At 49.4% G+C, this 72,089-nt stretch overlaps 2 protein-coding genes across 2 annotated transcripts; both read left to right on the plus strand.

Annotated features, from left to right (window-relative positions):
* The first annotated feature begins 25,293 nt into the window (after nt 1-25,293).
* LOC123131050 (auxin-responsive protein SAUR32-like) lies at nt 25,294-26,138 on the plus strand. The gene has a single exon (XM_044550818.1). It carries the CDS (start codon nt 25,413-25,415, stop codon nt 25,776-25,778), a length of 366 nt encoding a protein of 121 aa, XP_044406753.1. The 5' UTR covers nt 25,294-25,412; the 3' UTR covers nt 25,779-26,138.
* A 20,224-nt stretch (nt 26,139-46,362) lies between these two features.
* Nucleotides 46,363-47,264, plus strand: LOC123131051 (auxin-responsive protein SAUR32). The gene has a single exon (XM_044550819.1). The coding sequence runs from the start codon at nt 46,519-46,521 to the stop codon at nt 46,894-46,896; it is 378 nt and encodes a 125-aa protein (XP_044406754.1). The 5' UTR covers nt 46,363-46,518; the 3' UTR covers nt 46,897-47,264.
* Nucleotides 47,265-72,089: the final 24,825 nt, after the last annotated feature.

A 72,089-nucleotide genomic window follows, 5' to 3' on the forward strand; every position in this document is an offset into this window, starting at 1 on the left:
TCACAATAACACAACTATAGTCTTCTCATAACCAGTAAATTGTGCCTGGCACCTTGTTGCTAGCAAATCCATTCAATAACTATAGAGTCCCAACAATCATCAGCCTAGAATACCTACCAAATTTTTGTACACCAAAAACTAACAACGTCATACAACACAGCTATACACCCCTTCAGATAGAAAGCAGTGTATTTCTAACTAAAACTTTTCATTCAAAATATCAGACCCAAGATAGAATTCCACTTCAGATGAAAGTCCTGATCTACCTTTAGCATAGTTTGTTCACTCGAAAGACACATATAAAGATGACACACTAAAAAACTGTAGCCTAGTACTTTTTTTAACACTAAAGAAAACAAGGCTACCATGATCACCTAATTTTGCAAACAGAAGCAAGAAAAGAAATAGCAGTCCACTGATAAAAATATGCTTCCTAGTTATCACATGTAATGGTTGAATGACTTCACATAGTTATGTGCACATGATTTTAGTAATTAGCTAACTGGCAAGTTGATACAATTCAGATACAATAGATGTTAATGTGCATGTACTCAATGTGCATGTACTAAGAAGCCAAGAACACTAAAGAATTTACTGATTGAACAAGCAATGGTCATTTCATCCCAAACCTCTCAGCTTCACACAACTAAATCAATGTCTCGGGAAGGAATCACCAGAAATTTTACCACATACAGTACAAGCACAATGAAGTACCATACCGAACAGCAGAGCAGGTAGCGGGGGAGAAGAGGGGGGCTGAGGAGCGGCCGCTTGCCTTGGCGATGTAGTCCATCAAGGCAAATTTGAAGGCGATGCCGAGGCAGCCAAAGAGGACGGAGACGTTGGAGCAGGCACGCGAGAAGTCCCCCGCCGCCATCATGGGCTGCTGCTGTGGCTTGGCGACAGCAGCGAGCTGCTCGAACGACGCACCGATCCGCCGCAGCGGCTTGTCCGCCTCGTTGGACCCCATCGGTATCGGTGGTGCTTAGCGCCGCCATGGTGGTGCCCGCGGCGCCGAGGATCTCGCAGTTTCTCAAGGACTGGCTCGCCGCCTCCAACGCCGCCAGGGCCGACGCTACCATCGCGTCGCCAGGGCCGCAGCCACGTGGTCGACGGGCGCCACGCGGATGTGGTTGCGGATCTGGGCTCCGACGGCACGGACCCCCTCCGCCAAGGGCACCCTGCCGCCGGCCGCCATGGACGGGTTGGCCATCGAGGAGGAAGGGATCTTAGGCTAGGGTTTCGGCTGGAAGTGGGGAGTGTCTCTTGGCTCGGCATGGAGGAGGCTGGGATTGGGGGAGAAGCGGTTGGGTCAATCCAGAGATCCAGAGAGGAGGAGAGGAGGAGGAGTCGTGGGTTGGAGGGTTGGAGGGGATCGATCCATATGAATCTCGCCGGACAGAGGGCGCCGGAGGTGGTGCGGATTGGAGGGATCGATCCATATGGATCTCGCCGGACAGAGGGCGCCAGAGGTGGCGGCGGCCAGGGAGGAGTGGAGCGCTAGGGTTCGAGAGAGAGAGAGAGAGAGAGAGAGGCGAGTGGGCACGAGGGGTTGGGTGCGGTTGGGTGCATGGGAGGGAGTGCGGGCTGTGGCTTGGGCGACGTGGGTGAGACAGGCGGGCCGTTGGATCCAGGAGCATCCGATGGTGATTAGGCACGATCCGCGTGAGATGCTCCTGGACCAATCAGAACGCAGTATACCAGTACTACATTTTTTGACCATCTAAATTGGTCGTAATCGACTAAAAGTAAGGTGCTAAATCATATTGGCTATTTTATGATGTGAAAAATAAAAATAAAAATAAAATATCTTCTCATGTTTCATCAAATTTGACCTTAGTTTTCAGGAATAATGACAAATCAAAATAAGACAAATATCTTTTAAAAGAGTTAGGAGAAATTAGTTTTTTTAAATCATTTTCCATTTTTAAAGTGTCCAAAATGAGTTTTTTTGTGAAGGACATACTATATATTTGTTGCAAAATTATACCAAATCAATTTTCTAAAATACTAGGCCATATTTAATGCACAATTGACCAAATGGTTGGGTGTCAAAAGTTTTGATCCACCTCTACTGAAAAAGACAAATTCCCGCCGATTCAGTTGGAAGCGGGTCAAATTTGAACTGCAGCTGCCTCATAGTTTGCTATTTATTTTTTCCAAAAATCATTTCTAGGTACATAAGTATCTATTTAATCAGAGAAACACCAAAAAAATTCCAATATTCAACCACTAGCTAGGAACGGTCAAGCCCGCCATTTTGACCGCATTTTGAAACGGGCATAAAAATTCAAAAAAAATCAAAAAATTGGAAAACCTTCGCATTGTGTCATTATTTGTGACAAAGTTTCCAGGAAAAATAATAAACTTGTAATACGGTAATTATTTTAAAAAGTGTTCTCAGAAATGAGCTATCATGTGTGAAGATTCATGTATTTCAACCCAAACGATCAATCTTATGGCCACATTCATGGTATAGTTTGTTCAAATGATCTCATATTGTGCACAAGGGTGCATCTTGGAATTCCAAACAATGTTGCCAAAGGGAGTTTTCATTTTCTTTGCACGGAAAATTCATTTTCTATTTTTCGAGTGCCCGAAATGAGGTTTTTTTGTGAAGGACCTACCATATATTTGTTGCAAAAATGGACCAAATCAATTTTATAAAATACTAGGACATATATAATGCACAATTGACCAAATGGTTGGGTGAAAAAAGTTTTGATCCACCTCTGGTGAAAAAGACAAATTGTTGTCGATTCAGTTGGAAACGGGTCAAATTTGAACTGTAGCTGCCTCATAGTTTGCTCTTTATTTTTTCCAAAAATCATCTCTAGGTACATAAGTATCTATTTAATCAGAGAAACACCAAAAAAATTCCAATATTCAACCACTAGCTAGGAACGGTCAAGCCCGCCGTTTTGACCGCATTTTGAAACGGGCATAAAAAATTCAAAAAAATTCAAAAAATTGGAAAACCTTCGCATTTGTGTCATTATATGTGAACAAGTTTCCAGGAAAAATAATAAAATTGTAATACAGTAATTATTTTAAAAAAGTATACTCAGAAATGAGCTATCATGTGAGAAGATTCATGTATTTCAACCCAAACGATCAATCTTATGGCCACATTCATGGCATAGTTTGTTCAAATGATCTCATATTGTGCACAAGGGTGCATCTTGGAATTCCAAACAATGTTGCCAAAGGGAGTTTTCATTTTCTTTGCACGGAAAATTCATTTTCCATTTTTTGAGTGCCCGAAATGAGGTTTTTTTGTGAAGGACCTACCATATATTTGTTGCAAAATTGTACCAAATCATTTTTATAACATACTAGGACATATTTAATGCACAATTGACAAAATGGTTGGGTGTCAAAAGTTTTGATCCACCTCTGGTGAAAAAGACAAATTCCCGCCGATTCAGTTGGAAGCGGGTCAAATTTGAACTGCAGCTGCCTCATAGTTTGCTATTTATTTTTTCCAAAAATCATTTCTAGGTACATAAGTATATATTTAATCAGAGAAACACCAAAAAACAATATTCAACCACTAGCTAGGAACGGTCAAGCCCGCCGTTTTGACTGCATTTTGAAACGGGCATAAAAAATCAAAAAAAATCAAAAAATTGGAAGACCTTCGCATTTGTGTCATTATATGTGAAGAAGTTTCCAGGAAAAATAATAAAATTGTAATACAGTAATTATTTTAAAAAGGTGTTCTCAGAAATGAGCTATCAAGTGTGAAGATTCATGGCTTTCAAGCCAAATGATCAATCTTACGGCCACATTCATGGCATAGTTTGTTCAAATGATCTCATATTGTGCACAAGGGTGCATATTTAAATGGCAAACAATGTTGCCTAAGGAAGTTTTCATTTTCTTTGGACGAAAAAACCATTTCCCATTTTCCAAGTGCCTGAAATGAGTTTTTTTTGTGAAGGACCTACCATATATTTGTTGCAAAATTGGACCTAATCAATTTTATAAAATACTAGGCCATATTTAATGCACAATTGACAAAATGGTTGGGTGTCGAAATTTTTGATCCACCTCTAGTGAAAAGGACAAATTCCCGCTGATTCAGTTGGAAGCGGGTCAAATTTGAACTGCAGCTGCCTCATAGTTTGCTATTTATTTTTTCCAAAAATCATTTCTAGTTACATAAGTACCTATTTAATCATAAATACATGGTTTGGTGGCGATACGTCGAGGTTTGGGCGGTGGCCGAGGCCCCCAACTCTAGAGCGCATAAACTCGCATGCCCGCCGCGTGGCCGTGGCGTTGCCATGTGTTCTGGGTGGCCTAGGCATGTCTAGTGGGTTGGGCACTCCCCAGGTAGGTACTAGGAAGAAAATCACAACATAAGATTCTCACGAGGAGACCGATCGATGCTCAAACATGAATAAGCAGCCAAGTGTTTGATTAGTGGTACGGGAAATGCACATGGCCAATGGGCGTGAGTTTTGGCCGAGGATGATCATCTACTAAGGAGAATGTATTCACAAATTTTCAGTTCAAAAGGAGGATCCTAGGTGGTACTTACTTTGCAAAGTACCACACTGGACAAAAATATAAATGTTGAAGCTGGGCTCAAAATAATGAATGGATTGAGCTGAAATTTGGTGGAGGATGATTATTTGGGCATAGAAAAGTATTGTAGAAAATTGATATCATTTTGACATGCCAAAGTAGTACTTACTTCACAATGCTCTTCTATGGACAAAACTTGGGAAAACTAGTGAGAGAGATTGGATGAATGAAATGAGCTAAAAATTGGTGTAGGTAAGTTACATAGGTATGGTCATGCGCTGGTAAATTTTCAGATCATTTGGGTAAGCCTAGCTAGTACTTACTTCACAAAGCCTCTCTCGAGGTAGAAACTTTGGAAATTTCCTGAGAAAGATTTACTAGGAAAATTGAACTGAATATTATCATGTGGCAATGATTTGGGTATGGAAGAGTGCCCGAAAAGTTTGAGGGTAATAGGAGGGGTCTATATAACACTTGCTTTGCAACGTGCCAATTTGGCCATAAAATACAAATTGAACCTGGGCTCACATAGATGATTTGACTGAGCTGAAATTTGGAGGAGGGTGATAATTTGGGCATATGAAGGAACTGTATAAATTTCATGACATTTAGAGATATAAAAAAGGTACTTCCTTCACAATGCTTCTAGGTGGACAAAAACTTTGGAAATTTGCCGAGGAAGATTTGCTAGGCATATTGAGCTGAATTTTGTCATACGGTAATGATTTGGATAGGAAAGAGTGCCCAAAAATTCCGAAGGCAATCAAGAATATATAAATAGCACTTCCTTCATAAAGTGTTGTTGTGAACATAATAGGAAAATGAATATTGTTGAATTAGTTTTGAACTAGGCAAGGAAGGATTTTTACATATTTGATGAAGATATGCCCCAAAGAATTTATGAGATTTTTTTGGGAATTTTGGGAATGATAGAAATATAGGTTGCTTCACAACCTAGGGCAAAAACTGCCACATGGACATGACACATAGGCAAAACTGATGAGATGACGCCTAGTCATCACAACCCACCACAATCTACAAGGCTATGACCATCTATATTGGTCATTAACAACTAGAAATAAGGCAGCGGACTAGCACTGTTTGCTTTGTGACCATTTCGTGTAAGGAAATTACGACCTTTCTGACCAAAATGGTCGCGATGGTTTAGGGTTTGGAGCCCCCTGAACAGCTTTTGACCAATTGGTCTAAAATGGTCATAAATTTATGACCAATTCTTCGAGGGTCACTGACAGAAGGTCATAAGTTGACACATTTCTTGTAGTGAAGGTCTGACTACGGAACCAAAATAAAGAAGACAATCCCAAATTCTAGATCCCTAATCGTCCCAACTGGGCTCCACTACTGATCAACAGGAAACGAAACAAAACAATGATCAAGATCTTCATTGAGCTCCCACTTGAGCTCGGTTGCGTCACCTGCACTGGTATCATCGGCAACTGCAACTATTTTGAAGTATCTATGAGTCACGAGGACTCAGCAATCTCACACCCGCGAGATCAAGATTATTTAAGCTTATGGGTAGGATAGGGTAATGAGGTGGAGCTGCAGCAAGCACTAAGCATATATGGTGGCTAACATACGCAAATAAGAGCGAGAAGAGAAGCCACGCAATGGTCGTGAAGCTAGAAATGATCAAGAAGTGATCCGGAAACTACTTACGTTCAAGCATAACACAAGACCGTGTTCACTTCCCGGACTCCCCCGAGAAGAGACCATCACGGCTACACACACGGTTGATGCATTTTAATTAAGTCAAGTGTCAAGTTCTCTACAACCGGATATTAACAAATTCCCATCTGCCACATAACCGCGGGCATGGGTTTCGAAAGTTTATACCCCGCAGGGGTGTCCCAACTTAGCCCATCACAAGCTCTCACGGTCAACGAAGGATATTCCTTCTCCTAGGAAGACCCGATCAGACTCGGAATCCCGATTACAGGACATTTCGACAATGGTAAAACAAGATCAGCAAAGTCGCCCGGATGTGCCGACAAATCCCGATAGGAGCTGCACATATCTCGTTCTCAAGGCACACCGGATTGTCCAAGCTTCCGGTAGGCCAGCCCAGAGTTGCCCCTGGTGGCCACCGGCGACTGACAGGTTGGACCAACACTCAAAGGAGCACTGGCCCGGGGGGTTAAAATAAAGATGACCCTCGGGGTCCGGAAACCCAAGGGGAAAAGGCTTAGGTTGTTAGGCAAATGTAAAACCAAGGTTGGGCCTTGCTAGAGGAGTTTTATTCAAAGCAAACTGTCAAGGGGTTCCCTTAACACCCAACCGCGCAAGGAACGCAAAATCAAGGAACATAACACCGGTATGACGGAAACTAGGGCGGCAAGAGTGGAACAAAACACCAGGCATAAGACCGAGCCTTCCACCCTTTACAAAGTATGTAGACGCATTAAATTAAATAAGAGATATTGTGATATTCCAACATATCCATGTTCCAACATGGAACAAACTTCAACTTCACCTGCAACTAGCAATGCTATAAGAGGGGCTGAGCAAAAGCGGTAACATAGCCAAACAACGGTTTGCTAGGAAGGTGGTTAGAGGCTTGACATGGCAATATGGCAGGCTTGATATAACAAGTGGTAGGTAGCGCGACATAGAGATAGAGCGAACAACTAGCAAGCAAAGATAGAAGTGATTTCGAGGGTATGGTCATCTTGCATGGGATCCCGCAAGAAAGAAGAACGAGTCCATGAAGAAGACAACGGACGAAGCCGAACGAATCCTCACAACTCCAGACCGAAACCGTAGCTAACGAGAGAAGCAACCCGGAAAGAAGCAAGAAATATAGTAAACAACCATCACATAAACATGGCATGATGCACAACCAAGTATGATGAATATCTAGTTTAAAGAGGCATGGCATGGCAATATGCACAAACAATACTACAAATTAAGTGGAGCTCAATATACAACGAGTTGCATATTGACGAAACACCACATCCAATCATTTAGTTCACTCTCGTTTATGTACCCAACAATATTAAATATTGATTAGCATGGAAAGGGTGAAGCATAATAAAACTACCTAACTAGGCAAGTTTAAATGAGGTCGGAAACAACAAATAACCATTCTGGTAAATCCTCATGTGCATATTTTAAAGTTGGTACTGTTCTGCCCTAAATATAATTTTAGAGTTGGTAAACATGCAAAGTAGTGTCACCAAGTTAAACTAGGCTTTTTTTCTACCCCATTTACATATATAAATTATTTAAAACCGAGCTACGGTTAATTAGTTATGAATTAAATCATTTTAACATGGCATAATGCAAAATAAACACAAACAACACTTTAAACATTTTAAACATGGATAAAAGTGGCATATTATGAAACTACACAAAATTCTAAGCATTTTACATGTTTACATCATTTTAATCCGATGCACTATTTATGAGTTATTAAATGCATGAAGCTAGGGGCTTTTCTGTAAAATAGGTAATTCACTGGTTATTAGCAAAATCGTAGCGGACGAAAAAAATATGAACTGGGCCGAAACTGCTGACCCAACAGTGCACAGGGGGGTTTGGCGTGGCTGTTCACATTGGGCCATGGGCCTGGTCGGCGGAGAAGTGGTCGGCTCGAGCGCTGGGCCTCGCGCAGGGCGCGGCTGGGCTGGATCTGACGAAGGGAAAGGTTGATGGTCAACGCGGGCGCTGGAAGCGGACGCTCGGGGTCCTGGACGAGGCAGAGGAACGCAACAGCGGGGCAAACTCCAGCGGTCGAGGAGAAGGTGACCGGCGGTGCTCGGGACCAGCGGGAGACGGCGAAGGCAAGGGGGGGTGTCCAGCCGGATCCAAGGCGGAGCGACCGGATCAGTGCAACGATGGACTTGGAGGTCCAGGCGTCGGCGTTCATGGTGGCTTGCTCGTTCAATCTGGAGCATGCAAGCAGAGGCGGGGCGACGGACTTGGAGGGGCGACGGCTTGGAGACGTCCGGCGGCGGCTTGGTGCAGTTCGAGCGCAGAGGAGCTGAGGCTTCGGGAGGGTTCGAGCGACGGGAGGAGCGCGCATCGGTGCGGTTCGGCGCAGATGCGCTGCATCGGCGGCGGTCGGGCCCGGGGCGGGCCCGATCTTGGTTCTGCGGGCCGCGGGAGGTGGAGGGAGATAAGGGCTGAGGTGGCGCGCGACGGTTGGCTGCACCCAGTGCAGATGGCGGCAGGGGCGAATGGCGGCCTGAAGTGGCGGCGGCGACTTAGGCCGGTGCGGAATGCGAGGTGGAGGTGGGAGGAGTCTGGCGGCGCACTGATTTTGAGGAGGGAGTTGTGTGCTGCCAAAAATGGAAGGGGAGGCTTCCTTTTATAGGCAGGGTTAGGGTTTGAGGGGTTAGGAGGGGGTTTTGGACCGTGCGATCGCCATCGAAGGGCCCCGGACGCGAGAAGGGGTAGGATGAGCCTAGTGGGCTGTGTAGAGGGCCATGGACTGAGAGGAGAGAAGAGAAGTGCAGCCCGACAACAGTTTCCGGAGATCGAAAACGACCGACGTTAGACCGGCTATAATGTCGCTGTAGTTAACCGTTGGGGCGTCAAATGGACTCCGAATGCGAGGAAACTTGGCAGACCTACTAAAAACATAACAAGACCGCACGCTAACTCTCATCCCATTCCGAGAACATTTTCCGACCACTTATAAAATAATATTTCGGACGTGCCGCGGGCGCGTGCAAGTGTGGATGGGCTCATAACGGACAACGGAAAGAACTAGGAGAACTCGGACGGATGCAAGTTTTGAAAACCTGCAGATGCAATGCGGATGATGACATGACACGATGCAACACGCAAGCAAATGACGTGGCAATGACGGTGCATAACTGGAAGACACCTGGCGCAACGGTCTCGGGGCGTTACACTTGATCATCATCGTCATCACGTCGTTATGCTGACAAAGCTCTTCCTCGTCACTCAGCTGGATCGAGAGTTCGTGGGATGTCATCGAGCCGAACGTGTGCAGATCGCGGAGGTGCCGTACTTTCGGTACTAGGATCGGTCGGATCGTGAAGACGTACGACTACATCAACCGCGCTTTCATAACGCTTCCGCTTACGGTCTATGAGTGTACGTGGACAACACTCTTCCCCTCTCGTTGCTATGCATCACCATGATAGATCTTGCGTGTGCGTAGGATTTTTTTTGAAATTACTATGTTCCCCAACACCGTTTACGTAGTGTTGCGTGGTTCTGCTACTAGTTCTATAACCCTGGTCTCATCACTGAGGGAAATACCTACGGTAGTTGTGCTGCATCATCCATTCCTCTTTGGGAAAATACCGACGTAGTTCAAGCTGCATAGATGGGACGCTGGCTGCCGCTCCCTCCGGATTTGCTACCTGGAGGTGTCCAACCTGTAACACCCATTAATGCATGGTTTTTTCAACTAATCGTTACTCTCGGCACAAGCCTGGGTGCAGGGGCGGGGCGCTCCCCCTTGCCCAGGATGGGTTGGCCTCACATGTGGCCCAGTTTTTGTTGGTTGGCCAGCCACAATGGCGGTGCTGCTTGGCTATGAGTCCCCTACGGCCATGCCTTGTGGTCGGACATTATGGGTATGTGGAGATGTGTTGGCTTCCCCTTCGGCCAATGGCAGTCGCGTATCAGGGCGCCAGGGAGAGGTTCGAAGATGGATGTTGAGGCGGTGACCACGGGTGGTGGGCTTTTCGGTTGGCTCTCTGACAGGCCTCAAGTGGCGGTGGTGGCTTTGCTTCTTGGTCGTTGGGGCACGAGGGGTGTAGCAGTGGGTGGCCATGGCGTCTATTCTGCTGGGGAAGTATTGGTGCCCAGAGCTAGTTTTGGAGGCGTCAGCTTCATCGCAGCGCCTGACGTTTTCCTCGTTGTGACCCGGGAAGTCATACGTCCCAAACATGTCTACAATTTTTTATGTTTCATGCTATTATATTATTGGACAAACCTATTAATTCAGTTCCCATAGTCAATTCCTATTTTCTGCTGTTTTCGAAATTTCAGGAAATCACCATATAAAATGTAAAAAAAGAAAGAAAAACAAGAGGTGTTTTCTCACCGAAAGAAAACCAATGGACTAAGGCACAACATCTAGTGGGCTCCTCGGTGCCTAGATCCCCTACCCCCTCTAGACCTCCGTCTTACAAGGGTGCCTGGGGGGAGGGTGTTGGGGAACGTTGCATGGAAAATAAAAAATTTCTACACACACACAAGATCTATCCAAGGAGATGTGTAGCTACGAGAGGGGGAGAGCATCTTCATACCCTTGAAGATCGCTAAGCGGAAGCGTTTATCAACGCGGTTGATGTAGTCATACACCTTCACGATCCGTCCCGATCAAGTACCGAACGTACGACACCTCCGCATTCAGCACACGTTTAGCTCGATGACGTCCTTGCCTTCTTGATCCAGCAAGACGGGCGAAGTAGTAGATGAGTTCCGGCAGCACGACAGCATGGTGACGGTGTTGGTGAAGAACAATCTCCGCAGGGCTTCACCAACCACAACGGAAAATATGACGGAGGATAAACTAGAGGGGACGGGGTTGCTGGCACACAACTTGGTGATTCTTGATGTGTTCCAGGTGCTAGCCCTGCCCCTCTATTTATATGTTGAGCCCTGGGGTCGTAACTTGGATAAAGAGCCTCCTCAAAGTCGGTTTTTCCCGCAAGGAAGAGTCCTTCTCGGACTTCCAAGGCCAGGCGCTAGGGTCTCCGGCGTTTGGCCCCCTGGCCTCCGCAAAACTCCTTTTGCACCGACTTAAAGCCCTGTGGGCCTTACCCCTTGGCCTAACCATATCATCCTATATATCAATCTTTACCTACGGACCATTCCAGAGCTCCTCGTCATGTCCGTGATCTCATTAGGGACTCTGAACAACATTCGATCACCAACATACATAACTCATATAATACTATATCGTCAACGAACGTTAAGCGTGTGGATCCTACGGGTTCGAGAACTATGTAGACATGACCAATACACCTCTCCGGTCAATAACCAATAGCGGAACCTGGATGCCCATATTGGCTCCAACATATTCTACAAAGATGTTTATCGGGCGAACCTTATGACAACATACATAATTCCCTGTGTTCATCGGTATATTACTTGCCCGAGATTCGATCATCGGTATCGTCATACCTAGTTCAATCTCATTACCAACAAGTCTCTTTACTTGTTCCCACTAGTGCAGAACCGGGCAATAGCACCGGTTCGTAAGGGCTTTTAGTGCCGGTTCGGTAACCGGCACTAAATTGTGGGCACTAAAGCCCCCCCTTTAGTACCGGTTCAGCACGAACCGGTGCTAAAGGGCAACCACATGGCACGAGCCAGCTCCGTGGGCGCGTAGGACATTAGTTTCGGTTGGTAACACCAACCGGTACTAAATGTTTGGGTGTGTTTTGGTTTTACTTTTACTTTAATTTTGTGTTTTCAATTTAATTTAGTGATTGTTTTACATTATAATGAGTTGTTAAATTATTAGGTGAATGTACCGCAGATTAGTTTGACTGGATGCGTGGATCCTAGCTAAGTCATCAAGTATATGTCATATCCATATTATATATACTTGATCACCTACTTAAGTGATCGAGGTAATATGGATATGGCATATACTTGATCACTTAGCTAGAATCCATCCAGTTGAAACTAATATGCAGTTTCTTTCATAAATGATATAATAACTCATCATCATCATCATCATATTAATATAAAAACTCTTGCATCATATATATCATCACCAACGGTTTTCATACAAAGATATCATCGAGTTCAACATGGTAATGATATTATAAGCGTTTATAACACCACAAAAGCAAATCACTCTTTGAGATTAAGTTCAGGACGAAGAACACGGACATGAGATGACAAGTACTAAGAGCATGAACTAGCTAATTAATCACTCCTGCTGCTCTCTCTCAGGTAAAATAGCATAGAATATGTATAGCTTTGCTGATTCATCATATTGGAGCATGCAGATGAACCTGTCTCCTAATCGTGGGTTGCGCTTCTGATTGCTGCCCCCTAGTACTTCTCTGTGATCGTTCACAATTTTGCTCCAGTCTTTTACTATTAAGCATTCCTCGCTATTAGAAATCCTGAATGCACTAAAGTGCATTGTAGGATATCTTGGCCGTAAGCTAACAATATTCATGGTACCTTTAGTCTCGATCCAATCAGGCACACCATTCATCGGGAGTCCCTGTTGAAGAACATCGTATAGTAACATACTTAGCAATGAAGTTTAGCTTAAAAAATAATGTATGCAAAAGATGCACTGAGGAGAAATAGTAGAAATCTTACCATCTTTCCTAAATATATGTGACCGTAGTTCAGTACGAACACTATTGGTCGCACGTTTTGAGTACTAACATTTCTAAGTGCAGGAAAGAAATTTGTCTTGACAGCATCAAGATCCTCAAGCCATGAAACATAATGACTTGTCTCCTCGCAATTTAGTTCAGCCCCGGGACAGTGGGCGGTCCTGTCTACCAAGTGTCGGACATGTTTGCTTGATTGGAAGTAAGCTGTCAATATAAATTGAGATCTATTAATTATTCAACTGGTTCAAATAATCTCATATTGAAGACATAAATATGGTTGAGAAACTCACATAATGGTAGAACTGGAGGCGTCTGCACATCGACCCAGATGTCTCTATTACCTTCAATATCATCTTCCGGACGAATATCAAAGGTGATAACCATATCAGGCTCAAATGCATAAGCCTTGCATAGTGCTTGCCAAGTTTTGCATTCAAAATAGGTGTATGTGTCTGCATTGTATAATTTGACGTTGAAGGTATAACCATGCTCGGTCTTCAAGTAAACTCTTTTTACCTCCATAGTTTCGTTAGGACTGAAATCTATCTTATCCAAGACAAAAATTCTTGCATGGCAGGGGATACGCTAGTAGAATAGTGAAAAATTAAAATTAAAAGTTGAAGCAAATGAAGCATAAGTCATGCTTAATTACGAAAAAAAGATTTGTCGTTGTGACTTACTGTATCCACTTCGAAATTCTCATCCAGCTTGATGCTGAAGCGTCTATCATCAACTAGAAAATTTCTGCCATACAGGCCGCGCTGGTCTTCGCAATATTCGCACATAATGAAATCGTGTTCGTCGTCAGACGACATTCCTATGTTCATAGGTGAAACATTAAACACTTATTAGTTCTATTAATTCAACTAATTCTGTTAATTCAACTAGTTCAACTAATTAATTAAACTAATTCAACTAAGCACTTACGAAAAATATACCTAATTAATTGAACTAATTCAACTAACTAGTTCAACTAATTAATTCAACTAATTCAACTAAACTAGTTCTATTAATTTTCTTACTAAAAATAAGGTAGCTAGTTCTATATAATAAAATGTTAATTAGATAATGAAATCTCATATAATTAAATTAAATATATATCTAACATATAATTTATATCTAATTCATCTAACATTTGACATTAATATCTAACATATGTTCATATATAGGTGAAACATTAAACACTTACTAGTTCTATTAATTCAACTAAATAAACTAGTTCTATTAATTCAACTAAACATTTACTAAAAATAAACTAGTTCTATTAATTTCTTACTAAAATAAAGTAGGTAGTTCTATATAGTAATATTTTGATTAGATCATCAAATCTCATATACCTAAATTTTCTTACTAAAAATAAACTTATTCTATTAATTTTCATACTAAAAATAAACTAGTTATATTAATTCAACTAGTTCAAATCTCATATATATACCTAATTAATATCTAGCTAATTCATCTAAAATTGACATTAATATTTAACATCTTTTCCATATAATTCATCTAGCTAACATAACATTCTAACATTATTATCTACGTAATTTATCTAACATTAATCTAAACAACAGAAAATAGAAAATAAGTAAAAACAATGTGTGTGTATGTGTGTGTGGTATGTGTGTGTGTGTACGAGCAGGGGGCGGCGGCGTACGGGCGGCGGCGGGCGATGCGACGGGGACGGGCGGCGGGTGAGGCGGCGGCGACGGGCGGCGGGGGCGACGGCGGTGACGGCGACGACGGGTGGCGGGGGCGACAGCGGTGACGGTGACGACGGGTGGCGGGGGCGACGGCGGTGACGGCGACGACGGGTGGCGGGGGCGGCGAGGGCGGCGCGCGATGGGCAACGGGCGCGGCGAAGAAGTTGGATCGAGAAGAAGTGGTCGATGAAACTGAATTTTTCGTAAGTGTCATATATATAAGAGGGGCATTTAGTACCGGTTGGAGCCACCAACCGTTACTAAAGGCCAATTTTCGCCAGGCCAAGGGGCGGGAAACGGCCCCTTTAGTACCGGTTCGTGCCACGAACCAGTACTAAAGGCCCTATCATTAGTACCGGTTGGAGCCACCAACCGGTACTAATGGTTGTGCGCTGCCACCGACGATGCACAATGTTTAGTCCCACCTCGCCGAGCAAAGGGCAGCCGCACTGGTTTATAAACCCAGCCGCGGCTGCTCCTTCGAGCTTCTCTATATATCTGTCTTCTGGGCCTAACTAGGGCGCGCTGCCCTGTGAGTCTGCTGGCCCTTCTGGGCCTGCATTTGCACACCCTAGGTCTGGTAGGCCCACTGGACAGCGGCCCAACAAATTTTTTATATAGTTTTTTCTTTTCTGCATTATTTATTTTCTTCTATTTATTTTTGAGTAATTTTTTATATAGTTTTTTTCTTTTCTACATTATTTATTTTCTTCTATTTATTTTTGAGTAATTTTTTATATAGTTTTATTCTTTTCTGCTTTATTTATTTTCTTCTATTTACTTCTGAGTAGTTTTTTTGTGACCCTCTCCACTTTGATACTCTAAAATGATAATACCATTGCAAGTTTCAACATTTTCAGAATTCATTTTATAGTGATTTTCAATTTCACGGTCATTTAGCTCTCTAAACAATTAGGTAAATGACCGAAAAACAAGAAATGATGTCAGAACATGTTGGAAATTGATGACATCGCTTTGAATGCTGCATACTGAACACAAAAGAAGTCCGGAGTTCAAATAAGTTTAAAAAACATAGAAGTGCCCGTGTAACAGATGAGTTCTCGTCTGAAACCCTGATACTCCGAAAGAGTTTGTCCAGTTTGTATACGAAGTGCGTCCAGTTTTCGCCGTGACCCTCTCTACTCTTTCGCACATGCTGTGCGGGTGAAATGATAATACCATGCCAAGTTTCAACATTTTCAGAGTTCATTTTGTAGTGATTTTCAATTTCACTGTCATTTAGCTCTCTAAACAATTAGGTAAATGACTGAAAAACAACAAATGATGTCAAAACATGTTGGAAATTGATGATGTCGCTTTGAATGCTGCATACTGAACACAAAAGAAGTCCGGAGTTCAAATAAGTTTAAAAAACATTGAAGTGCCCGTGTAACAGATGAGTTCTCGTCCGAAACCCTAATACTCTGAAAGAGTTTGTCCAGTTTGTACATGAAGTGCCTCTAGTTTTTGCCGTGACCCTCTCTACTCTTTCGCACATGCTATGCGGGTGAAATGATGATACCATGCCAAATTTCAACATTTTCAGAGTTCATTTTGTAGTGATTTTCGATTTCACGGTCATTTAGCTCTCTAAACAATTAGGTAAATGACCGAAAACAACAAATAATGTCAGAACATGTTGGAAATTGATGACATCGCTTTGAATGCTGCATACTGAACACAAAAGAAGTCCGGGGTTCAAATAAGTTTAAAAAACATTGAAGTGCCCGTGTAACAGATGAGTTCTCGTCCGAAACCCTGATACTCTGAAAGAGTTTGTCCAGCTTGTACACGAAGTGCGTCCAGTTTTTGCCGTGACCCTCTCTACTCTTTCGCACATGCTATGCGGGTGAAATGATAATACCATATCAAGTTTCAACATGCTCAGAATTCATTTTGTAGTGATTTTCAATTTCACGGTCATTTAGCCTCTAAACAATTAAGTAAATGATCGAAAAACAACAAATGATGTCAGAACATGTTGGAAATTGATGACGTTGCTTTGAATGCTGCATACTGAACACAAAAGAAGTCCGGAGTTCAAATAAGTTTAAAAAATATTGAAGTGCCCGTGTAACAGATGAGTTCTCGTCCGAAACCCTGATACTCCGAAAGAGTTTGTCTAGTTTGTACACGAAGTGCGTCCAGTTTTTGCCGTGACCCTCTCTACTCTTTCGCACATGCTATGCGGGTGAAATGATGATACCATGCCAAGTTTCAACATTTTCAGAGTTCATTTTGTAGTGATTTTCAATTTCACGGTCATTTAGCTCTCTAAACAATTAGGTAAATGACCGAAAAACAACAAATGATGTAAGAACATGTTGGAAATTGATGACGTCGCTTTGAATGCTGCATACTGAACACAAAAGAAGTCCGAGTTCAAATAAGTTTAAAAAACATTGAAGTGCCTGTGTAACAGATGAGTTCTCGTCCGAAACCCTGATACTCCGAAAGAGTTTGTCCAGTTTGTACACGAAGTGCATCTAGTTTTTGCCGTGACCCTCTCTACTCTTTCGCACATGCTATGTGGGTGAAATGATGATACCATGCCAATTTTCAACATTTTCAGAATTCATTTTTTAGTGATTTTCATTTTCTCGGTCATTTAGCTCTCTAAACAATTAGGTAAATGACCGAAAAACAACAAATGATGTCAGAACATGTTGGAAATTGATGACGTCGCTTTGAATGCTGCATACTGAACACAAAAGAAGTCCGGAGTTCAAATAAGTTACTATTAAAAATAAAAAAGAGGTGTAATGCTGGTTAATTTGCTTCAAGCCATTCGGAATAGTGTAGACTGACTGCACATAGCTCAGTGCAATCTATGCTATTCCGAAAGGCTTGAAGCTAATCAACATGCATGTGAGCATTGCACATCTTCGTCATTGTCTCTGCACTCACGGCTTATAAACCGCATACTTCCTCTCTCTTGGCGAGGTGGGACTAAAAATCAGCTTACTAAGAAACTCTAGTACCGGTTCATGCCATGAACCGGTACCAAAGGTCTTCGTGGGGGCCCCAGCCTGACCACTGCCGCACTGGACTCATTAGTACCGGTTCGTGCCATGAACCGGTACTAAAGGTTGCCCACGAACCGGTACTAATGATGACCGCCCGCCTAGCCGTTGGAACCGGCACTAATGGTCACATTAGTGCCGGCTCAAATTCAAACCGGCACTAATGTGCTTCACATTTGACCCTTTTCCTACTAGTGTCCGTAATACATCATCCTGCAACTAACTCATTAGTCACTTTGTTTGCAAGGCTTCTTATGATGTGTATTACCGAGAGGGCCCAGAGATACCTCTCCGATACTCGGATTGACAAATCCTAATCTTGTGCTATGCCAACTTAATAAACACCTTCAGAGATACCCGTAGAGCATCTTTATGATCACACAGTTACGTTATGACGTTTGATAGCACACAAGGTATTCCTCTGGCATCCGGGAGTTGCATAATCTCATAGTCGAAGGAATATGTATTTGACATTAAGAAAGCAATAGCAATAAACTGAATGATCAATATGCTAAGCTAACGGATGGGTCTTGTCCATCACATCATTCTCCTAATGATGTAATCCCATTAACAACACATGTCCATGGTTAGGAAACCTTAACCATCTTTGATCAACGAGCTAGTCTAGTAGAGGCTTACTAGGGACTCCTATTTGTTTATGTATTCACACATATATTTAAGTTTCTGATCAATACAATTCTAGCATGAATAATAACCTTTATCATGAATAAGGAAATATAAAATAACAAGTTTATTATTGCCTCTAGGGCATATTTCCTTCAGAGGGGTGGCACGACTTGTGGGGATCCTAGGCCTCCTCTGGTGTCCAGTTAGTTATATATACCCCCAAAATCCTACCTTCAATTATTACAGATTTTCCACGTTGTCTCCACTCCCTGTTTTGATGATTTTTGTATTTACCCCAGATCTAGCCCTGTGCCGAAGGGGAGAACCTTTATCTTCAACCTCTTCATCAACCTTTGCTGCTGCCATGATGATCCGAGGGAAGCCCGCCTTCGAGGCTGAGGGTTTGTGATAGTAGCTATGTGTCATGTACCCATTTTCTTTGATCTTATGAATAATAAACATGATTTTTTTTAGGTGAATAAACATGATTATGATCTTGGGTATTGATGATTAATTGAATTGTATAATGTATCTCTTATGATTGATCAAATCTTTGACGCCCTCTAGCATATCACAGTAGATAACTATGGCACTTCCGACATACATGAATGTAGCAAGCCCTACAAGCCATGATGACAACATGCTCATGATGACATGATGGCCATGAGGGCATCTCCAGCCGTTCGGCCCCCCAGGGCGCCTAAATAGAGTGGCCTGGGGGCGTGCCGGCGCTAGTTCGGCCCCTGGGGGCGACCTAGCTCCCAGTCACGCCCCCAAGCGCCGGCCCCAGGATGCGGGAAATTTAAACTTGGTCGTTCCCGCTCTCAAAAGACGCCATAAATCCGGCGATCGGACGAAGTCTGGCGTTACAAAAAACAGAGCGCCGCACGCCGCAAGTTTGCGCGCGCAATGATTCACTCGGCGGGGTCGGCTCCAGGCGTTGGCGGAGTCGGCGTGCGCGGGCTTGGCGGTGTCGGAGCTGCTTTGGTGCTGGGCTGTGTCGGCGCGGCTTCGGCACTGCTGGGCGGCGATGTAGAGGCGTCGTTCGGGCTTGGCATCCGTGTGGTCGTGGGCGCGGGAGCTTGCGTCGTCGGTGTCGTCGGCGTTGCCGTCTGCATCTGGTTCAGGATGAGGCCGCGCTCCACCATGTACCACGCCCTGAGCTGCTCGTCGTTGCTCTGGAGCATGTCCGCCCCGCCCATCAGAAAAGCCATGTCGGTGTTCCTCTTCTTCGCGGCGACGTTCGTCCGGAGCAGGTCGAGCTTGATGGCGCTGTTCTTCATCAGCGACGACCATCGCGCCTCGGTCTTCTCTTCACGTAGGACGGCCTGGGCCTGGGCGTCGGCAAGGCAATGCTCGATGGACTCCTGCACTCGCGCGGTTGCCGCGTCGGCATTTTTCCCCTTCTTTGCCAATTTGTGGCTGTCCAGCTGCCCCTCTGACGCGCTCGGAGTCGTCGCGTCCGGCTTGTATGTCTCCTTGGCCTTGTTGAGGGTACGTCGGACTTCCGCCCACTTCTCGCACTTGTCAATGCGCTTGTAGACGTGAAGGTGCTTGAAGTCGGCGTCTTGGTTGTCGCGCTGATACATGGTGAACATACGCAGCAGCCGCGCGCAGGAACAAACAGTTGGCGGGCGGCGGGTATTGACGATGCAGAGATGCGGGCGAACGGCGTGCGTACCTGATCCTCAACGCTGGCGCCGCTCTCCGGACGAGCCGCGACCTCCTCGACGATTCCATGCCATTTGTTGCACGCCAACTGGATACGCCCCCAATGGTTTGCCATCGCCTTGGAGCCGCGCTGCATGTAGACGCCTTTGAAGTACGGGTGGACGAGTTTCCGCTCGTCGAACTCGGCCTTGATGCGGTCCCAGTACGTCTCCAAGCTCTGGTTCGCGCCGGTGGTCGGGTCGAGGCAGACGACTTTCCATGCTTCGGCGAGGCATTCCTCCTCCTTGGACGTCCACTTGATGCGCGGTTCGCGTGACCTAGCCGCCCGCTTCTTCTTCTTTTGGCACCCCTTCATCGGAACAGGAGCCGGCTCCTCCTCCTCCTCCTCCTCCTCCTCGTCCTCCTCCTCCTCGGGTTCCTGCGCTTCGTGCGCGTCCTCGCCGTAGACGTAGCCGAGCTCAGGCTCCATGTCGCCGTTGAGATCCACTACCTCGTCCTGGGTGGCGAACCCGGGAGACGCGGCGGCCGCGGTCGATCCTGTCGCGATGATGTCGTCCATGTCGGCTCCTGTGTCGTCGGTGTCGCCGAGGTGCGAGAAGGGCAGCGGTCCACGGCGGAGATGGGGCGTCGGTGTGGACGCGTAGGCGGCGGGCGGCGATTAGTTGTATGGAGGGTACTGCATGCCGACGAAGGCGGGCGAGGGTGCGCGTGTCGTGGGGTGGCCATGGGGGAAGGTCACGTTTGGGTTGAACCCCCCGTGCGCGCCGCCTTCGGCGTAGCCGGGCGACGACGATCCCCATGGAGATCCGACGCCTTGCTGTCCCCAGGGCGCGTACTGGGCGTGGCTGACGACGGGTGGATTCATCATCCCCGCGTGGTCGATCGATGAGGAAGACGCCGCCGCACGCGTCGCGTTGTCGCGGGCCTTCTTGGCAATGGCCCTGTTCCGCCGGTCGGTGGTGACTGCGTCGCGTCGCTGAACTTCCACCCTCCACTCGGCGCTCGACATGCCCGATGGCTTCGATGGCGGCGCCCTCGGCTTCCTCTGCTTCGGCTGGGCCACAGTGCCAGTCGTGGTTGCCGCCGCGCGCGGCATGGCGTACTTCTTCGGCGGCATGGCGGCGACTGGAAGGCGAGCTGGAGGGGGTTTGGCGGGAGAAAGGGAGGGAATGGCGGGAGGAAGGCGAGCGAGCGGAAGAGATGCGAGGGAAAAGCGTTAAGAAGCGGCGGGAAAAGGCCCTCGGGTCGCTGCCAGGGCGGGCCCACGCGCCTTTTTCGCTTGTGCCGGCTCCCCAAGCACCCTCCAGGGTGCCGGGTTCGGCCTGGGTCCGCCGGCACCAGTTTTGACCCGAGCCGGCGAAAAACGGGATTCTGGGGGCGCGACTGGGCCGTTTTTTTGGCGCCGGCGCGGCAAAATCGTCTGGGAAGGGCCTGTTGGGGGCGCGGCTGGAGATGCCATGAGAAAAACAACAACTAATCCCCACCCTCTTTTTTTAGTAGTATAAGTAGAAACAAGCTACGTTTTACACACGTAGCATGTCTGCAACCCAAGATGAAATCTATACCTACTATTAAAGAGAATAGATATTCTTGATTTGGTTCCATTTTGTTTCGTCCCGTTTTGAGTTTTTTTTTTAAAGATTACACACAACATTATTAGATACACATGACATGTATAGGCATGATCACGAAAAGATTACACACAACATTATTAGATACACATGACATGTATAGCCATGATCACGTACTAGAAAAAAAAGTACTAAGCACGCCCCTACGTCCGGACTCTAAAACACCTATAGCCATGGTCACGTATACATATACTAGGAAAAAAATATGTACTAACCACATCCGGACTCAAAACTTAAAAGGGAAAGTACAAATGTATGGATACAAGGAATAGCAAACTGAAAACAATTCTTCACCCAGTCAAAAAAGGGTAAGGCACATGATAACATTATCTCTGCTACAATAGACGTCCTCTCTTGAATTGGCTGTTCACAAAGCCAACTATTTCACGATAGACTTCCACTTTTTTTTTCCGGATAGACTCCCATATGTACGACTGTGTTGATATTTTTTTGCTTGGTCACAGCTGTGTTATAGCAAATTAGAGGTCATAGGTCACCATACATCTAAAAAAATGAATATATTATTTTGATTTGTATAATTTCAGCATAAAAATGTGGTCTATTGATCTTAATTTTACGCCCCGCGAAAAAAAAGATCTTGATTTTTACGGTTGAGATTAAAAGATAGAAATCCAAAAAAGATTAAAAAATAGAAAAAGGTAAGCATAACTATAGTTATCTACACATGAATTTAAGTTAGCACGTACAATCTATATCTATACCAACTATTAAAGGGAATAGATATTTTTGGTTTGGTTTCGCTTTGTTTCGTCCCGTTTTGAGTAATTTCTTTTTGAAACTACCAGCAACTGTTGGCTTTTATATTATATTATGAGGCAGGGAGCAATATTTACAAGGCCGTACGCACGGTCTGAAGGAAGAAGTTCAGAGAAAAGAAAAAGGCCCTAGGGAACACAGTGGGTAGGGTGCTCTCTCACGTCGGAACCCCAAAGGGTGCTGCATGCATCTTGCTCCCGCTAGTCTCCATGATTCCAAGGATCCCCGAACTGCCTGGAGGATGGCCGAGGGCGCGGCTATCTTCTTCTGGAACACTCTGCGGTTGCGTTCAAGCCAAAGCTCCCATGAGATGAGTATGATGAGAGACCGGACACCTTTCTGATGCTCAACAGATGTGGCGTTGAGGATATGAGACCAGAATGTCTTCGAGCAGTTGCTATCCGGACAAGTTTTCGGGTCGAGGGCGGCGCAGCCGTACCCGCTGGCCGCAGTGCTATAGATCCGCCGCGCCTCCGGGCAGTGCCATAGTAGGTGAACTGAGGTTTCTGGGTTGCGAACACATAGCGATGATGAAAATTGAAAATGTAGAGATGGCACTTAGACATGACCCTCTCCTCCCTGTCCTCCTCCCCTCCTCCTCTCTCTCTCTCTCTCTCTCTCTCTCTGTGCGTGATGCGTAATGGCACACGCAAAAACAGTTCACACCAGTTTTGAGTGTTTTTACGTCCACTATTTTTTAGTTTTGTCCGTTTGTGACAAACATAAATGCAAACAAACAAAACCGGGACAATACGAATGAAACCAGGACGTACCTTTAAAGGAAACTTAATTGAAACAAAAGCGAAGTGGCCGGCCGCACGTCGTAACCTGACCCAAAAATATACATGGGAGTCCGAACTAGCTACGAGCTGCAGGGTGCCAGCTAGCTTGATTCTTTCCCGGCTAAGCACATGAGTATATGTCAAGCAGGCTGTTGGATCGATCCGGCGGCAGCTACATGGCTCGATTAATTGCTCCCTGAGAACTTGCACGTGATTCAATTAACAGGTGCACAACCCTAGCTTCAATGAGTCAAGTTAGTATTTTATTAATAGCTGCTTGAATTGTTTTCTTTTCTGCTCTTCCTATCCAATCGTCCACGCATGAGGTTTTCATAGCTAAACTGACTACACAATAAGTAACTATTCTATAAGGAGGAGAAAATGAGGTATTTTCATATTCCTAAAATTCCTTTTTTTCCACCGGCTCATGTATTCCTATGTGACATGATATGGATTTTGCATAACTCGAAACGTGCTAGAGAAATGTTTTGCAAGGATTGGGATCCTCTCAGTGCAATGCAGATTAGCATGCATGTTACCTTTCTTTCCTCATCTTCAAGGAGAATTACTTTTTTTGTTCATCTTCAAGGCCAAAATCATAATATTATTTTCATCGTGCTTTCAGGAAACTGATACTTACTTATGCTAATTTGCATATCTTGGTATATGCAAAGGAGCAACTGAACAACTACCCGTGCAAGCTCACATTGATCAATCAAGGTTAGCTTTTCTATAGTATTGATTGTTGAATAGTCATGCAAAGTAGCCTTTTGCAAAGATGGTGAAAGCACCCAATTTGTATTCATCTGGGAATAATTGATGTGTATCCTAAATCAAATTATTGCTTATGTTTTAGGCTGTGTTTAGGCTTAAATCATCACTTGCTTACTGGGATAGGAGCGTGAGGTGATTTTTTCTCCTATTGCAACGTACAAACATATTTAGGTGGCACTTTCGGATGTTATTATGTCATGATGACGGTAGTTTCGATGGACAGTGGGCACAATAATTTCTCTCCCGTTGCAACGCACGGACATATGTGCTAGTACAACCGACGAGAGATAAACCATGTTTGAGACCTTGAACGGAAACAACTAGTAGAAGGGACCCGAAAAAGAAAAAGACCTTGCCTAAACCTAGTCCCCAAATCCAAACAGGAACTTAATCCAGAGGGTCGCTCCAACAGCTACTATCCAACAGTTGGGCGATGAGCAAAGCCAGACTGAAGCCCCACCAATTTAATTGCCCCCATGCATCAACATCTCCTGTGGCCGTGGGGCAGCAATCACGTAAGCAAACATGCCAATCCTCCCGCTCGCACAGCTCAAGGAAACAATTCCACCTGCCACGGCCAGTCCGCCGTCGTGGGCCAGCCGCGCCACGACCAAAGGACGACGTAGGACGTACGTACAACCTGTGCACCACCCGCCGGTCCGGCCCGGCGACAGCGTGCCCCTCCTCCTCTCCGTCCGTCCAAACCACATCGCACCCCCGAGAGCAGCGTTGCAGCGCCCGAGCACCAGTGCTCTTTATATTTGACTTTTTCAAATTCGTATTTTTGAAGTTTCAAAAAAATGTGAAATTATTTTCCGGGATGCATATACACATTCCGAATACCCGTTGCAAGTTTCGGTATAAATCTCGTTTTGTTTTGGACTATAAAAAAACAAATTTCTGACAGTATATAGGAGAAAAAAATGTCATTTTTGTCAGAAATTTCTCTTTTTTCTATTTCCCAAAATACAAAGTATTTCTTCTCTAGATTTCTACCAATCCTTAGGAATATGTGTACGTATTCACATATTTGTTTTCAGATTTTTTTGAGCATCGAAAGTGTGTTTTTCAAAAAATTCAAATATCAAGAACAGTGAAGGTCGGCCTCTGCAGCCACTTTTCCTCGCACCCCCACCCTACCCACCCCCCTCACCGCAACTGAGGCCTGACAGTCACCCAGTACGGCCAGCGACCCCGACGCCGTAACCCGATTATTCCGACGGGCCGCCGTGTCAGCGACGCAGAAGATCTATCATCTATCATCCGTCGTCCCCGCCTGACACGGTAGCCCCCGAGGACGGACCGGGTTCCGTAGCAAAGGACGCCTCACGTACAGGCAGCGCACGGGTGCGCCACGCACCACCGGCTAATCTAATCTTCTAATCTCCTCCCGGCCCGCACAAGCCGTGCAAGTCCTATAAAAACCACCGCAAGCGCCGCGAACCACACCGCACCACACACACGAACACACACCTCTTGATTGGCTCCTTGGCTCTCTAGTTGCCTGCAATAGCACCACTAGCAGCAGCAGCGACCGCGAGAGGGCGGCTGCAGTTGGACCGCCGGCGAGGGAGCTGCCATCATCATGCAAGGGGACCTGGCGGAGAAGAGGGGGAAGGTGAAGAAGGGGTGGCTGGCTGTGCGCGTCGGCCAGGCGCAGGCGGAGCAGCAGGGCGACGGGTTCCGGCGGTTCGTCATCCCCATCGCCTACCTCTACCACCCGCTGTTCCAGCGCCTGCTGGAGGCGGCCGGGGACACGTACGGCTACAGCTCGGCCGGCCCGCTCTGGCTGCCCTGCTCCGTCGACGAGTTCCTCCGCCTGCGCGCGCTCGTCGACCGGGAGACGGCGCACTCGCACTCCTCCTCCTCCTCGCACCGCGTACACGCCGGCGGCTACCAGCAGCAAGCCTACTCGTTCGCCCCGTGCACCCGCGTAAAACTCACGTCCTGATCGACCCACATCGATCATCGAGCCCCGGCCCGCCGGCTTTCGTTTGTTGAGCACTGGAGAGATCAAGCGGCGGGAGTACATCGGCCTGCCGGAGACAACATTCACACATGTACATGTATACGTACATAGAGAGAGATACCAGATATGGAGGTGCATGAGAGGCAGTCAGTAGGTGATTACTGATTAGTCAGTTACCGGTGAGAGCAGGTATAGCACAGGCCAAGATTTGATTGATCCTTTTTGTATTGATTGGTATCAGGTCGCCTGATGAAACCAGTAGGCTTTTGGATATATTTTTTCTAGGATTAAAGGGATTTATGTTGTAAGACAACATCAAATGAGAAGTTAGGGAATCTTCAACACTGATCTCCAAACCGAACACAGCATCCGTCCACGGATTAGAGAAAACCAGTTCGCCGATACTGATGTAGGAGCGGACCATCTAACTATAGCCGCATATATTTCAAATCGGATTTCAGTTAATCAGACGATTTTGATCAAACGCGCCGAATTTATCAAAGTTCGGCTAGAAAAATAGACAAATCATCCATAATAGCATGCAAATGTGTCTACTATTCCCTCCGTTCCTAAATATAAGTCTTTTTAGCCATTTTAGGTAGTCTACAACATACAGATGTATGTAGAAATATTATAGAATGTAGATTCACTTATTTTGCTCCGTATGTAGTCATTTGTTGGAATCTTTTGTATTTGGGAACGGAGTAAGTACAATAATAGTTCAACTCAGCGAGATTAACTGGATGTTCAACAAGTTTTTCATGAATTGATTATGTTATCCCACACATACTACACCTTGAGCTTGATCCAACAATGTATGTGCATGAATGGTCTGCTCTCTGACCTGTACTATGTTACGACAGCTCGTGCATGCTAGACAATATGTGGAGCAACAATGAGTGAAGGCGTCCTGGTTGGGACCTCAAGTCTTAGATGTTAGGTTTGACTGCGAGGTCTGTTTGGTATTAGGCCTAGACTTTCAGCGCCCCTTCATCAACTGGATAGGAGTAGCGACATATGTTGCTTAGATGGTGGCTTTAGTCTTATTGTTATATGACTTTGTAAGGTCTTGTGTCAATAATTAATAAAATGATTGTATGCATTGTTCAAATGCAGAGGCCGGGTGTCGGTGTACTAGAGTAGGGGTACCCTAGTATCCCGAACTCGTGCACGGGCAGTTGCAGCGTCTCGCGGCAAGGCTTGCCGGGTGACCGCCAAGACCCTCCGTGGTTCCCTTGAAGACCATTCAAGAACAAAGTACTCAAACCAAGGCCCCGGCAAGAGGAGCTTGCCGGGAAGGCCAACCAAGGTCCCGGCAAGAGGAGCTTGCCGGGAAGGCCAACCCAGGCCCCGGCAAGAGGATCTTGCCGGGAAGAGACAAGACCCCGGCAAGAGGAGCTTGCCGGGAAGGCCACTCAAGGCATACCAAGAAAGCTTGCCGCGACGCGCCCTGCGTCCCGACAAGGCCCGGTGAGCGACAAGCTCCCAAACACGACAAGACGACGACCGCGGCAAGGAGCTTGCCGCGGGAAACCCCCACTTCGTGCCCGCGCTCCAGCGCACCTGCTAACGTGTCGCTCTAGGACTCTCCCAAGCACACGTGGCAGGAGGCTGTGCAGCTAGGGGTGCACGGTGGCAAGCGGAGATGAAGAGAAGGCCATCGTGGCAAACGGTGGCGCTCCTAACGGTCACTTTTTGCACTGTTTAGGCAACTCAGACAGGCATTCAATGACCTTGTCCCCTGCCGTCAGAGTTAGGTAGGGTGCACTGTGTCCACAGTAGCGGTAGGTGCAGCTACCGCATCCTTTTCCATTTTTACCCTTCTAGTCTACGTTGCCACCTGTCGGTGACCCCTTGAAAGTATAAAAGGAGGCCCTAGCGCAACGTAGAAGGGGTTCGGCCGGTTCGGCTCATTCGAAACACCAGGAACACTCCCACGCTCAGTCTGGCAGCGTCCATCGCTCCTGAGCAAGGATTCAATACACACAAACAAGCAGCAGTAGGGTTTTACGCATCCGTGCGGCCCGAAGCTGGGTAAAAAGCGCTCGCGTGTACTGCCTCGATCCGCTCTTTGTGCGGCCTCCGCCCTCACCGAACCGAAAGGGGCCCTGTCCCCATAGGTGTCCGTGGGATCAGCCTCCCCGACATCTCTGGCGCGCCAGGTAGGGGGCGTCGAGATTGTGCGAACCCAATCCGGCGTGCGCGCGAGCTAAATCTTCATCGTCTTCATTGACATGCCACCGAAGAAGAAGGATTCGGAGGCAGCTGTTCCGTCTGCGTCGCTTTCACCGCCTCCGGAGCAAACGGGTGGTGGAGCGGACGCCGGCGGAAGAATTGGCGTCGACGAGGGAGCCCTCCGTGCGGCCAAGTCCAAGGACAAGGCGGCACAGACCTCGGCGTCCATGCGCGCGCCGCGCCCCTCTCAGGAGGCGTGGGACCAGCAGTGTCATGGCGTTCGCAGCGCCATACGTCCGCTGGGCCAAGATCAAGCTGGTGGTTCTCGTGGCGCTCAAGACCAACATGCACGTCAACATGCTGGCTCGAGCGAAGTACGGTCGCCTGGACGGGGCACTGCTCCTTCTAACGTGGTTAGGAGTCCGAGCACGCCCCACTCCTCGCACCATTCACCTCCGCCGCCCTAGCGCCCTTACTTTGTTTCGAGTCCGCTCAACAACTTAAGTGAGCTGCAACTAGTTGCGACAAGGTTGCTTGTCGGTAGCGACCCCGCCAGTAGGCTGCTGAAGTTCCGCACTCGGCGCTCGCGGCAAGGGTACCTGCGCCGGCAAGTTTCTCGAAAGTTTCTCCTTGCCGGGAAGCAGACGACAAAAAAGCTAAGTTGTTAAAGCTTGAGCAATCAGTTTTTTTAAGTTTTTGAGTTATTTTCCTTGAACGACCGTGCTTTGTATGGAAAACCTATGCGCGGAGGAACCAACTCGTAGCTAGTTGCGCCTTTACTTTGTTTCGAGTCCGCTCAACAGCTTAAGTGAGCTGCTAGCGCCCTTACTTTGCTTCGAGTCCGCTCAGCAACTTAAGTGAGCCGCTAGCGCCCTTACTTTGTTTCGAGTCCGCTCAACAACTTAAGTGAGCTGCAACTAGTTGCGACAAGGTTGCTTGTCGGTAGCGACTCCGCCAGCAGGCTGCTGAAGTTCCGCACTCGGCGCTCGCGGCAAGGGTACCTGCGCCGGCAAGTTTTCCTAGAAAGCGTAGGGCAGAACCATACAAAGCCAAGAGTCGAGTAAAGGAAGTAACACAGCAATTTTTTACCTAAGACAAAGCTATATTATAAAAATAACTTGTCGCGCCTCTAATAAAGTGTTCTTATGACATGACTGGCAACGACAAGAGAAGAAGAAAACGGACGGCACCTGGGCCCCGGCAAGCCAGTATCGCTGGGGGCTGCGAGTGCCAAGAATCGTCCACGGCAAACCAGAGTTGCCGGGGGCTGCAATATCAGATAAGTCTTTCATCCCTCATCATGCATCCTCTTATGGACTGGGGAATGCGAAACCGCGTTTCTTCCCGAAAACTGTCGTGCTCCCTCAACTCTAGGCCCTGGGGCTCGTTCCCGGGGCCGAGTTTGGTCGTAGTCGCGGCAGCAAAGGGATGAAACGAGGAGACCGCACCCACCTCGTTCCCGCCTCCGTCAAAGGCGTGAGAAAGGTCGAGCGACGTGGGAAGGCGGCAGGGCCTGTTGCCGGGAGATGAAATGTCTGTCCAAGGGACACCAAGGATTTGCTCCTTGGCGTGGGTTCAACTCGCGAGACAAATAACCCGGCAAGCATCCCCTTTTCATTAAAAAACATCCCACTCAGGTACAGTCCATAGAGGATGAAAAACATGAAAGAGAGGATTACAAGTTTTAGATACAGCTAAAGGCCCGAAGGCTTACAAATTAAAAAGATAAGATGCCCGTAATCTCTTTCCTGTCCCTCTCTTCAGGAGGCAGGTCAAGGAGGCGAAAAGGGCAAAAGGAGCGCCTAGGCGAGCTACGGGTGCCAGAAGACACCAAGAGAACATCCCGGGAGCCGTCCGAAGGCTGGACAGCGATGGCGGCGCTGGAAGCGGGGCTCGAAGACGGGGCGGAGGGACGTCAGCACGCTGTCGAGGGCACCACGCCCTCGTACTCCGACCTGACGGCCTTGTCGCCAGCCTTCTTCCCCTTCCGCAGCCTCCCTACGCCAGCCGCCCAAGGAGACGACCCCGGGGAGTTCAAGGAGCCGGCGACACGGATGATGGGGTCGCCGGTGCCGCGCGAAGCGGCGCCCGACGCCTAGTCGGACCCGCCACCCCGCCGCCCGCTACCCTCATCGTCGCTGTCGCTCTCCTCCTCGTCGCTCTCGCTCGAGGAAGAGCCTTCGCTGTCGGAGGAGCTGTCCACGCAGCACTTCGCCCGAGTGCCGAAGCAGCCGAAGACCTTGACAGAGAGGAGATCGCCCTCCATCAACTTAAAATGGAGGGTAAACCCCTCCATCAGGCTGTGGATACGGGCGAACGTCTTCCACGCTCGATCAAGATACATCACATTAGGGGCTGGGAATACAATGCGGACTCGCGTGCCGCTGATCCCACAGCCCCTCATGTGCAGTCTCAGTGTCTCGGGCGGGTCCAACTCCATCGCGCTCGCAAACGGAGCTGGAAGCCGGAGGCGACGACGAGGCGCCCGGCGCAGCTTAACGAAGAACTCACAAGGGTCGTCCCCTATATGGACCGCCGTGGGGGGAGGAGCCGCCGGCGGAGGCGAAGCAGGCACGCCGCCCCGCCCGCCTCTTCCCCGAGCGCCTTGACCTCGTCCTCGACCTCGTCCGCGACCTCGCCCCCTCCCTCTTCCCCTTATGGCTGGCTCTGCCACCACGGGCACGGAAGAGGGAGAGATGCGCTGTCTGGCGGCGATCCTCGCCGCCACCGATGAAGGGCCCGGGTTCCCTTTCTCCATGGCGAATGAGAGAAAGGGGAGCTGAAGCTGAAGAAAGGAGGAGATGAGAGAGTGCGGGTTTCTGTGCTCCCCTCCCGCTCTTTATAAAGGAGCGAAGTGGGGGCTCGGCCGCCCCGCTCAGCGAACCAAGACGACGGATGAGGCGGCCTCGCTCCGCCCCGTGATCGCGGGGAGTGGACGTCCGGAAAACCGCGCACCGGCCCCGTCCAGTAAATGCACCACGCCCCCACGCCTACCTCCGTTTAGGGAGGAGGGCGTAAACCGTCCCCATCATCGTGGCCTGACGCATGCTCGAGGGGCTTAGCCCCGCGCATGCCGCCCGCGTCACCCACGACGCCGCGTTTGACGCGTGCCGTTCTGGGCGTGCGCGGTGGGAGCGGAGAGATATGCGGCGTGACCTAGGCCGCGCGTGCCCGTGCACTGTTTTGGGCCTGGCCCAACAGCGCTCGGCACCGTCTATGGCCCAGGCCCGGGGGCTCCTGTCGGTGTACTAGAGTAGGGGTACCCTAGTATCCCGAACTCGTGCACGGGCAGTTGCAGCGTCCCGCGGCAAGGCTTGCCGGGTGACCGCCAAGACCCTTCTTGGTTCCCTTGAAGACCATTCAAGAACAAAGTACTCAAACCAAGGCCCCGACAAGAGGAGCTTGCCGGGAAGGCCAACCAAGGCCCCGGCAAGAGGAGCTTGCCGGGAAGGCCAACCCAGGCCCCGGTAAGAGGATCTTGCCGGGAAGAGACAAGACCCCGGCAAGAGGAGCTTGCCGGGAAGGCCACTCAAGGCATACCAAGAAAGCTTGCCGCGACGCGCCCTGCGTCCCGGCAAGGCCCGGTGAGCGACAAGCTCCCAAACACGACAAAACGACGACCGCGGCAAGGAGCTTGCCGCGGGAAACCCCCACTTCGTGCCCGCGCTCCAGCGCACCTGCTAACGTGTCGCTCTAGGACTCTCCCAAGCACACGTGGCAGGAGACTGTGCAGCTAGGGGTGCGCGGTGGCAAGCGGAGATGAAGAGAAGGACATCGTGGAAAACGGTGGCGCTCCTAACGGTCACTTTTTGCACTGTTTAGGCAACTCAGACAGGCATTCAATGACCTTGTCCCCTGCCGTCAGAGTTAGGTAGGGTGCACTGTGTCCACAATAGCGGTAGGTGCAGCTACCGCATCCTTTCCCATTTTTACCCTTTTAGTCTACGTTGCCACCTGTCGGTGACCCCTTGAAAGTATAAAAGGAGGCCCTAGCGCAACGTAGAAGGGGTTCGGCCGAATCGGCTCATTCGAAACACCAGGAACACTCCCACGCTCAGTCTGGCAGCGTCCATCGCTCCTGAGCAAGGATTCAATACACACAAACAAGCAGCAGTAGGGTTTTACGCATCCGTGCGGCCCGAAGCTGGGTAAAAAGCGCTCGCGTGTACTGCCTCGATCCGCTCTTTGTGCGGCCTCCGCCCTCACCGAACCGAAAGGGGCCCTGTCCCCATAGGTGTCCGTGGGATCAGCCTCCCCGACACCGGGGGTCTTCCTCCTTTTCTAAAAAAGGAATAATATCTCCCACATTTTATCCCTGTTTCGATGATGCGTCTAGCATCATCGGAGGATGTGTGTGTGGAGGTGTGTCTTCGTCGGATCTCGCGGGATTCGGCTGGTGCTGGTTTTTGGTAGATATACTTGGATCTGGTCTTCGTTTGAGTGTTTACATGTTTGATCCTTCTGATCTACGACTTTTCTCATCAGTGATGACTGCTGCTCTGGTGCACTGATCCTATGGAGTCTTAGCACGACAACTTCTCGACTGTATGCTACAATAAGGTCTGCCCGGCTCCAGTGAGATAGGAGCGATGACGGGGACGCACCTACGGCTTATTCCAGTGCTTATAATTGTCGCTAGGTTGTCGACGGACATGGTTGTAATTTTTATTAGCTCTATTGTTTTTTACTCTCATGAGTCATGACTAAAAATGAATAGATTGAATGTTTCTCGAAAAAAAAGAATTTCTGAAGAAAGAAACACATGCACCGGCCGTAGAAGTTTCCATGAGTGGTGGTCAGGCCGGCGACCGTGCAAGCAAAGCGACCCCAGCTCCACCGAAAGCCACTGCTGCTGCAGTATCCCACAGAGTCACTGGTTAGTCAGTAGCGTCATCCAACTCTCTTCCGTACGATGGACGGGGAAAAGAAAATGCATCGGCATCGTCGCCCTGCCCGCCATTGGCCTTGTTTGAATACTCTAACTCAGTTAGATGTTAGAGTTAGATTCTAACTCCGAACTAATTCTGAATGAACTCTAACCAATAAGGTGTTTGAATGACAGGGTTAGATTGACAATAAATGTACTTTCTCAATCATTTGGCTCCTTTAGACCCTTTTTCCTGCTGGATTTGGTGTGGTCGGCTCTTATGTGGCCTCCTCCCGCTCACAGTTGACATAAATAAATGATCTTTATAAATCAAGGGTCCAAAACATGATAAATTTTATTTTGTCCATACAAATGAGATGTCCCACTTAAACATACATATCGTCAATCAAGCTTCATAAAAAAAATTACACTCATGAAACAAAGCATGAGCTAACTCATCACGAAAGTCATTCATGTTGATATCTTCAACAAGAGGTTCGTCTTCTGGCCATGCGGATGCAGAGGAACTAGGCATTGGGTTATAATTTTCATCACCATCACATGCATCAAATTCCCTATCCGCAATTCTGCTCTCTCGAATGAAATTATGAAGAGCCATACAAGTAACAATAATTCTACTTTGCTTGTCCTCTGGAAATTTTGGCATGTTCAATAAAATCCTAAATTTCATCTTCAACACTCCAAAGGATCGCTCAACGACATTCCTAAATTTGGCATGTGCATGGTTGAAGGTTTCTTTCGTACCTTGCGGCAGCGGGCCATTTTGCCATTGTTCCACATGGTACCTTGTGCATCTGTGTGGTGAAAGGTAGCCCGGCCGGTTTGGGTAGCCCGCGTCAACCACATAATACTTCCCTACATATTGTGGAAGGCACACAATGAGACTTAGATGCACAAGTGTAATTGGATAAAAAATGTTGGAAGACAGTTCAAGTAGCAAACCTGGTAGTGGATGTGGAAATTTCTGATGATGAGTAGTTATGGCATCTTTGAAACTCTCATGTCATGTGCTGACCCAGGCCATCCCGACATCACAAATGTAAATCTCAGTCGAAATCACAAACAGCAAGCACATTCTGATTGGTTTCATTGTGTCTGTTCAAGTATGGAATCCTCTTACTCTTATCCACCACAACATTCACATGTGTCCCATCTATAGCTCCTATGCAGTCATTGAAGTGTGGCCAGAATGCTGGATTTTCTAAGTTTGGGTGCACCTCTGAAAATGTTGGGTCCTTGGGTACAATTATGTCATGTGCTAACTTGAGGAGGCATGTCAAAACTCTGTTAAATGTCCTACTTACTGTCTCCATAGACCTCCTAAAACGGTTCTCAGCCTGTCTAACTGACTTTGGTGATCCAACAATCCATAAAAACATTGCTAGAGCCTCTACAGGTGTCATTTTTGAAGTTGACTTCAAGCCATATGATTGCACCAAAGTATTATGTAGCCGGTTAAACAAAGGTCTCTCAACCCTAAACATGTTATAGCATTGGGTATCTCGGGCTAGTGTCTCCTGCACCCAATCCAAACCAGAATATCCACTGACCCTCCTAGGTAGTTTCACAAAGTAGTTATCAGAGTACATACCCAAGATAGGAACCAACTTGAAGATTAAATTCTCAGACTGCACCAAATTGTTGCGGCATATGGATATGATCTCATCCTCACTTGTGCTACCTCCATCATATTCTTCTTCCTCGGTCATGGGGACATGATCTTCTTCCTGCTTCAACACATGTATCAAATTGTCAACACATATCATAAAACTTGAAGGAATGTAAGCAAATGAAATTAATTCAGCCCGCAGATAAAGCAAAATAGGTTCAACACAGATAATAGTTCAACACCTCACAAACACACGATAGGTTCAACATACAACAATTTAAATAGGTTCAACATCTTAACGCACACTTCAGAACTACTCCAAATTGTTGTCCCTGCACCATTTCTTGAAGTAAACCAACCTAAGCTCAGGAGTTAATATGCCACAAAAGAACTCCCTTTGGTACTCTATTTCGAACATCTTAGACATAGCATAGACAGATTCAACTGTTTGCTCAACGCCACACTCAAACGCCAGCTCCTGACACCTCTTCACAGAAAATGTAGCCTTCTCATTTGCACATTTCTGCATTTGCTTAGTGTTGGCTGCGACAGACTCCTTGTAGGTATTGGCTATGTCCTTGACAATCTTCATCATTGGGCTCTTGCTCTTCTTCAATGGACTGGTCAAAGTGCTTGAAGTGCTTAATGACCTCTTGCCCCTCTGGCTCCTTTGGTTGCTTGTACTTGTAGGTGTTCCTTGAAACCCCTCCTCTTCCTCTTCTGCCCCTGCATCGTCTTGCCCTTGATTCTGATCATAATCATCTCCAGGCACAAAGGCTGTGCTTTCATCCACAGTGTAACCTCTGAAGAGTCGATCAAGCAACTCCTCGTTTGCTGGAGGACCCCACTGCAACTTCCTTAGGTATGGTTTCTTCTGCAGAATAGTGAAAAAGTAAAACTAGTTAAGATATGAGACTGGCTCAGATAGAAAACGAACGATCAAAATGTACTGCTCGAGACTTAAATTATTTAACTTGCTCAGATTCATCAACATATATATGGCCAGTAAGTATACGAGTCGGTCATCCTGTACGTGCACCCAAGAAAAGGTAAAAAGGAAGAGTAGCAGATTGCTTTCCGTTGCAAGCAGTCAATCAAACTACGATAGTATACGGTCCATTTTTTATTTACATAAAAGCATATATAGACTTAACTACTCCCCTCAAACTCTAACTCTTTCTTGCCTGAGGGCAATAAAAAATAATCACACTGACCCATCCATCCATAACAGGCTAGAAATAGAGTAGTTACGTCTATATATTACTCCCAGGATTAGTTACAATTAAACATATATTACTCCCACGATAGAGTTTGGATGGATGAAGGGAGTATACCCAGGATTAGTTACTCCCAGGCTAGAAATACAGTCGTTACGTCTATATATTACTCCCCTCAAACTCTAACATACCCAAGACATTCTACATGCGGTGGAACATATTTAAAGATATACTACATTGATATAAACAGTAAAAGTGTACCTTTGTGTGTGTTATCCAGAACTCAGAGTTAGCATCAATGGTTCCATCTGGTTTCCTCCCCAACCCTGTGTGCACTTGCATGTATCGTCAAAAAGAGTGGGTGTTTTTGAGTACGACTATCTGGTTCTTCACCTGCACACGGGAATACACCAACCCCCTTCTAGCAAGCAAGCCGTCGATAACAGCTTGGTACCCTTCAGCAGTCATTTGTACACCATTATACGTTCCTGCTGCACGTTGCTCAAGGCACAATTCTAACAAGCAAGCACTGTTAGCATCATTCCATTGGGCTCGATTTGTTTGGCTCACCAGGGGACCTCCGGAGCTCGCTAACTCCTCCACATCATTCTCCAATTCTTCATCACCATTGGCGAAGGGACCGCCGGAGCCGGATGCTTGCCCACGGACGGCACTCCTCAGTGCACGGCGGCTGGGCGCCGCGGCAGCCGAGTTGGCACGCTGCCGAACGTCACCGCCACTGAACGCCATCCTGCTGCGCTGGTTACGGCGGCTGGGGGCCGCGACGGCCGAGTTGGCGCGCTGCCGAACACCGCCGCCTGCCCCCGACGATGACCCGTCGAGGAACACACCACCGTTTCCTCCCCCGCGACCGGCTGCTGCCGACAAGATGCCGCCGAAGTTCAGTCGCCGGGCATAGGGTGGGTGATAGGGAGGGAGCCCGGAGCCTCTGACGCGCCCAGGGAGAAGCTCATCACCGTCGCTCTGGAGGAAGGCTCCGTAGAGCCCAAGCCCCGGGAACCCCTCCGACGCCGGCGCTTGCGAGTTGAGGTCAAGACCGGCATGGGTAGCGGGACCGCTTGCCGACGGCTGCGAACCCCACACGTCGAAGCCGTCTCCGTCCATCGCGGGTGCTCTGCTCCAAGCTATACTACCTGCACCAGAAGAGAAGAATCAGTAGCGCATCCAGGAAGTACTACAAGCAAGCCAAACTCAATAGCGCACACGCAGTCGTGCTCTTCTCCGGAATAAGTAATCTTGTCCATGTTAATTTATGAGATACATTTCTAACTTTGATTATTTATAACAGCTAGTGCATAACAAAAATGAAATTGTACCAAAATATTATTTAATGATGAAGTATTGAGTTGATCACACTATATAGATCAGCTCTTCGTTTCTTAATGCTCTAATTTGCACAAGAACATCTGCAACAAGAGAGGAGGCTGAACAGGGTGTTCTGATCCAATTACTGTTGGTTCATTAGCTTCACATTCAACTCTCAAAATGTCAGTTCATTAGCTTCACACTCTGATTCAGTTAATGTTCTTCACATTCGCGTCTCTTTCTTATGTAAAATGCATCATTGGTTTTCTTTTAACCATCACTGCCAGTGCTGTTAACATAAAATAGTACAAAATCTAGCTATGAACTAATCAGAAGTTCCGCCAACAAATCTAGCTATGGACTACTCTTGCTGACTTGTTGCTCACTAGCTAACTAATCAGAAAGATCCAGCCACGCCGCTGCTCACTAGCTAACCAACAAGAAGTTCCGCCAATAAATCTAGTTATGGACTACTCTTGCTGACTTGCTGCACAGACGGACGCGTACGAGGAGGGAGAGCACGAGTACAGAAGGAACAGACGGACTCACCTCTCGCTGGATCCCTGGTAGATGCGCCGCCTCCGCGCACGAGAGAGAGAAACGACCGGGAGTGGGGCGAGCGGCGAGCGGCGACCGGAGAAGGACGAGCGGCGGCCGGAGGAGGTTGCGGCTTGGGCGGGCAGCGCGGCGCCCGGGCCGGCGGCGCGGTGGGGAACGAGAGGAAAGTCGCGCGAGGGGGTGCGGGAGGGAGGGTGGGATCTGGTGCGGGAGGGAGGGATCTGGTGTGGGGGACGATTTTTTTAGTTATTTTTTGTGTGGGCCCTGGGAAAACTAGCCCAACTAGCACCTCTCCACCGGGATACTTTTTTTTTACATGGGTTAGAGGCAACTAATCAAATCTAACCCACCTGTTTGGATCCTTTTGAGTTATTTGAGCCCAAAATAACTCAAACTAACACTAACATTAATGTAGATATGTATAGCTCAAACGACACATATAAATAAATAATCCATTTATCTTTCCTTGAGTTACCACACATGCAAATGCATGTTCTGCCCTCATTCTACTTTTGGCTCGCCATGAATGGAATCATGTCATCAATCCTTCTCTCCAATTGTCCTCGACAAATATTTTCCCAAATATTATTCTTCCAAAATAATGTACATACATGGCCACAATGAATATTATTGATGATGAACTGATGATGCACAAGCATGGCCTCATCGTGTTCTTATGTATCTTAATAGCCAAACAAGCCTTTTTTTTCATTTATCAACAAACTAACCTTAATACTGGGCACAATCATGCAAATACATAAGACCATGCTAGACTAAATAATAAATTCTTGTGACGAAAACAATGGACAGTGGCATTGCATCACAACTTAAAAAGAAGAAAGATTTGAAAAGAATTAACCAACTCAGATAGTATATGCTGGAAAAGGCATGGGAATATAAATAGTGCTAGTCTTAAAAGGATATTTACAAAAAAAAATCCAACCTAACTAACAGTACAACCGGAGACTTAGAATGATGAGTTCCTTCTAGCTCGCAAATGATTTACGTTTTCTGCAATACAAAGAATAATCAGTGTGTATTGAGAGCCTGTTTTTCCTGAGAAATACAATCAATATATTCATGGGATGACCCTGACAAAGAGGAAGATGAACAATGAAGCAATTAAGAAACAAGCTAGCTCCCATCAGGCCATTGCCCGTATCTTACATGAGTGCATCATGCAGGCTAGCTTGTCATCATGCAGATCCCCGTAACTATACCAAGGAAAAAGTACATTACAAATGGCAATCAAGTAGATACGAAACATAGCAGAAAATTATAAAACATTGAGGACCTCTGTCGCGCCGCCGTCTACTTGGAGAAAAGGGCTCTGCAGCGACAATCAACGTAGGTGCGCAGAGGCGATGCGGGTTTGGTGGGCCTCTAGTGTCCTGCACTGTTGTTGTAGACTCGAAGCGAGTACTGGACAACACCATGATTTTTGGTGCTCCGGCCGATTCTCCTCGAGGAGGATGGTGGCCTCCCGGCGCGGTGCGAGCGGGATCCTATATATCCACGGCGCAGGTACCCTAGATAAGGAAGGGAGAGATATTTATGGAGAAAAAATCAGCACGCAGAAAAGGCAAGAAATAAACCAAGATAAGGAAGGGAAGAATATGCCCGTGATCACCATGTGAGAATTGATTGTGTTATGCATTGCCAAAGAAGAGATTGATTACCATGTGAGAACTGAATGTGTTACCAAAGATTGATCCTGGTTTGTCCGGAAAAATCAAAACCGGTTTATTCGGGAATTCCTTCCTGCATGTGATCTAGAGGGCGATCTTGAGGCAGCCGTCGTCTTCTCTTCCGCTGAATTCGGGAATTCCTTCCTGCATGTGAGACACGGCCTTAACTGCCCTGCAATCTCCACGATTATATTCCCTACATACACGTGATTGCTTCCTTCTGATGCTAGCACCATTATCGCATGCAAAAAATATCGGGAGCAAGAAAATCTCCAGAGATATCGCTCCGTTTTATTGTATCGTATACTAAACATTCCATCCAGCAACAAATTGATTGCGTCTGGTTACCTTACGTGATGATGATAAAACCGGCAGAACCGGCGGGGAGAAAACCGGTGCAGGGGGGAAAGAAAATCGCTACAGGAAAGAGGGGGTCGTACGAGAGGTTGGACGAAGAGGGGAAACGGAACACTCCGTTTCTTTTAGGTAGTAGAGATAGAGATAGAGATAGAGATAGAGATTGGTGGCCGGATGGACACGGTTTGTGTTCCATCATCTAGTTCAGTCTTTTTTTTTTGCGGGTACATGGGACGGCAGCCATGCTCCGTCAGGCAGCGCGCACAAGCCATTCTTGATTTGCTGACGCACTGGACGTACTGCCGCCTGCTCCATTTCTACCGGGTTTGCACACTGCATGGAACGGAGTTCTTACGTACTGCTTCGCTCATAAGGCACCTGCAGCTTCAGCATGCACGCGCTATCTCGTCATCGTCATGCTGTCACATTATGGTCGCCGGCGAAGGTGACCACGCACGCAAGTTCATCGATCCATTTGCTGCTCCGGTGGCCAATCAGGCGAGTCGATCGATCGTGTGTTTTCTTGTAGGTGAAGTACTAGAATGAATCGAACTCGAAAAGAAAGGTGATCGAGTTACTGCCGACGCACGAAGTTGATCGGTGGTACGATGTCGCCTCCCGCTTTTTATCATGGCCGTCGAGCTCGATCGATCGCTTTTCACCCGGGGAGTGAGAGCGAAACAAGTAACTCGAAGTTTATCTTGTTGGCACGCGCAAACTCGAGACCTAATTAAAGTACGTTAACTCAAGCACCACCCAGATTATATTGTATGTTAAGCGTCGTATAAACTTTGCCTCCCGCGTCAGAGTCTCTGCAGCCGGATTTGACAAATCCAACCCCTCAAATACCCGTAGACGCGTCCGTGGACAGTAACTGGTCACGGCTCAAAAAATGCATTTCACATCCGGATATCTTAAATTAGAAACTTTAAATCCATATTATTACATGCAACGTGAAATCTAATCTAAGCGAAGCTCGTCCGGTTGCGCTCCCCGCACGCCCGACTCCGCCCTGGCCATGTCCGTAGGCTGGCTGCGCTCCTCAGAGTGTTGGTCCGGTCGCCGGCAAGGTAGAGTAAGGCATGAGACATGAGCCGGCTTATGTGACACGAGGCGCCGCCGTCTCGCATGCCCTACTCTTCTTCCTCGGAGCTCGGAACCCGAATGATGCCGGTGGACATCAGATCGATGAAGGATCAGTCCGAGGACGAGCCGCCGACGTCCACCACGATGCGGTTGCGTCCCAGACTGATGCCCCATACGGGGCGCCGGAGAATGTGACTCCGCCTCATCAACATAGGCCGCCGCCGCAAGGGCTGGCGCCGTCTCCCACGTCCGGTGCCTTGCACGGTGGGCACGACGTCCAATGGCCTTATGGGACGATGGTGCGTCCCGAATATCTGTGTGCCAACGGAGGGGTTGCACATCTGCCAGCACGTTCGGTCGCTAGAAGGGCCGCACGGCCTCCGGCGAGGCAGCTACGACTGGCCTAGTGTAGGATACATGCGCCATTTGGACGGACGCAATGTATTCCCGACGGATGGAGTTCGAGAGCAGCCGTGCACGGGCCTTCTCCCGGGCACGACGGGCGCAAGCCGGACGACCATCTCCTCCTTGAGGCCGCGTGAGATGAGCTCGGGGTCGACGGATCTAAAGCTGAAGGACTCAAATCCGCTGCCCGCTATGCCGGAGACAGCCGGAAGGAGCCAGAGACGAGCTTGAGTGACAGAGGGGATTGAAGGGGAAGGGAGTGAAGTGGCTAGGTTTGGTCCGGCGTACAGATGGGGAGGAATTTATGTGGGGTCGGGTCGGTCAGCGTGGGTCAGGTCCGACATAGCGGGCGTTCCCGGTGCATCTAGGCGCCCCTATATCTATCCCATATTTGAGTTAGATATGGGGTGCCGATCAGCCCGGGCATTTGACGACCATTTGAGTGGCCCGTCTAGAACAAAAAATCATGACGACAGTGACCCGATGGTCGTCCAAGCGTATGAGACAGGTTTTAGAGGTCCGGCTATAGATACTCTTATCCGTTGGTTACCCGAGGAGATCGATGCGCGGTGACACAATCGCGCGCGAGAGAGATGGACGTGCCGTCTAGAGCTGTAGAATTTTTTGAAACATCTAAATATGACTTTTCGAAATTTGTATCATGGGAGCATGTAAAAGGTGGTATCACCTGATATCTACCCGTAGTCCGTAATCTCCAGTGCCACTTGCCCACTTGCCAGCCTGCAAAGCAGCAAACAAATATTCCTCTGGTGATTTGCATTTCCCGGCGCGCGCACCGCAGACCGCTCCATGCGGCCATGTCCATGCCGGCCTGCTCCCGGGCGCGGGATCGAGGAGAGCAATCCACCGTAGTACGTACGGGTCCGGGCGCGCAGCACCGATCGACTGGTCCAGTGTTTTCACCGGCCGAAGCGGGAGAGAAGCGAGCAAAACTAGCAAAGCGCGGGCGCACCAAGCACATCTCGACATCTCGTACGCGTGCGTCGGGCGTCTGCGCGGCCGCGCGAGGGTGACCGCGATGTAGGCGCACGCACGCGCCGCGTCCATCCATGGCCGTCCATCTCTGCTGTGACGTGGCAGCGCCATCACCCGCGCCTGCCTAGCTTATCCCGTCGTGGTGTTAACGCGCATGAATCGGCCATGGATGATGGGCACCGTCCGGGACCCGGTGAGTTGCGCTGGGGGCTGGTGGTCGGGGCATTATGCCGTCGGATGGAGGTGCGATGCCAGTGCCGCCCGAGTGCGCGCCGCTGGCCTTGGCCCTGGGTTTGGCTGTTCGAGCCTACAACGGCCGTGTTTTAGTTTTAATTAATTGGTCTGTTTAGGACACATCTAGATGATTTCAAATCTAATTTGATGTTCACTATATTTGTGATCTATTTTTTTGTTCCTTCTTGCTATGTATTTGTGAGAGTTTAGATATGACATTCTCAAAGAACATGTAGATGTGAATTAGGCAAACTGTTAGTTTAAACTTTGGGAGGCGGTAACGAATCCTCCTATCACTGGAGCTGAGAGGCCGAGATTTGGTTGGGTTCAGTTCGTTTATCTATTCATTATTACACACCGTGTTTAGTTAGGACTTGGAAAGCTTAGCACCAACCTTAGTTAGCATCTCCACGCGTAAGAACATTTCAACGTCTATCAAAGGTAACTCGCGCACCTTTATTACAAAAGTATGCTTGTTATTGGATATCATAAACAATTTTGCAGTAACAGTAACTTCTGAGTGGAACCGAAACTTGTCGCCATGTTATACGAAGTTTCAGGAGCTAAACCGAAGGCGACCTTCGTGGTTTTACGACAAGCAACATTGGCAAAGTAAATAATATGCTTAATTATCTCGCAAAGCTGTTTTTTATTGATCAAGTTTGGGTTGCAAAAAGTTTGGCGCGGTAATGGAGGTTGCAAGTAATAAGGTACTTCACAAGAAAAAAGGTTCTACGTGTAAGATAAGTTGTCTGGCCCTTTTTAAAGTGAATTCGACCTTTTACCTCTTATACATGTGTAATTTTGGCAGCAATTGCTCCATTTGATGAGAATCCACTCGGCCCTATTGTTAAAGTGGAAGCCCACGGTCCCACCAGTCCCACCTTTAGTGAGAACACTTTTCATTCAAATGCGAGATCATTTACAAGTGACCATAGGGTGTTTATACTCCTACAAATTACCACGAACATCCTTGGTGGGGAGGAAAAACAAGGGCATAATTGACTAGTCTAAGGTGCCCTTAAAAATAAAGAAAAACACGATGATTCAATTCGGAGCCCGGCTCATCTAAACCCGGTGAGCAGTAAAATCAAATAAATAGTAAAAAATTCAAAAAAATGAAACTCTTTTGCAACATAACTGGCGGTTCTTTGAGTCCTCTCATCCAAAGTACCAATATATAAATTTAAATCGGGTGGAATAGCCAGAATGCGGGTAATAAATTGACTGTCACCGTCCAGACCTTTTTTACTAGGTATTGACTCAAAGGAAGTATTGTTAAAGACAAACAAAAGATTTGTTGATATTACCTGTCATGTTCTTAGGCTTCGCATGATTCTGAATTTGTTTGATCTCATGAGCCCTTTGCATAATAGTTGTTCCAATGAACTGAATCCCACTACTTTGTCTCGTTGCTTGTATAGGGCCCCACCTCTTACCTGCAACTGCGGTAATTGGAGGAAATGCTCTTCAAATCGACCTTTCTCAAGGATGAATAGAAACATGGGCTACAACAGCAGCATCGCCTTGAGCATTAGTGTCTTGGTCATCTTCAGCATTATCCTGTCTCTACTATCCTGGCCATTTTCATAAACAAATTGTACATCTTCCTCACCATCTCCATTTCTCCAAGCAGGTTAAAGCATCATTCTTTATTTTGGGTGATCTACTGTAATAGGATCTCTCCTTGCATTCTGTAGAGATTCGGGCACCTGGCCTTTTAATAGAGAAGTAGAATCTCAGGCCCAACATAGTCATCGAGTATTTGTTGTAGAAGTCCATAACCACATGTCTAGTTGAGTTGATGTTCTCATAGACATGTTAACCATCACCTTGATTGAATCTCTTCATAGAGCTTCTACCGAACCTATCATCTTTAGCCATATTGTTGTTGTTTCTATCAGAAATCCCATACATATCCATAGTTTCTTGTCTAACAGCCTCAGTAGGATCCTCAATAGCAGGTAGTTTAGTTACATCACTTGGACGCTCAACGTCAACCAGGACCTTGACAACTCTCCATCTATTCCAAACACTTTATCCTCAGGAACCTTGGCGTAATCCTGGCAAGTAATCTTCACCCTGATAGTCTTCTAGAAACTTTGGAAATTGTGATGCCAATCAATATGTCAAGGAACACGAAAAACAGATGTGATCAGACCAATGATGGTCTAGTCACACCATTTTGGGTTCATTTTCCTAATCTTAATCTAGACCTCTTGCACTGAGGCAATAACATCAACACCACCTTTCCAGACCTCTAAATTAACAAACACACTCCCCTTAGTCAAACCAAAACAAGGATAGCCAACCACATACTCTATTGTAATCTCATGTGAGAACTTAACTAGGAAGGTCCTGTCATCAAGTGCATTTATGTGCGAGGGCCAATCTTTTTGTAAATGTCCTAGAACTGTTTAGCTAATTCATGTGTATTAATCTTGCCATATTCAGTATACACTATTCCAATGTTCTTCAGTGATCCTAGGTGTTGAGCATTAACATCAGGCATGTCGAGATGGTAAAACCCTAGATCTCTAGTAACACTACCACAATACCTAGCAACAATGTGAGGTTTCTTTCTAGTGCGACAACTCTCCACCTGTGATTCACCATCTTGCAGATGAAATAAGCTTTTGGTTTAGTGCACTTATCCATATGGTGCCTAGGCTCTCCATACCCAACGCAAACAACATTAACATATGACATCAAACCAAGAGCAGCACCACCACCTGAGTTAGGCATCCAGTGATCTTGCCTCTTCTTATGTTGGTTTTTGTTGGCCATAGCCTCCACACCGCACTAACCGCGCCCAACACCTCCACATCGCAACAAGGGTGCGGCCAACCGCTCCATCTCACCCCCATGGGCGTGCATCGGGGCGGATCCAGGGCGCGCAGACCGACAAGCTCGAGATCCCCTCGACGCGCCGAGTAGTAGCCCTATACTATGCGCCTCATCAGCAGGGGAAAGCGCCCCGCTGCCGCCTTCCTTAGGGCCAGACCGGGCTTCCCCAGCGGATGCCCTCTGGCCGTGGAGGGGGGGGGAGCAGGGAGCAGTGAGGAACGGTGGTGGCGCTAGGGTTTCTACCCCCGTGTCGGCAGAGCGGGGCGGCGTGGGGGTCGGGGTAGTATGACGTTTTCCTGCGCTTGTTCAAATGACAACATACTTAGGATATCATGATGGGCTTGAGAAACAACAGTCCCTACCCTACCCTCCTTTTCTTAATATAGTAGTAGAAACAAGCTACGTTTATACACGTAGCATGTCTGCTAGACAAAAAGGAAATAGTACATCCTACTCATCATGATGACACGATGCCAACGAGAAATAAACCATGTATGCATGAGACCTCAACGGGAACAGCTAGAAGCATGCCCACGAGGGTCACCAAATCAAACAAAAACTACCAGAACTTAACCCAGAGGGTGACTCCAACAGCTACGATCCAACAATTCGGCGATGAGCGAAGCTAGACGAGAGCCCGACAAATTAATTGCCCCCATGCATCAACATCTCTTGTGGCCCTGGAGCAGCAGTCGCGTACGGGAACACACTCGGAAAAAAAGTCCACCTGACACGGCTAGTCCGCCGTCGTGGGCCAGCCGCGCCGGGACCAAAGGACGACGTACGTACGACCTGTGCACCACCCCGTCGGTCGGGCCCGGCGACAGCGTGCCCCCTCCTCACCGTAGCCATCCCTCCACCTTCCACTCTCACTGCTCCGCCGTACCTATCCGGCTATCCCGCTCACCGCAACTGAGGCCTGACGCGCACGCGACGATCGCCCGGTACGGCCAGCGACCCCGACACCGTAACCCGATTATTCCGACGGGCCGGCCTGTCAGCGACGCACACGATCCATCCGACACGAAGGCCCAAGGCCGGCCGGGTTCCGTAGCAAAAAGGACGCCGTACGTACAGGCAGCGCACGGGTGCGCCACGCACCGGCGGCTTAATCTTCTAACCTAATCTCCTCCCGGCCCGGTCGAGCCAAGCAGAAGCAGTCCTATAAAAACCACCGCGAGTGCCGCGAAGCACACCGCACCACAGACCACACACGCACACCTCTCGCTCGGCTCTAGGCCTCTAGCCAGCTATCCAGCAGCAAGTAGCTTCCCGGCGGCAGCGACGGCGAGAGGGCGGCTGCAGTCGGGCCGCCGGCGAGGGAGCTGCCACCATCATGCAAGGGGACCAGGCGGAGAAGAGGGGGAAGGTGAAGAAGGGGTGGCTGGCCGTGCGGGTCGGCCAGGCCCAGGCGGAGGCGGAGCAGGGCGACGGGTTCCGGCGGTTCGTCATCCCCATCGCCTACCTCTACCACCCGCTGTTCCAGCGGCTGCTGGAGACGGCCCGGGACACGTATGGCTACAGCTCGGCCGGCCCGCTCTGGCTGCCCTGCTCCGTCGACGAGTTCCTCCGCCTGCGCGCGCTCGTCGACCGGGAGACGGCGCACTCGCACTCCTCGTCGTCGCACCGCGTGCACGTGCAAGCCGGCGGCCACCACCAGCAGCAGCACGGCTACTCCTTCGCCCCGTGCACCCGCGCCAAGGTCACCTCCTGATCGATTATCCAACATCGAGCCCCGGCCGGCCGGCTTTCGTCTGTTGAGCACCGGAGCGCGCGAGCGGGAGGAGTTCATCGTGTTTCTGCCACCTGCCGGAGACGACAGTCACACATGTACACGTACACGTACATAGACAGGGAGAGAGATACCAGATACGGAGAGGTATGAGAGGCAGTCACACTAGGTGATTAGTCTGGGATCCATATTGCTTATGATTTTGGTTTTTGTACGGCTTTCTTTCTCTTCTGATTCTTGCCCATGTGCATGTATACTACTACTAGATTGGTTAATTAACAGACCACCGATGTATAATTAACAGTTGAATTCGAACACAGTCGTCATATATATACAGCCCCGTATACATACGCAACTTGTTCCGCTTGACTTGCTTCCATATCTTTCTGCAAACTTCGAGCCCAAAACTGAACAAGATCAAGTTCAAAATGGAACACACAGTTCAGCAGTGCTAATGTCGAAACGGCGATGAAGCAAGATCAGGATTACTGTATGGCAGACAGGCTTCGAGCTCGATAGGCGTACATATGATCTTGTGTTGCCTCAATCCTTTCATGAAAGCAATCATATATTCCAATTAATCATGATGAAGCATGCATGGGGTCCTTGGGGAATTTCGGGTGCCGCGTTTCTTTCCGCTGGTGGATTCACGTCGTGTCGTTCAGGGGTGGGGGTTCGATCATCACTTGATCAGCATCGAGTCTGAGAGGAGGAGGTGAGGAAAGAGGTGGGAACAGGCAGCACTCGCTTCAGGCGGCCTGATCCCCAGCACATCCTCCATATCTACCTCTAGCTATCCCTTTCTTGCTTTCTGGATTATTATTCGAAGACCCTACTTGGCTTTCCTGATGCAAAGCCAGGCCATCGCAACGCATGATACACACGCGTACCACACCATGCACGCCTGCGTACGTACCTCCGTCATTTTTTGACGGAGAGTAGTAGTACAGTTTCAGCGGCACAAAACACTTTTGAAAGTACAGGTTTCATTCACCTAATTCTTCTCTGCTTTTTTGTGCGACGGGTTACACTTTTACTTGTTTTAAACGACATTGAATTAACCCATTTGCAACGTAGTGGATGGATACAGGCCATGCAGCAACTAGCCAGTACATATGACAATTACGCATGCGTGCGGTCGTGCATCACCATTTTTGATTCGGTATAAACTTAACATAATGCTCTTTGACATGTGGGGTCCTGTAACTTATTACTTCCTTCATCCCAAAATTCTTGTCTTAAATTAAGACAAGAATTTTGGGACGGAGGGAGTATGTTGCTTGACGTGCTAGGCGATTCTACATAATTACATAAGGTAAGTGCAATTTTTCTCTTTATAAAAAAAGTTGCATTTTTTCTGCTAAAATAAACACGACTAGTATAGTACTAAACGGTGTGATAGGCCCAAGCCTCTGATTCTCGGTTAAAATAATGATAATACTGATTAAGCTTCTGTTAATTAATTGGTAGCCCAGGCCACAAGGAAGCAGGCAGACGATCGGTCGATAGCACGCAAGAGTTTTCGTTGCCGAAGTCTCAAAAAAAAAAAAGCAAAGTCGCCGGCGCACATAACTATTATTTAAGTGATCACACCGCCGCACGGTCAAACTGGTACAAAACGCCGTATATACCATTCGCCAGCCTAGTTGCAGGCAAAGGTATGAACCAAAGAAGGTCGTTTTAGTCCGTCCGTTTCTGTATTCTGTACGTCCGTGCGTAGTTGAGCTGCTTAGTTTCAATTTTCCCAGTAATTAAAGCAAGGGACAAAAAAACCTAGTGCGGAGCTCGTTAACTGACGAACGTCCAGTCGTCGTCTCCAATCTTTTAACCCCAATAATCCTAGACGTACAGGTGTTTTACGCGTCTGTTACGGACCCCCTCTCGCTAATTCGCTCGTCCCTTCACTACCGGACTCGCGGTCTATGCCTACGGCCAAGGGCCGTCGGCATAGGTCTATGCCTACGGCTGCCGTTGGCATAGACCCGTCGGCGTAGATACCGTCAGCGTAGTCTTGTCAGACCGTCGGCATAGTAAAGCCGTCGGCATAGGGGCCTATGCCGACGGCCTGGCGTCAGCCGTCGGCATAGTATAGCCGTCGGCAGTCTTTTTCGTCTGACGGCAACGGACGGCGCCGTAAAAAACGAGGACGAATCATGCAAGTCCATCTATGCCGACGGCTTTGCCGTAGGCATAGCCCTGCCACGTGTCTTCTTCTGGTTACTCCTGGCAGCAGAGGTATGCCTACGGCTTTGCCGTCGGCATAGATTTTCACCTATGCCTACGGCAAAGCCGTCGGCATAGATCCGCCACGTGGCGAGCCCTGGTGACTCCTGGGCTTATATATGCCGACGGCTTTGCCGTCGGCATAGTTTTTTTTATTATTATTTTCCCTGTTTTTTCTCTTTTCCAATTCATTTGACAGCATTTCAAAACAGAACAATATGAAATTATGCAGAAATATGACAGTTCATCATCTAAACATACTCAAGTTCACCATCATCATCTAAACATACTCAAGTTCATCACATCATCTAAAGATCATCACCGACTCAAGTTCATGAACATAAAAGTTGTGCAAGACATGAAACATCATAAAAGTAGGAATATGAAAGGCATGGCACGACGGCCACATGCACGGAATCATCAAGCAAGACCACCTCCGCCAAAACCACCACCTCCGCCAAAACCACCACCTCCACCAAAACCACCACCTCCGCCAAAACCACCACCTCCACCAAAACCACCACCTCCGCCAAACCACCACCCACCAAACCACCACTCTGCCAGATCGGAGTGACTGGGGTCGACGGAGCAGGAGTCGACCCACCGGTCCCCTACATGTTTCAGAAAAGATTCTAACAGTAAATATGATATGATAGTGTTGAATGAACGAGAACTAGTTTGTCAGTAGTTAGGCAAATGTACTAACCGGACCATCACTGCCTAGTGCCACCCATTCATCGAACGTGGGCACGTGTGGGGGTTCTCCCGCAGGTGGTGGTGGGGGTCCCATTTGTGGTGGACCCGTGCCGTTACTCCAAGCCGCCAACATAGCCTGAATGTTAGTTAAACAAGCAAACTAGAAGATCAGAAGGAATGAAAGTGCAAAAATTTAGCTTGGTTTTAAGAGGGCAGAACTAACCGTCATCATCTGACGGTTGTAATCATCGTTTGCCTTCACTCGTTTCAAGTACTCCCGCACCTCGAGATTCCTATGCTCGACAAACTCCTTATATGCCTACATAATTTAGATTGTTTCTAAGTGAGCAATGCTGAAAATAAACTGAGAATGCTAGATAGAAAAAGATAAAGAGGAAGTACTTACAGCATGCTGGCGGGCTAAAGGAGTCTGTGAACGCCCCGTACTCTCTAACTGGCTCGGGTTGCTAGCCCGAAGCTGTGTGTACGAGATCGAAGGAGTGATCAAGCCGTCGAAACACGGATACCGGCCATTCTTCTTCCCCTGGATGGCCACCACCGCCGTGTCGTCGATCTGAGACTGGGCGACCTCGGCAACAGGAACATCCGGATGCAACTCCTGATAGTGATGAATGTAAGACCCCAGGTGCTCCTCGGTCTTGCCGTAGTACTGGCTCTCGCCCTCCTTGCGACGACTCCGCTCGCGGGCCAGCTTCCACGACTCCATGTCTGAGAGCGGCCTCTTCAACTTGTCCTCCTACAACGTCAAATAGAAGTTAGCCATACATAAGAACATGACGGTAAAGAAGAACAAAAATGCATCATGCACATAGATATACCTTCATGGCCTTGAAGCTCCAGTGGTTCCTGTTTCCTTGGCCGTGTGTCCCGTCGGCTCCACGGTTAGCCCGGCCCTTGATGCTCTTGGCAGCAAACTCTGCATCGGCGCCGAGCCACCTATCCACCAAACTCGCCCATCCGTCATGCCTTCCATAGCACCAACGAGGAACAACCTATGCAAATTTTGGAAGCATGACATGTGAGCACGAAACATAGAGTTGACTGCTTGAAACAATGAAAAGTTAGTAATAGTTACCATCATGAACTGCTCCCTGTTCAAGGTAAGTCGCTGCTTCTGCGCTTGACTTTTGGTCATCTTTTGGTGCAGGTAGTAGTGGTAGTACTGCGAGACGGCAACCCAGCGCACCTCGTACTGCAACTGACGAGCTATCTTCTTCGCAGCCGCAAGCAAGACCACGTCGGCTCTGGCCTTGTGCTCGTCAAGAACTCTATAGAGTTGCTGCATAAACCAGAAGCAAACAAGGCATGAGTTGAGTGATCCAATGATAAACTATGAACGAAACTGAAGACAAGTGATTAAGAAGAGAACTTACCCAAAATTTGGTGATCACGGCCTTAGCGGCTGTCCCGTACTCCGCGTTGCTGCAAGCCTCGTAGTGGGCCCAACTCGTGGCCAAAACCCGCAGTTGCGGGTCCCTGTCTGGCCGCGGGCAGAATAGGCCAGACCAAAAGTGCTTCAACAGGACAGTGATAAGGCCGTTCGGTTTACGGCCATTTCCGCGAAGGATCCAGTTTCTCCAAAAGAATCAAATGATTGCCATGTGTACAATAAGAAAATATTGTCATGTGTTGAAAATATGATTGAGAGGCACTTACTCTGTCCCCACAGGTTCAATGATCCACTTGTGCTCCTCGATAGAAGGTGGTGTAGGTAGTCCGGCATTACCACGCAGCCACCCCTGCGGAGCACCCGGTGGCAAGTCACCCCACAACTCGGGATCAACCTCCCCTCCACCCTCCTCGCCCTCCTCCTCACCCTCCTCCTCGGCCTCCTCCTCCTCACCCTCCTCCTCGGCCTCCTCCTCCTCGCCATCAGGAACATACTCCTCCTCCTCAGACTCAGAAGGTGCCTCTGTATGGGAGGGCATCGAAGAAGACCCTCCTATTTCGGACATGGCCTGGAGTTTTTTGCCCCGAGTGCCTCTCCCCCCACCTCCTCCTCCTCTAGGGGCTCTCCCCCCACCGCCTCCTCCTCTAGGGTCTCCTCCCCCGACCCCTCCACCTCCCTGTGAGGTGCCATCCTCGCGTAGTCGGGAGGGAACCTTGTGGGCTCGTCCACTCCGAGTAAGTCATCCTTTGAGTTTACTGAGGAAACTGGCACCACTGGACTTGCCCATGATTAGCAAACCTGCATTGAGAAGAGAATAAACAATTAGTAAGGATATCAATTAAACAAGCATACAGGAAAAACATTAATACCAGAAGTGCATATTAAGCATACTATTGTAATGATCATTAAAAGAACTTACATTTTCTAGAACCCATATGAATCATCACTATTGTAATCTATTTGTGGAGCGGTCTCATCATCACTATCACGCATATCTTCTTCGTTGTCTGACAGAGGTGGAGGCTCTTCCTCATCATCAGCGTCTTCATTTAACTTTTCAAGCATAATTATGTCTCTTCGATTCACAACTGCCTCACCATCAATCCTTGCGTCGTCGTCGTTTGGGTCCAGGTCAACATAACCCAAGTCATCATCCTCGTTGTTTCGGACCACGTCATCATGTTCCTCTTGATAGAACACTCCCTCGTATGTCATGGGGTTTATGTTGTAGTAATCATCATCGTTCGGGTCTGGTAGCTTACCATGCGGCGACACCTTGAACACAACTTCCCAACCCTTTAGGTACTCTTTCTGGCATGGGTAAGGCAGATAATATACTTGTGTGGCCTGGGTAGCGGCGATAAAGAGATCAGCTCCGGCATAGACGGTTGATGGTTTAACTTCAACTAAACCAATAGAAGGCGTATGTCTCAGGCCCTTTTTGGGGTCGAACCATCGGCATTTGAACACAGTGAGACTTAGGTGTTCGCGGCCAAGTTTGAATGTAAGCTCGTATATTTTTCCTACCCTTCCGTAGTAATCTATTTTATTATCTCCTTCAGTGAAGACTCTGGTATTTATGGTTTTGGGATCAGGCCGACTGTTCTGGTGCCCCTCTGTATGGAAGCGATACCCATTCACATCATACTTTTCGCATGTCATGACGACAGGGTCAAAACCCATGGAAACCCATCTCAATTCTTCATCCATTGATTCGGTCGGATCATTTCCCTACAAGTTCAATTGAAATTATAGGGTGCATGAGTTTAATTGAAATTATAGGGTGCATGAGTTTAATTGAAAGTGTGAAAAATTACTTTCTCCATGAACCACGCAACGAAATTTTTCCTTCCATCAGCACCCTTTCGAAGAAGAGCAAGTGCCTCCGCTTCAGTAGGAGGCAGCATTCCTGTCCATTCTTCCTCAACGAATCGACTACAATAAGAAAAGCGGTATAAGAACTAGGCAAAGTGAACATAACGAATTGACTAAAAGAATGGTACAAAGGTATTACCTCATAGTAGTTGTCATCCGCATACTCATGTCTAAACAAAAGGCAATTCTTTGGACAAACATGTATTTTCTCATAGTCCATGGAGAGCGCCTTCATGATTTTCTTCGTACCGTACATGGTTTTTGGCAGTTCATGGCCCTCGGGCAGGCTGTTAGCCCATACTCCCAGAAATGCTTCGAAGCAACCTCGGCTACAGCTGTACTCAGCCTTCACTGCCATCAGTTGCGAGATGGCATCCAGCACAGACAGCTTGGCACCCTCATAGAGAGGTTTCTTTGACGAGGCCAAGATTTCCAGGAAGGCCTTTGCGGTTTCCTCCGGCTCCTCCGATTCATTCGCTGAATGTGACGGAGGTGTCGGCTGTGCAGCAAAGACATCATCTAGCATATCTCTAACCCCATCGTCCTCATAACCAGCGATGCGTTGTCGTATCACATCCTCTCTACCACGGTCCCGCTGGGCAAAGTTTATCGGCATATTAAAGTTGGGCATAAATCCATGCGTGCGAAGGTGCTTAGTCATCTCACTCTTATCTCTGCGGATACATCTCTTACATCTGGCACACGGGCATTCTGGCACCATCCTCATTGGACTACGGAATATCTCTTTCAAAAACACATCAGTTTTCTCGACCCACTCTGTTGTTACTTGATTCCGACGGAAAAACCCACTATACATCCACTGATTATCTGCCATTTCTGCTTTATTGGAAGCCACACAACAAAATTAAGGATTCATTTTAATTACCAACATCAATATTTTATTTTTTACAAGGTTGACGAGTAATCCACCTACATCTCTAATAGGTAAAGATGGGTCCTAATCCCACCCGAGAATGTGTAGATTGAGTACGGTCCATGCTCTACCCCATTCCGAGACAAAATTTCGGCAGCACCTCCCCGCTGTTCTCCAAATACACGTCTCGGCAAAATGCCGAGAGAATGTGCATCCGGAGAACAACAGGGAGGCGCCGCCGAAATCCTGTCTCGGAACGGGGTAGAGCATGAACAACGTACCCAATCTACACATCCTCGGGCTGTCCGTGGAAAGCGCTGGACAATCCGAAAGAGCTGCGGTGATAAATATGCAATTGAATGCATATTTATCGATGCAACCCTTTCGGACGGGAGACCTAGGTTACGCGACTTGATGTGAAAATTCAATCTAGTTAAAAGAGGCTAGGAGGTGAAGGTGGATTCGTAGCTCACCCTCCGCTGTAGAAGAAGTAGTCGAGCAGCGGCAGGATCACAGACCAAACCCAGACGACGAAGGCTCCAGGGAGATGAATACCACAAAGCCTGTAAATTTTGACGGCACCACATCACATAAAGCATTGACACTTCAAACTATGAAAAAAAATCATATTGCTAATGACATCTAGTCAAGGTTTTAGATCATCATGATACTTCAAATCCTAATTTTCATCAAGTGTCAAATTTTGTTCTTCAATTTTTTTAGCAAGATCATCATGATAAAATAACTACTCATCAGATACCAATTTTGTCAACATCACAAAATGAAACTATAGCTATTTGACAACATCTCAAATATGCCAATTTTGTTCTTCAAGTTTGACAACATTTGACAACATCACTAAGTTGACCAAAGCTATAACTAACCAATATACATCAATCCATCCATTCATCCATACAACATGCATCTATCATATAACAAGCAGTAAAAAAATGCAAAACAAATGCAAAATAATGGGAAAAAAACCTCACCGGGGCGGCCGGGGACGGTGAGGCAGGGGCGGCCGGGGCAGCGGCGAGCAGGGGGCGGTGGTGGAGGGCCAAGGTAGGGGCGGCCGGGGACGGGAGGGCCGGGCATGCGGGCCGGCAGGAGCGGCGGCCTGCGCGCGGTCGGGGGAGGCCGGGGCGGTGTTGGGGTCGGGGGAGGCCGTGGCGGCGCAGCGCAGCCGGGGGAGGCCGGGGCGACGGCGGGTGGAGACAGCGACGGGGTGGGAGGGTCGCGCGGTCGGGGGAGGCCGGGGCGATGTTGGGGTCGGGGGAGGGCCGTGCGGCGGCGGCGGCAGGTCGGGGTGGGGGGGGGCGCGGCGGTGCAGGTCGGGGTGGGGGGGGCGCGGCGGCGCAGGTCGTGGGGTGCGGCGGCGGCGCAGGTCGTCGTCGGGGTGGCAAAGAACGAGTGGCTGCAGGCTGCTGCGCGCTGGTGGGTGGATAAGGCCACCCTATGCCGACGGCTAAGCCGTCGGCATAGCTGAGGTCGCCACGTGGCAGCTATGCCGACGGCTTAGCCGTAGGCATATTTTTTTAATGATTTTAATAGCTTATATTTTTTCTTCCTTCTGTTTTTTTATTTCATATAAATTTTTGATGTTTTTATAGTCATCAGTTATATTTCTATACACAGAGGGGAGGTGAAGGCGCCACGTGGCATTAACTGTCTTCAAATATTATTAACTGTCTTCAAATATTATTAACCGTGTCATTGCCGTCCGTGAGGGGGGCCACGCACCGGAGACGCGTGCCGCCTCTTCGGACATGCCACAACACCACCCCGCATGTATGAGGGCCCGGTACGACGCTCCGGTGGCATTGCTACCCCCCAGGGCCCCCGTCCCGCCTAACCCTGTAGCGTTTGACCATCGGATCTAGCCCTTTGACTTTGCACGGACGGGATTTGACCAGTGGACCTCTCCACCCGGTTGTGTTAGGTCAGCCCATAGGGACACCCGGGAGCAACATCCGGGCCAAACCCACAGCTACATCCACTCCGTGTAGACCCGACGCATCCATTTCCCCCCTCCAGGTGCCGGCGGCGGCGCCGTCCGTGAGGGGGGCCACGCACCGGAGACGTGTGCCGCCTCTTCGGACATGCCACAACACCACCCCGCATGTATGAGGGCCCGGTACGACGCTCCGGTGGCATTGCTACCCCCCAGGGCCCCCGTCCCGCCTAACCCTGTAGCGTTTGACCATGGGATCTAGCCTTTTGACTTCTCACGGACGGGATTTCACCAGTGGACCTCTCCACCCGGTTGTGTTAGGTCAGCCCATAGGGACACCCGGGAGCAACATCCGGGCCAAACCCACAGCTACATCCCCTCCGTGTAAACCCGACGCGTTCGTGAGGGGGGGCCACAACCCGGAGACGCGTGCCGCCTCTTCGGACATGCCACAACACCACCCCACATGTATGAGGGCCCGGTACGACGCTCCGGTGGCATTGCTACCCCCCCAGGGCCCCCGTCCCGGCTAACCCTGTAGCGTTTGACCACGGGATCTAGCCCTTTGACTTTGCACGGACGGGCTTTGACCAGTGGACCTCTCCACCCGGTTGTGTTAGGTCGGCCCAGAGGAACACTTTGGAGCAACATCCGGGCCAAACCCACAGCTACATCCACTCCGTGTAGACCCGACGCGTCCGTTTCCCCCCTCCAGGTGCCGCCGGCGGCGGCGTCCGTGAGGGGGGGGGCACACCCCGGAGACGCGTGCTGGGCGTTTGCAACCGCCTCAACACTTCCAGATTTGTGAGAGGCCGCCTACGCAAGATTTGACGGTATGCTAGCCCCCGGAGGCCGCCGGCCACAGTCGTAGACGTGCGAAGAGCAATCCGCGTAGAGGGAAGTGTTCAGATACTTCTCCATCACAAAAAATTATGAAAAATTACCATCAGTCCTATAGCACATGTGCCCACGTTGTGTAAAAAACTCATGATTTTATCGCGCTCCAAGTATTTAATAATATTCACGCTGCATCGTTACCGCAGAACGTCTACTACCGTTTCATTGCCGTCCGTGAGGGGGGCCACAACCCGGAGACGCGTGCCGCCTCTTCGGACATGCCACAACACCACCCCGCATGTATGAGGGCCCGGTACGACGCTCCGGTGGCATTGCTACCCCCCAGGGCCCCCGTCCCGGCTAACCCTGTAGCGTTTGACCACGGGATCTAGCCCTTTGACTTTGCACGGACGGGCTTTGACCAGTGGACCTCTCCACCCGGTTGTGTTAGGTCGGCCCAGAGGAACACTTTGGAGCAACATCCGGGCCAAACCCACAGCTACATCCACTCCGTGTAGACCCGACGCGTCCGTTTCCCCCCTCCAGGTGCCGGCGGCGGCGGCGTCCGTGAGGGGGGGGGCACACCCCGGAGACGCGTGCTGGGCGTTTGCAACCGCCTCAACACTTCCAGATTTGTGAGAGGCCGCCTACGCAAGATTTGACGGTATGCTAGCCCCCGGAGGCCGCCGGCCACAGTCGTAGACGTGCGAAGAGCAATCCGCGTAGAGGGAAGTGTTCAGATACTTCTCCATCACAAAAAATTATGAAAAATTACCATCAGTCCTATAGCACATGTGCCCACGTTGTGTAAAAAACTCATGATTTTATCGCGCTCCAAGTATTTAATAATATTCACGCTGCATCGTTACCGCAGAACGTCTACTACCGTTTCATTGCCGTCCGTGAGGGGGGCCACAACCCGGAGACGCGTGCCGCCTCTTCGGACATGCCACAACACCACCCCGCATGTATGAGGGCCCGGTACGACGCTCCGGTGGCATTGCTACCCCCCAGGGCCCCCGTCCCGGCTAACCCTGTAGCGTTTGACCACGGGATCTAGCCCTTTGACTTTGCACGGACGGGCTTTGACCAGTGGACCTCTCCACCCGGTTGTGTTAGGTCGGCCCAGAGGAACACTTTGGAGCAACATCCGGGCCAAACCCACAGCTACATCCACTCCGTGTAGACCCGACGCGTCCGTTTCCCCCCTCCAGGTGCCGGCGGCGGCGGCGTCCGTGAGGGGGGGGGCACACCCCGGAGACGCGTGCTGGGCGTTTGCAACCGCCTCAACACTTCCAGATTTGTGAGAGGCCGCCTACGCAAGATTTGACGGTATGCTAGCCCCCGGAGGCCGCCGGCCACAGTCGTAGACGTGCGAAGAGCAATCCGCGTAGAGGGAAGTGTTCAGATACTTCTCCATCACAAAAAATTATGAAAAATTACCATCAGTCCTATAGCACATGTGCCCACGTTGTGTAAAAAACTCATGATTTTATCGCGCTCCAAGTATTTAATAATATTCACGCTGCATCGTTACCGCAGAACGTCTACTACCGTTTCATTGCCGTCCGTGAGGGGGGCCACAACCCGGAGACGCGTGCCGCCTCTTCGGACATGCCACAACACCACCCCGCATGTATGAGGGCCCGGTACGACGCTCCGGTGGCATTGCTACCCCCCAGGGCCCCCGTCCCGGCTAACCCTGTAGCGTTTGACCACGGGATCTAGCCCTTTGACTTTGCACGGACGGGCTTTGACCAGTGGACCTCTCCACCCGGTTGTGTTAGGTCGGCCCAGAGGAACACTTTGGAGCAACATCCGGGCCAAACCCACAGCTACATCCACTCCGTGTAGACCCGACGCGTCCGTTTCCCCCCTCCAGGTGCCGGCGGCGGCGGCGTCCGTGAGGGGGGGGGCACACCCCGGAGACGCGTGCTGGGCGTTTGCAACCGCCTCAACACTTCCAGATTTGTGAGAGGCCGCCTACGCAAGATTTGACGGTATGCTAGCCCCCGGAGGCCGCCGGCCACAGTCGTAGACGTGCGAAGAGCAATCCGCGTAGAGGGAAGTGTTCAGATACTTCTCCATCACAAAAAATTATGAAAAATTACCATCAGTCCTATAGCACATGTGCCCACGTTGTGTAAAAAACTCATGATTTTATCGCGCTCCAAGTATTTAATAATATTCACGCTGCATCGTTACCGCAGAACGTCTACTACCGTTTCATTGCCGTCCGTGAGGGGGGCCACAACCCGGAGACGCGTGCCGCCTCTTCGGACATGCCACAACACCACCCCGCATGTATGAGGGCCCGGTACGACGCTCCGGTGGCATTGCTACCCCCCAGGGCCCCCGTCCCGGCTAACCCTGTAGCGTTTGACCACGGGATCTAGCCCTTTGACTTTGCACGGACGGGCTTTGACCAGTGGACCTCTCCACCCGGTTGTGTTAGGTCGGCCCAGAGGAACACTTTGGAGCAACATCCGGGCCAAACCCACAGCTACATCCACTCCGTGTAGACCCGACGCGTCCGTTTCCCCCCTCCAGGTGCCGGCGGCGGCGGCGTCCGTGAGGGGGGGGGCACACCCCGGAGACGCGTGCTGGGCGTTTGCAACCGCCTCAACACTTCCAGATTTGTGAGAGGCCGCCTACGCAAGATTTGACGGTATGCTAGCCCCCGGAGGCCGCCGGCCACAGTCGTAGACGTGCGAAGAGCAATCCGCGTAGAGGGAAGTGTTCAGATACTTCTCCATCACAAAAAATTATGAAAAATTACCATCAGTCCTATAGCACATGTGCCCACGTTGTGTAAAAAACTCATGATTTTATCGCGCTCCAAGTATTTAATAATATTCACGCTGCATCGTTACCGCAGAACGTCTACTACCGTTTCATTGCCGTCCGTGAGGGGGGCCACAACCCGGAGACGCGTGCCGCCTCTTCGGACATGCCACAACACCACCCCGCATGTATGAGGGCCCGGTACGACGCTCCGGTGGCATTGCTACCCCCCAGGGCCCCCGTCCCGGCTAACCCTGTAGCGTTTGACCACGGGATCTAGCCCTTTGACTTTGCACGGACGGGCTTTGACCAGTGGACCTCTCCACCCGGTTGTGTTAGGTCGGCCCAGAGGAACACTTTGGAGCAACATCCGGGCCAAACCCACAGCTACATCCACTCCGTGTAGACCCGACGCGTCCGTTTCCCCCCTCCAGGTGCCGGCGGCGGCGGCGTCCGTGAGGGGGGGGGCACACCCCGGAGACGCGTGCTGGGCGTTTGCAACCGCCTCAACACTTCCAGATTTGTGAGAGGCCGCCTACGCAAGATTTGACGGTATGCTAGCCCCCGGAGGCCGCCGGCCACAGTCGTAGACGTGCGAAGAGCAATCCGCGTAGAGGGAAGTGTTCAGATACTTCTCCATCACAAAAAATTATGAAAAATTACCATCAGTCCTATAGCACATGTGCCCACGTTGTGTAAAAAACTCATGATTTTATCGCGCTCCAAGTATTTAATAATATTCACGCTGCATCGTTACCGCAGAACGTCTACTACCGTTTCATTGCCGTCCGTGAGGGGGGCCACAACCCGGAGACGCGTGCCGCCTCTTCGGACATGCCACAACACCACCCCGCATGTATGAGGGCCCGGTACGACGCTCCGGTGGCATTGCTACCCCCCAGGGCCCCCGTCCCGGCTAACCCTGTAGCGTTTGACCACGGGATCTAGCCCTTTGACTTTGCACGGACGGGCTTTGACCAGTGGACCTCTCCACCCGGTTGTGTTAGGTCGGCCCAGAGGAACACTTTGGAGCAACATCCGGGCCAAACCCACAGCTACATCCACTCCGTGTAGACCCGACGCGTCCGTTTCCCCCCTCCAGGTGCCGGCGGCGGCGGCGTCCGTGAGGGGGGGGGCACACCCCGGAGACGCGTGCTGGGCGTTTGCAACCGCCTCAACACTTCCAGATTTGTGAGAGGCCGCCTACGCAAGATTTGACGGTATGCTAGCCCCCGGAGGCCGCCGGCCACAGTCGTAGACGTGCGAAGAGCAATCCGCGTAGAGGGAAGTGTTCAGATACTTCTCCATCACAAAAAATTATGAAAAATTACCATCAGTCCTATAGCACATGTGCCCACGTTGTGTAAAAAACTCATGATTTTATCGCGCTCCAAGTATTTAATAATATTCACGCTGCATCGTTACCGCAGAACGTCTACTACCGTTTCATTGCCGTCCGTGAGGGGGGCCACAACCCGGAGACGCGTGCCGCCTCTTCGGACATGCCACAACACCACCCCGCATGTATGAGGGCCCGGTACGACGCTCCGGTGGCATTGCTACCCCCCAGGGCCCCCGTCCCGGCTAACCCTGTAGCGTTTGACCACGGGATCTAGCCCTTTGACTTTGCACGGACGGGCTTTGACCAGTGGACCTCTCCACCCGGTTGTGTTAGGTCGGCCCAGAGGAACACTTTGGAGCAACATCCGGGCCAAACCCACAGCTACATCCACTCCGTGTAGACCCGACGCGTCCGTTTCCCCCCTCCAGGTGCCGGCGGCGGCGGCGTCCGTGAGGGGGGGGGGCACACCCCGGAGACGCGTGCTGGGCGTTTGCAACCGCCTCAACACTTCCAGATTTGTGAGAGGCCGCCTACGCAAGATTTGACGGTATGCTAGCCCCCGGAGGCCGCCGGCCACAGTCGTAGACGTGCGAAGAGCAATCCGCGTAGAGGGAAGTGTTCAGATACTTCTCCATCACAAAAAATTATGAAAAATTACCATCAGTCCTATAGCACATGTGCCCACGTTGTGTAAAAAACTCATGATTTTATCGCGCTCCAAGTATTTAATAATATTCACGCTGCATCGTTACCGCAGAACGTCTACTACCGTTTCATTGCCGTCCGTGAGGGGGGCCACAACCCGGAGACGCGTGCCGCCTCTTCGGACATGCCACAACACCACCCCGCATGTATGAGGGCCCGGTACGACGCTCCGGTGGCATTGCTACCCCCCAGGGCCCCCGTCCCGGCTAACCCTGTAGCGTTTGACCACGGGATCTAGCCCTTTGACTTTGCACGGACGGGCTTTGACCAGTGGACCTCTCCACCCGGTTGTGTTAGGTCGGCCCAGAGGAACACTTTGGAGCAACATCCGGGCCAAACCCACAGCTACATCCACTCCGTGTAGACCCGACGCGTCCGTTTCCCCCCTCCAGGTGCCGGCGGCGGCGGCGTCCGTGAGGGGGGGGGCACACCCCGGAGACGCGTGCTGGGCGTTTGCAACCGCCTCAACACTTCCAGATTTGTGAGAGGCCGCCTACGCAAGATTTGACGGTATGCTAGCCCCCGGAGGCCGCCGGCCACAGTCGTAGACGTGCGAAGAGCAATCCGCGTAGAGGGAAGTGTTCAGATACTTCTCCATCACAAAAAATTATGAAAAATTACCATCAGTCCTATAGCACATGTGCCCACGTTGTGTAAAAAACTCATGATTTTATCGCGCTCCAAGTATTTAATAATATTCACGCTGCATCGTTACCGCAGAACGTCTACTACCGTTTCATTGCCGTCCGTGAGGGGGGCCACAACCCGGAGACGCGTGCCGCCTCTTCGGACATGCCACAACACCACCCCGCATGTATGAGGGCCCGGTACGACGCTCCGGTGGCATTGCTACCCCCCAGGGCCCCCGTCCCGGCTAACCCTGTAGCGTTTGACCACGGGATCTAGCCCTTTGACTTTGCACGGACGGGCTTTGACCAGTGGACCTCTCCACCCGGTTGTGTTAGGTCGGCCCAGAGGAACACTTTGGAGCAACATCCGGGCCAAACCCACAGCTACATCCACTCCGTGTAGACCCGACGCGTCCGTTTCCCCCCTCCAGGTGCCGGCGGCGGCGGCGTCCGTGAGGGGGGGGGCACACCCCGGAGACGCGTGCTGGGCGTTTGCAACCGCCTCAACACTTCCAGATTTGTGAGAGGCCGCCTACGCAAGATTTGACGGTATGCTAGCCCCCGGAGGCCGCCGGCCACAGTCGTAGACGTGCGAAGAGCAATCCGCGTAGAGGGAAGTGTTCAGATACTTCTCCATCACAAAAAATTATGAAAAATTACCATCAGTCCTATAGCACATGTGCCCACGTTGTGTAAAAAACTCATGATTTTATCGCGCTCCAAGTATTTAATAATATTCACGCTGCATCGTTACCGCAGAACGTCTACTACCGTTTCATTGCCGTCCGTGAGGGGGGCCACAACCCGGAGACGCGTGCCGCCTCTTCGGACATGCCACAACACCACCCCGCATGTATGAGGGCCCGGTACGACGCTCCGGTGGCATTGCTACCCCCCAGGGCCCCCGTCCCGGCTAACCCTGTAGCGTTTGACCACGGGATCTAGCCCTTTGACTTTGCACGGACGGGCTTTGACCAGTGGACCTCTCCACCCGGTTGTGTTAGGTCGGCCCAGAGGAACACTTTGGAGCAACATCCGGGCCAAACCCACAGCTACATCCACTCCGTGTAGACCCGACGCGTCCGTTTCCCCCCTCCAGGTGCCGGCGGCGGCGGCGTCCGTGAGGGGGGGGGCACACCCCGGAGACGCGTGCTGGGCGTTTGCAACCGCCTCAACACTTCCAGATTTGTGAGAGGCCGCCTACGCAAGATTTGACGGTATGCTAGCCCCCGGAGGCCGCCGGCCACAGTCGTAGACGTGCGAAGAGCAATCCGCGTAGAGGGAAGTGTTCAGATACTTCTCCATCACAAAAAATTATGAAAAATTACCATCAGTCCTATAGCACATGTGCCCACGTTGTGTAAAAAACTCATGATTTTATCGCGCTCCAAGTATTTAATAATATTCACGCTGCATCGTTACCGCAGAACGTCTACTACCGTTTCATTGCCGTCCGTGAGGGGGGCCACAACCCGGAGACGCGTGCCGCCTCTTCGGACATGCCACAACACCACCCCGCATGTATGAGGGCCCGGTACGACGCTCCGGTGGCATTGCTACCCCCCAGGGCCCCCGTCCCGGCTAACCCTGTAGCGTTTGACCACGGGATCTAGCCCTTTGACTTTGCACGGACGGGCTTTGACCAGTGGACCTCTCCACCCGGTTGTGTTAGGTCGGCCCAGAGGAACACTTTGGAGCAACATCCGGGCCAAACCCACAGCTACATCCACTCCGTGTAGACCCGACGCGTCCGTTTCCCCCCTCCAGGTGCCGGCGGCGGCGGCGTCCGTGAGGGGGGGGGCACACCCCGGAGACGCGTGCTGGGCGTTTGCAACCGCCTCAACACTTCCAGATTTGTGAGAGGCCGCCTACGCAAGATTTGACGGTATGCTAGCCCCCGGAGGCCGCCGGCCACAGTCGTAGACGTGCGAAGAGCAATCCGCGTAGAGGGAAGTGTTCAGATACTTCTCCATCACAAAAAATTATGAAAAATTACCATCAGTCCTATAGCACATGTGCCCACGTTGTGTAAAAAACTCATGATTTTATCGCGCTCCAAGTATTTAATAATATTCACGCTGCATCGTTACCGCAGAACGTCTACTACCGTTTCATTGCCGTCCGTGAGGGGGGCCACAACCCGGAGACGCGTGCCGCCTCTTCGGACATGCCACAACACCACCCCGCATGTATGAGGGCCCGGTACGACGCTCCGGTGGCATTGCTACCCCCCAGGGCCCCCGTCCCGGCTAACCCTGTAGCGTTTGACCACGGGATCTAGCCCTTTGACTTTGCACGGACGGGCTTTGACCAGTGGACCTCTCCACCCGGTTGTGTTAGGTCGGCCCAGAGGAACACTTTGGAGCAACATCGATCCGGGCCAAACCCACAGCTACATCCACTCCGTGTAGACCCGACGCGTCCGTTTCCCCCCTCCAGGTGCCGGCGGCGGCGGCGTCCGTGAGGGGGGGGGCACGCCCCGGAGACGCGTGCCGCCTCTTCGGACATGCCACAACACCACCCCGCATGTATGAGGGCCCGCTACGACGCTCCGGTGGCATTGCTACCCCCAGGGCCCCCGTCCCGCCTAACCCTGGAGCGGTTGACCACGAGATCTAGCCTTCTGACTTCCCACGGACGGGCTTTGACCAGTGGACCTCTCCACCCGGTTGTGTTAGGTCGGCCCAGAGGGACACCCGGGAGCAACATCCGGGCAAAAACCACAGCTACATCCACTCCGTGTAGACCCGACGCGTCCGTTTCCCCCCTCCAGGTGCCGGCGGCGGCGCCGTCCATGAGGGGGGCACACCGCGGATGTGAGGGGGGTCACTCTCTGGAGACGGGTGTCGGGCGTTTGCAACTGCCACAAAACTTCTGTCGGCATAGCTGTTTTTGATTTTAATAAAATATAAGGATCTATATTTAAAAGAACATGACCGCACATTATTAACGTGCTCGAAAAAATACAAACTATATATATATATATTCATAATATATGAAAAAAATACAAACTACATATATATTCATATGTATGTTTATATTTAACATGCTACATGTTAGTTGATATAATAATACACAAAAAAGCATTAAAAAATATGTACGGAAAAAAATCTAACTATGCCGACGGCCTAGCCGTCGGCATAGATCCGACCAGCGTGCCGCGGATCACTGACGTGGCAGATATGCCGACGGCAGCCGTCGGCATAGCCTCTGCATGGTGCGGCCTGGATCAATGACGTGGCCTGCGGACCTATGCCGACGGCCCCCCATCTAGGCCGTCGGCATAGCTCTGACGCCGTTTGCCAGGGGGTGGCCGGGCCCCACGTGTATGCCGACGGCCTTCGTAAGCCGACGGTAGCTGTCGGCGTATATGTAGCTAGGCTGACGGCCGTTCTATGCCGACGGGTGCCGTCGGCTTATCTCTGCGTAGCCCGACGGCCTTTGTACGCCGACGGCCAGAACCAGGCTGTCGGCATATCTCCGGAGAAGCCGACGGGGGCCGTCGGCATTGTTCTGGCCGTCGGGGTATGGCCCTGTTCCGGTAGTGCTTCCTAATTTCAGGGGGTGGGGGCCCTGCTGCTAATCCTAAACTAATCAGTTTGCTCCACATCAGTTTGTACGATAAACCTGGTAAAACAAGCCTGTAGCTCTAGCATTACTGTTTTAACCCCCCCCCCCCCTCCCTCGCCCGCCTCCGCGCTTTTGCCCTGTTTTACGCTTTAATCCGAGTGTCTTATTGTACCTTTAGTTAACTACTACTAGTATAAGAGATAGGTAATGGCCACTGGCCGGTCTCTATCGAAGTATCAAGGACCACGGAGATAGTGATGTTTCACTCGGAAGAAAATACACATTTTTTTACTTTGTTTATTCATGAGAGAGTGTAGATGCACTCGTGTAGTTTCGACATAGTTTTTTTAATGATGAAAATTCTAGAAATTCAAGTAATAATAACGACCATGTACTCTGTACATGCTATATTTTATGTGCGGACTTGCAAAATCTCATAAAATCATGATCATGGGGATGGTCACCGCAACGAGGTCTTGGTAGTCTGTATTCTAACGTGTTGAGGAGGTCTTTGCGTTCATTTTCCGTTCGTAGCTGTGAAGTCGTGTTACGATAGTGTCGTCCAGGTGATGGGCGGTCATGTTGTTGGGGTACTGGTCGACCGGATACTACATACACTCCCTAAGAAGCTCACCATTCAAATCAAGATTGCCGAGTCACTGGCTCTTGTGTAGGCAACTATTGGCATGGATTAAAGTGGGCCTCGTGCCACATTGCGGTGATCACTTCGCGAGTGGTCGCCTACGGTGAAGTAGAAGTCAGCCACTAGATCAAGGATGGTGTGTGATGACGATGACGATGATGCTTGTCTTCAAAGTGCCTTGTTTTTTCTTTTGCGAGGCAACATCCGAACTATACTTGTTATGTTTCACAGTGGCCAATTTGGGCAAGTTGTAATCTTATAATCCCTCCATATGGAAATATTTGTCAGAGAAATGAATGTATCTAAAACTAAAATACGCCTAAGATATATTCATTTCTCCGACAAATATTTCCAAACGGAGGGAATATTACCTTTCGCTTGATTTTTCTCCAATTAACCGAACAATTCTCTCATGCTTGGTTTTTTTTCCGGGAACTCTCATGCTTAGTTTACAGATCGTGATCATAGGACTTTGGCTTAAAATTAACTTGCTTTCCTTTGCAATCTACAAATGACATTATCATGGGGAGAAAAAATTCTAACGCACGTCGCACGTCACACAACTCAGAACTCATAACGCAACATAAAATGCATACAAATATTACTCTGGATCATTTTGTGAGATGCGTCAGAACTCAAAACTCAAAACGATAAGAAAGCATACGCTTTTAGACGGTGATAAAGAAAACCAGTTTATGGAAAACGAAGCAATGCGAGTGCACAAAGCGGGAAAGCAGCGAGTGAGGTGACCGCGCGAACGGGCCGCGATACACTTGTTTATAGGCAGAGTGGAGATCGGAATTTGGGAGCCCTCGCCGGCGTAACGAGTCGCCATTGGACGGCTCGTCGCAATCTCGGCAGCGGAAGCGCGCATTTGCCAGCACTTGCTAGAGATGTACTCTAGTGTACACTCGTAGCCGGCAAAGAATATTGGGTGGGACTTCTTCTGTACTCTAGCGAAGGGAAATGTGATTGAACCGAGCTATTAGCCTGGTATCAGTTGTCACTGTACAAGGTTAGGCCAGCATCGTCAGACGTGAGACGGGGACGTGCGTACGGTGCAAGTTGTGGCCAGTGCTGCTCTCACTAGGTGTGCTAGCCCAGCCCTAGCTAGGAACCGAGAAACGAAACGGAACATACTTCTACCGTGGCCTCTTGCGTCGTCGTGTCAAGTGACCAGTGAGGCTGCGTTAGACACATCGACGTCGAAGTCGAAACCAGACTGGTACGGGACGCAAGTGTTAGTGGCGTGCCGTGGCCTGTCTATCAATGGCACAGTGATTTCCTTTGAAACTCGGAGCTGGTGAAGGGGCTTTCCGGCGCTTTTCGGTGACGGGAGATCGGCAGGGAAATAGTTGGACGCGAGGCCTGTCGATCAATGGCACAGTGATTTCCTTTGAAGCTCGGAGCCAGGCGAAGGATCCTTTCTGGCGCTTTTGGGTGACGGGAGATCGGCTGGGGAAATGGTAGGGCGCGAGGGACGGTGCATGCGCGATCTGTCAAGCGAGAGGGGCAAGGGGTCGATGGATGGTTCATGGATGAGGCACGGCGGCGCAGCACGAGACCCTAGGGGTCCGGCCGGCGCCGGCCAGTCGACAGAGGACACGTACGTGCGGTGCGGTGCGGTGCCGGTCAGGTCAAGCGCACAAAGCACGGTGGCGGAGTGGAGTGTAGTGCAGTCGAGTTGGCCACGTAACAGGCAGCCGACGGGACAGGAGCCGGCCGAACGGTGAGCATCTGCACGTACGTTCGATCGTGAGTGTTTTCTCACTCGGGGAGTTGATCGGACTTGGCGTGACCAATACACCACTAGACACTCCTCTACAGACAACAAGAGCGTAGACGATGTGAGGACGACCAAGAATCCGGCGGCCTTTGCTCCCCGAGCTGTGCTATACACACGACAAAATATGGACGACTCATAGACGATGTTTAAAATCCAGTCACACATGCATGCGTATATCGGGCACTGGCCGCTGGATTTCGATGTCGTGCATGCGTCGGGCAGCAGGATCGTGCACGAAGCAATTTCGTTGCTCCCCTGCACACATGCATGCTCGGCTGGATTTTCACCGTAGTGCATAAATCGTCCGTGTTTTGTCGTAGCAAAATTGCACTTACTTACTCCCTCCATTTTATAATTTAAGAACGTTTTTTGACACTGTAGTGTTAGGAAATAGCACAACTAGGAGCAGGCTAGAGAGAGGAACAAACGGGTCGAGAACTATTGACCAGCTTCTGGACTGAAGGATGAATGGATGGCAACCATTACCAGGCCTGGATAGCGACCATGTACTCCCTCCGTTTCTTTTTGCTTTGCATATAAGATTTAGTCAAAGTCAAGCTTTGTAAAGTTTAACTAACTTTATATTAAAAATATAAACATTCACAATATGAAATCAATATTATCAGATACACCATGAAATGTATTTTCATATTATATAGTTTTATTATTGTAGATGTCCATATTTTTTATATAAATTTGGTCAAACTTTGTGTAGTTTGACTTTGACCAAATCTTATATGCGGAGTAAGAAGAAACGGAGGAAGTACGTTCGTGTGGAGGCGGCATCGGCATCTTGAGGCGATAAGCCAAATCACCCCCATCTTCTAACCCAAAGCGTGCTTATCACGCCCTTTAGCATAAGTGGCGAGACATCCTACAGCAGTAAGCAGCATTATTCTCTCCGCAGAAAGCCCGCCCTGCACCGTTGGATATTCCTTGCGTCTCGCTGATTTATATTCTGAGATCGGGAGCAACCACGCATTTCATGCATGCATAGCGACCGTGTTATCTCAGGAGGAAATTTCGGCACAGGATCCCTTCAGTTCTGAAGTGGCGTTAGTTCCTGCCAGCCAGAGTCAACAGCCACTAGCTCCTTCAGTTCTGAAGATGCCCGATGTTTGGCCTGGAGACGGGCATCGATTGCACAGAAAAAGCAATGGCATTTCACTTGTGCCGCCCGGCCTGATGATACGGTGGTGAGGTGGTCCTCCTAGCTACCGCTACGCTCCTACTATTCCTGGCGGATTCGTTCGTTGGTTGGGATGTGCAGTGTATCGTGCCGTTTTCCCCGGCTTGATTTGGCCACGCAAATGTGCAGATGACAACGTGACACACCGGCCACCAGTACATTTTGGTACGGTTGCATGATGAAAATGTGCTCAGCTGACAGCGATCCACGCTAAAGCTGGGCGGGGGGAATGGAGGATCCGGTCCCAAAGGTGAAGTCAAAGCGTCAAAGGAGAAGGACAAGGAGAAAAAAGAAAAGAGAGATCAAGAAAGCAAACAACACATGCATGACTCGTCTCGAACCGCTTTGTAGTGGCGCAATCGGTGCATACACTGGGGATTTATCTTTTCTTCTCTGATGATGGCCTCGCCGCCCCATGCATGGCTGCTCCATCGATCTAGAAGCAAATGTGATCTTCATGGGTACAATTGATCTGCGCCTCTTGATGGCCCAAGTGCATGCATGTACCTCCTCCTTGGGCGCTGGTTAATATATACGTACAAGTCATGCACCAACTAGTGTATATACGTCGCGCATCACCATTTTGATATGGTATAAACTTAAGCTGATGGTGTTTGACATGCGGAGCCCTACAACTTATTGTGTTGCTTGACGTACGTGCTAGGCGATTCTATACAATTACATAAGGCTGGTTGTAATGGGAAGTATCATATACTAATATCATGCATATGATACTAATGTATCACACTACATTCGTAATGCATGGTATCATATGTTGATATCATATCAGACAACATTTATTGTTATGCATGACACAAAGTAGCACATCATTTAATATGATAAGGTATCATGATATGATGCTCAAGTCTTTCTTTCTTCATTTAATTCTATGTCACCTCATCAAAATTGCCTAGTTGGCGTGCATGATATAATACTCCCATTACGACTAGCCTAAGTGCAATTAAAAGCTCCACGCTACAATTAACTGACTGATCAACAACCATTTTGATTCATAAACTTAATTTGTTGGTGGTTGACATGCCCAGTCCTTTTTTTATTCGGTTATGCTAAATCTCAATGAAGTCTCAGTCGATCAGATTATATAGCCATCCAATTTGATTAAGGGTGTTTGCCGTTTATGTTTTTTTGAGACAATCTCACGAAACTTTTATTTAACTCGTCACAATGTTTACAGGAACAAAAGAAAGATCATCTGGGTTGCCTAACCACACACGGCGGCCAACTCCAAGTGAGAAAGCATGCTTTGCTAAATTGTGAGCCTCGACATTCGAGCTCCTAAATTCATGGCTAAAAAGACAAGTAGCAAAAGACTTGGAATGATCTACAATCTCCCTAATGATAGCACCATAGGCCGCTGCACTCCCCTATCTGATATCATCAATAACATTTTTGCAGTCCGAGGCCACCGAAATCATGCGCTCGTAGAGGTCATCCGCCAAAGCAAGTGACTCCCTTACTGCCAAGGCCTCAAGCGTTGTAGGATCGTCCAATCCCTGGAAGGTAATCGTTGACGCGCCTAAGAAAACTCCATGCCCATCTCTGCACACCGCTAAAACCACGCCGACCGGTCTGTTTATCATCAGCGCAACATCGACATTGATCTTGCATGTTTCTTCCTGGGGTGGCACCCACTGACTCGAGCGCGGCTGTGCAACTGTAGGCCTCCCCTATGGTTTAGCTAACACCTGGAGATCATTGATAAAAGAGGTCACGAATGCGTTAGTTGCGTATGGTGTTTGGTGCACCCCCTTCATGAATCAACTTTCTCACTGAGCTCCAAATCGGCAACAGAGTGACCCCGAGCCTTGTGAAGTCCGCATGTGACAACAAATTTTTCATAGTGAACAACCATGTTTTTGCGCTTGGGTAGTCGCAGGTGCTCATATGCACTACCAAGGAGTCAGGCGCCAAGGCCCAGACGCTTCTCGACATTGTGCAATCAAGCAAGGCATGCCTCTAGGAGTCCGCCGCCCCGCACATCTGGCACGCCGGTGAGGTAGCTATATTGCGGTGGTGAAGAATATCATACATGGGTATAGACTCCCTTGCCAATCGCCACAAAACACCTGAATCTTGTTAGGAACTTGTGTTTGCCAGAGAGATGACCAACTTCTGCTCTCCTCGGTGCTGGACGGGCCCTCGGTGCCATATAGTCAGTTCTCACGACTGAGCTTCGTATTTTGGATCATGCAATATGCTGAGCGGACAGTGAAATTCCCTCTCTTTTCTCTGCTCCATGCCCATCCACTCTCCATGTTGACATTGTTTGGCCGATCAGTTCATGCACTCGGGCGGGAGGGTTGGCAACCAACGAGGCTATTGGCCTCAGAATTTCATGCCTCGGGATCCAATTGTGCTCCCAGATCATCGTGCTCTCTCCTGTCCCTATCCTCCTTATGACTCCTTGCTTCATTGTATCTCTTCCACCAATTATAGCATGCCAAATCTGTGAAGGGTGCGCACCCATCTTGGCCTCCAGCAGCCCTGTTTCAGGAAAATATGCAGCTTTCAGAATTAAAGAGCTGAGGGTATTCAAATTGTTTAGCACTCTCCATGCCTGCCTAGCTAGTAAAGCGAGATTAAAGATCTCAAGATCGCGGAAGCCCAGGCCTCCCATGTACTTAGGTATTGTCACGATC

Source organism: Triticum aestivum, chromosome 6A (genome assembly GCF_018294505.1).
Source record: "Triticum aestivum cultivar Chinese Spring chromosome 6A, IWGSC CS RefSeq v2.1, whole genome shotgun sequence".
Lineage (NCBI taxonomy): Eukaryota > Viridiplantae > Streptophyta > Magnoliopsida > Poales > Poaceae > Triticum > Triticum aestivum.

Excerpts from the sequence above, each read along its gene's own strand:
- LOC123131050 (XM_044550818.1), top strand. The coding sequence starts at position 25,413 with ATGCAAGGGGACCTGGCGGAGAAGAGGGGGAAGGTGAAGAAGGGGTGG.
- LOC123131051 (XM_044550819.1), top strand. The coding sequence starts at position 46,519 with ATGCAAGGGGACCAGGCGGAGAAGAGGGGGAAGGTGAAGAAGGGGTGG.